A 60,948-nucleotide genomic window follows, 5' to 3' on the forward strand; every position below is an offset into this window, starting at 1 on the left:
TGATCATTACAAACGGATCTACACTTCCCCATTCAATTAGTATTGCCAGGGTAGAAAACATAGATAAGTGGTGGAACAGCTTGTTTCATGTCTTGTAAAAATCATGATAGTAAACGATACTAAACATAAAAACACTTGATGTTAACCTATAGCGCAGCTACAACTCATTACAAAGTGTACTGAGTCAATGATAGATAACACGTTTGTTTGTTTCCACTACCAACGGGTTAACAGTCTTTTGAAAGATTTAATTCTTGATGAATTACATCCATTTGATTTGATTTATTGCAGATGCGGCATTCGCCATGCTAGCCGTGGCATTATCAACATCTATGGGCTTGTCCTTTTTGTTTTTTGACGGACAATACACCTATACCGTAAACATTGGCATGACTCTGGTCACCCCTTTACCTCGCTGGAGCAATTCTTGTGATTCCAATCTTATTGAATGGGTAATTCGAAGCAATTTTCCATAGGAGTATGCAAATCTATTTCATGTGTAAAGTTGCTTGCGTCTCGTCCCTTAGTTTTCAGTTCCCTCCTTGAACAGTGAACAGTCGAGTATGTTTAGGTCCTGTTCCTGGGACGGTAATTGTCCCATGTTTATCACTTCTCAGTACAGTGAAATCTCGACGAAGGTCCACATAAACGCTTGAATAACCACAACACTTCCATGTCAAACAAAGTGAAACAAAGACTTATCATACTTAGGAAATTTAGCCTGCTAATGAACATCGATTTCTCAAAGACATATACTCAGTAACAGATAATGATAATTATATAATAATGTATGTGAAAGGATAGTTGTTGCGTCTTTACAGTTGTAAACCAGTTGGTGGAATGTTAGAGGTCACGTTGGTGGTTATCATTCAAGGCTTCCAAAATGTATGATAAATGGTTAGAATACAACATTTTTGTTTGCATATTTGCTTGTGTAAACATGTCATTGGCCTTTGCTTCATCTACATTTTAGATCCATGTAACTATATTTTTATACCATATCAATACATATGTGTTGTGCATTTTTTATATTTTCGTGATTTTATGTTCTTTTTTGTTGTAATTAATGAATAATTAAATAGATAAGCTCACTAAATCATATGCTCACTCTTTATCTTCCGTTACTTTGTTTTCATTTTTGTTTTGGGGTTGAAGGATTCTTCAGGCACTCTCGGTGACTCCGGAAAACGACGAGGAACGAATTCCGTTGAACAGAATCAACGAGCAAAAACCAGAATGACTATATATTTTGCACGCGATCATGTCTATGAGGAGGAAGTACCATGAAGAAATTCAACCAGTATAACAGAAAGATGCCCAAACCGATATCTGAGTAGACCAGGCGGAGTAGACGAGTTCGATCAACAATGTACCTCAAAGACCCCAACTGAATTTTCTTCGCGTGAAGGGTTATGATTAATTTTGGATCCGAGTAAGCAAGAGCAAAATGATTACATCGGTAGAGCTCATAATGTGTGGCAACACGGTATGGACTAACTCATATTCACAGAAAGTCCTAATATATATGTTATATACGACATTACCCTCGATTCTAATGCTGATGTATCTATTGACTGGTCATTTGTAGCCTGCTATTCACGATGGGGTGTTAAAAGTTATTTGTGATATAGAAATAAAATGACACATCATCTGGACTTGATGCAGATTTTAGATGCTCCTGCCACAGTGTTTGAATACTCTGTTACCTGATGAATAGGTCATTGCAAGAGGGTACTATTATTCCTTAACGAAGGAAACAGCCATGGATTATTCCATTGTTCAGATTTAGTCTCAAAAGTTTCTCACAAAATTGCCGTCCTATCTCTATTTCGTGTTCTAACTCTAAAATCATTGGGAAAAATCAGTCATATGTAATAGGCAACTACTGTATCGCGCACGCTACATTGGTAAGATACTCACTGTCACTTGATTTTTGCCAATTGAATATCAACTAAACAATTTAGTGAAGTTTGTTCAATATCGAAAAAAAAAACCCTGTCAATTATGGACTTAAATACAAAAGAGAAGGCACAACGTCGAAGAATCAAACCAGTCAAACTTTGGATAAGTTTCAAACAGTCAATTAACTTGATTTTTAATATAATATACCTTTCCCCTCAAATATTCAAAAACATATGCTATCAATACAATAATCACAGTCAAATGTACTATTTTGGTTTACAACATTTTCAGTATTCAAAAGTCTTGCAATATATTTTGGTTAACTTGACCTAAAACCCTAAGGTGCACCAATAAAATGATACCGACTTTACATGGGGGGCGGAAATGTACAGCTCCGCAATGGGGGAGATCACGCGTGAGTAATCGTGGTGATAGAGTTCGTCGGCGAGTCGTAATCAATGACGAGGTCGTTCGAGACCCATTTGCCGAAAGCGTGGAGTTCGAGGAGTTAACAGTCTTGGCCAATGGCCGGCGTCTACGAAGAAGACATGGAGCTTACTTAGCCCAGCTAAGTTTGTAGTAAGACGAGGAACGGGATGACTGTATAAAAATATACCAAAATCCTTTCTAGGAAATGTTCGTAACATTATCATATACAATTACTGTTGCATTAAAGGGAAACCAATTAACCATCACTATATAATTATAAACAATTCACTTTACGGTCATTTAATGTGTCTGTATAACAATTGTTTTTCTTTCTTTTTTTGGAAAGGCACTTGCCAAATACGAGCGTAAAAAGTGGACTCAATCTGAAGTGTCAATTCACACAAAAAGCGGACACATTTTAAAGTGTCAAATAGCATAAAAACTATTGTTTACACCGATTATATTCAATTGATACATGCAGAAAAAACCTTATGAGTACAATCGTATAAACAAATGCAACACTATACGATAATACTTATACTGAGCAATTGATATCATTTTGTCTCATCACCAACTGAAAATATTAATTTCATCGGCCATATTTCCAGAGCTCTGTACACAAAAACTAACAAACGTTAAAAGAAAGTGTAGTAGCACTTATCAACAACACTGTTGTAATTGCCTTCCATACGCTATCCACAATTCATAACAGTTTGAAATTATAACTGTTACATCTACTGCAATGTGACTAAAATTTTTGAGCATTAAAACTATTCCTTTTTGTGCTGTCAAATCACACTCTATATCATTACAGCTGCTTAACAAATACATAAAATGTCAACTTACGGAATCTCTGTGGTCTTGGGTTTGGAGATGTGCTTTGGTGTGCTGTGGCAGCCAAAAGGGAGTCCCGAAGTTGCAAGTCTGACAATTACTTGCTAGTGGGGGGATCCAAGTCGTGGCTTTTTCACACCCAGAATCCACACACATCCGGTCACACCACTGTGAGGATGAAGAGCTCAACCTCTCAACTCAAAGGTTCAATATGGAGTGCACCGATTTTCCCTCACATAACTCTCTCCTAAACACAGGACTGCACACACCCAAAAAAACTTAACCAATTATCTCCTACCCTGCCAAGTAACCTAGCAACTGAAAAACACTTTAATTACCGCATTCCTATGCCTATATCAACTGTGCACAGCCCCAGCACAGCTAGCTAAAACACCTGACTGAGACTTTGTTAAAATTAGCCAAGCGCGGAGACTACTACAGCACTAGGCTGAACAAGAGAGAATGCAAATGAGTATGCCGTGCCAGAGTGAGGTTAAGAAAAGAAGTAAAAATGCAAATGAATCTGCCTTGCCAGAATGAGCTTAGGGAACAGGGTGACACTCACTGAATGAGCGACAGTGTGTATCAGAAGAATTTAGTCATTCTTCTCTGAAAGAAACAACTCAATGCACAGCTCGACAATTTTTTTGCGCAGATCGTCACACATCGATTATTGTCCTGAAAGAATAATAAGGCAGATTTACTTGAGGGCGGGGGGGGGGGGGGGGGGGGGGCTGGGGTCCCTGAATAGTGTGTAACAAAGCGTATATCATATGTGGGATTGTTCTGTTTTTTTTTTTCTCTCCCAACTATGTAGTTTGCGGTGTCACCAGAGAGGTGTTACAGACATGGAGTGGCAACTCTTCGTAATTCATGCAAACACATGTTTGGGTTCAAGGCGTTACAATTGGATGTCTATAGCATTCCACAACGCTTTGAAGTCATGCTCGCCACCGCTCTAGTTGCAAGATGAAGTTCGGAGACGAAGAACGCATTTCAACTTTCGTTGAATTACAAGCTTTACTCCAACGTAAGATTGTAAATGAAATACTCGGATTGATTTAGAATAGTTTAGGAAAGAATTCAATATCATAAACACGTGCTTCTAGTTTCTTCGTAATGCGCAAATTGAAATGAAATGAATCTTAAAAACCTAATATTTTTCTATAATGCGCACATTTCCGCATGTTAGTTTTTCTATCTTTTAATCTAGGATATTTTGATCTTTCAACTAAAGTACTCCACTGAAGCGTGTTCCAGCGTGCTTTTGAACCGTTGTATTTGCTGTTAAAATTGTCAGTTTTACACTGCATTTTGATTCGCTGCTCCAATTCAAGGTACACAAATCCATTGTTGCCATCACATTAAAAGAGAGAGCGAATTGCAGTAGGGGCAAGTATTTCTAGATGTTAGAGCGCTAGTCCTGACTATTGATGCTCTCTTTTGTCAAAGCACCTGGTTTCCACCTGTAGTGAAGCGCATAACTTCTCTGCGGTGCCGCGCATGACTTCAAAGGAAAGCAGGAGTTGCATCTCCTTCTCTAGCACCTCCCTGGTGTCACCATAGAGGCAGCTTACGTTACCAATTATTGATCATTCTGTGCATCAACCAAATTCTGTGCATCAACCAAATTCTGTGCATCAATCAAAACTACAAACTGAATGTGTCTCTTTTGGACTGTTTGATAACGATTTAGACGTTTTCCTTTCACACTCTGATCCCTGACATTTCGATCGATTCATACATTAGTCTGAAATCGAATAATTACTTTCATGGATCAGAGCACATTATAATCATTGAGCCTTATTGATAGAAACCTTATTGATAGTGTTTGTCTTATCTCATATCACAGTAAGATTTTAGGCATGCTTTCCTGCTTTGATCTTATAATAACCACCGACAGCTATCCTGGATAAAAACTACATGCGCAGAAGATAAAACTCTCTTAAATCAAGAAAAATGTCCTGTGCATGCAATTGTAGTGTATTTTAGGAAATCGCCGTTTAAACAACTTCACGAGCGAAAATGGACGCACTTTACAAGAGAAAGCAAGTACTCAGCAGGTTTGATGTAAAATTTAATTTGTTTTTCCCAGTTGTTTCAGAGTAAACATGGACAGTAACGGTAGACGACATGTATGTCTCAAACCATTTACCTATGTTAATGCGCGTCCATGACTGTCCACTTCGGTAATTACCAATTTTGCGACACAAAATCTATGTTTTGAGTTTTGCTGCTCCCCATCATTGGCGTTTATTCAGCGGCAGTTAAGTCTGAAAAGACACCTCAGCAAAAGAAGATCGAAATGAAGGAAACGGTTCTTTTGTCATTGACGATGCACGTTTTACACAATTATCGTCGTCCAGGCATTTGAACGTATACTCATCAAGATATACATAATCACATGACGGCGGTGACGATGGGAAGAAAGGAAGACCTCCGTTTATAGTCAATAAGTCTAGTAAGTCAATGATTAAATTTTGGTACTTGGTCATGGGGGTCATGCACATTCAACATAATTATTATCTTCATGAAATAGCGTCACTACAGGAAAGAAAAGCTCTGCAAATCTGTTACTCTTCTTGAAGAGCAAATACAGACATCTCTTTTTTAAGGGTCTGAAAATCTTTATTCATCCTTCATTTGATGCTAGGTCAAATTATGTACAAGTAAGAATATTAAGGTCTGCCTTTCATTTTTCCCCGACATGTTCAGTAAAAGCAAACCAATTAATAAGTACCCACCCACACCACACTGATAACGAATTTCACTTGCTGTCATAACTAGAACCATTCTCACCCACTTATTTCCACATCTGCTGTTCCTAAATTTTGGATCTGCATCACTTTCTCCGTCGTTAAATTCTAGACTTAAATCATATCTGTTCACTCATTTTCTACAACGAGTCATCCGAAAAACCATCATCAGCTTTAAAATGATCAGTCTTCTAAACCTTTTTTACTTTACCATGATTTATACATTCCTTCCTAAAAAATTCCCCATCCGTCCAAAATTTGAGTTTTTTGGTTTTTGTTTCTGTTAATTAGCAACCTGTAGGGCTTTGTGAGCGTTTTAAGTTTTGGCATCGAAATCCGATGCGTTATTGTCACTTTATATAAGTAAATACATGTATATATATATATATATATATATATATATATATATATATATATATATTGTAACGAAATTCGGTGGAACCGATTCGATTTAAATGTTCGATTAGTATTTGTTATGATCGATAGTGTCTTCATAACATAGTAAGGGGCACAATATCGAAACGTTGGACAAACGTTTCAAGGTGGTAGTGCCTCATTATGAGTTTAAACATTTATTATTAGATATATGGTTACTTGTTTGTCATGGGCAAGTTTGGATTATTTTAATACCAACTCCGGTTTAGACCGATGATACATGCCGAATTATAGTAACCATGTACAAGAGATACTGTTAAAACGTATACCCATTGTACGAATTTATTAACCACGCCAACATTGTAAATAATTTGAATTACTACTGCGGGTATTTTCCCCTTGCTCATGGCCGTACAAAATTGCCTCCTCATTCCGCGATAGGATGAGAGGCATATAAAGTGGCCGTTGCGAGACATAGTCCGCAACAAGTAGCCCGTGTATGATACATTTCCGATGTGTTGTTAATGTTCACTTTTATGTGTAATAAACTGTACCATGTGTTCCTGAATTGCTGACTTCACTGTGTCTTCTTGAGAGTTCTACCACGATACAACAGCTTGGAGAGTGGTGGTACATGTTTCTGAGTTGGAAGCACCATTCCTGAGAAGACCAACAAGTAAGCCGTTGGATTTCGGGCATATTGGTAATGTGACTCGTCGCATAGTCCGTGCCCAATCCAAGTTCCAGTCGTCGCCGTTGGATTTCGGGTATAATGGTAATGTGACTTGTCGCATAGTCCGTGCCAATCCAAGTTCCAGTCGTCGCCGTTGGATTTCGGGAATAATGGTAATGTGACTTGTCGCATATGCCCTGTGCCCAATCCAAGTTCCAGTCGTCGCCTGAGGAAGTTGGTAACGGTGCGATACAGCACTTTACCCCGTGCCATCAACGATACCTGTGCAGCATATGGTTGTGAAAGGTGTTCCACGTTAGCGTGACTGAGTTGGTAGCAAAAGTTGGTAGCAGAGTTGGTAACAAAGCTTGGTAGCAGAACTTGGTAGCAAAAATTGGTAACAAAATAAGTGTACCAATTTAACATCCTCTGCAAGTGACGCTTGGGAGTGACATACTTTAAGTGATGCTGAACTTGGTATGTGTGCCGCTTGTGTTAGTGAGCTGCTTCTGACACAACATAATACATGGTAGCGTTACAGACTAGTAGTTTTAATAATTTAAAGGGATCGTTGTAAACTGCAACAAAACGAACCCCGCCTACTCGGCCATCCTGACACGGCTCGCGGAGACATTTGTACAAACAGTCAAATACACTCTTTTAATTCACGACGAGAAGGCGAGTTCGTCACAATATATATATATATATATATATATATATATATATATATATATATATATAAACATTTATATATATATATATATATTGGACTGAGGCGGGACGTTGCTCTCGATCTTAGTCTACCTTTTATTTGTCAAGCTTTCGGCCCGTCATTGGGCCTTCGTCAGGACCTACCAACAGAACGATTATTATATGAATAACCTGATGTGTCATATGATATATAATGCAATTTCACATATTGCCAATCTTCTAAATCATTTCCTCTATATAGCCTACACAAATCAATCATTCAATTCAATACAAATATCCAATCTAACCTCAAATCATCATCAGAATAACATCATATGTCCAAAAAATATATATATAGATAGATTCTTATATCATAATGCTGCCATATGATAATCATATTGTCTTACAATAATTCTTAGCATGATGATCACAAACAAAATCATATCATATTCATATGTCTATTTGCATTGCGTATATTATGTACACATCCACATACGCACATACACACCCACATACATACGCACATGTATACATATTCACATACACACGCACAAGCAAACACACACACATACGCACACACACACAACTCCGGTTGATGTAATACTATCTAAATCAACATATCCTATATATTTCTTATATTACCGAAATATACTAACATTAACCCTGTCAAAAACTCTTAGATCAAATGTATAAACAACAACAATTTCTGTAAATTACCTGCGTGGGACTCGTATGGTTATCGTGCATCCCAGCACCGTGTGCTCATCTTCTGTTAAAAAATACAATAATTACCATTCAATCATTCATAATACCTCTTATTTTGCAGATATAATCAAACATAATCATAATAAAACATCACAAGATCATATTCACAAATCCATCATACACTATTTTCCATATCATTCATATCCAGTCAGATCAACTCGTGACGCTCAACAGTAATCATGAATCGCCGATCATACTATAAATATCAACAGAATTTCACAAAATAATATTCAATCATAATATCTATTATGTTACATATAAATATATAGTCAGAAATAATCATATCAGAAATCACAAATTAATACATTTTCCCAAATGCATCATTATACATTTCATTCATATCAAATCACATAAACTTATTACACTCAACTTTATTCCTACATCTTGTGATAATACAATATATCAGTACATACAAATGAAATCTCAATAATCACGATATATCTAACCTGAAATTTATTAGGGTGTTTTACCTGTATGTTAGGCTGTATTTTGTCCTGTCTGGTCAAGGCCGAGTTTTCTGCTACGGGTTTTACTGTGAGTCTGAAGTTAGAGTGAGGGGGTTCGGGATAAGAGCATGGTAGAACTTACGTAAATATCATGTATTGTCTCGGTGATTACCACTTTTAATTGTTCGTGTCATCTGATGGTTTTTCCTTAATTTCAAGACTGTTGACAGTTAGTTCTTTCACAAACAAAATGCAGATAGCAGGGCATTGTATAAATTTTTTTGGTGTCGTAAGTATATTTATAACGGTAACATGTTTTATATTGACAACGTCAAGATATTTCTGCTACGGATTTTTGTTGTGATTTGATTTGCTTTATTTGTGGGTGTTTTTTTTTTTTTTACTTCAATCCATATAAGTGTACTGTCATTTTATTGCATAAGGTTTTTACAGTTTTACCTCATGCTATTTATTATTTGAATGTCGACTTTTTATCTTCAATTCGTTCAAATACACAGCCATTTTAATGCAGGAGCTTGAGCTCTGAAAGTCGACCCTGTGTTTTTTTTTTTAATGACGGGATACTAGTAGATAAATAAATTACAACATAGCTTTAAAAAAAAAAGGCTTTCAACTACTTCATCAATTAAAGCAACAGACTATTGGTTACATGACAATGACAAAGCCAGTTCATTGGGACAGTTTCCATATATGGGGAAGCGTGTTTCGCATCCATTTCCTTTCTGACGAAAGCGTTATAGTTGCTTTGAGAATTACTGTCTTGTCTGGTCGACAAAAAAACAACAACACACACACACACACACCATATTTTACTTTAGTCATGCATGGTTATCGCGGAGTAACACACGGAGTAACACACATATCTCTTCTCTTTGTGCTTTACATTGACGGCATTGTTAACACGGTTAAACGGATTAAGGTGCACTTTTGACCTGTATGTGAATAACACTATTCTGTATTTTCTCAATCTGACCTTGTTCGAAGTGGAGGATCAACTCCTTCTGGATGAACTTCATCGAGAAATGGGCGTGTTTAAATAAGCTAAGACTGAATGTTAAATCAAACCCAATGTCTTGAATGGTTTAGTTTTCTATAACGTTACTACTGCTTATTCGCTCCATATTATATAGACATATATATATATATATATATATATATATATATATATATATATTGCTGTTTGAACCAAGGACAAAATACAAGGACTGCATTTTTGCAGTCTACCTATTTTTGCGTCTACCTATATTACCCAGTGATATATGTTTTCAATTTTGTACTTTTTAAATAGCCAGAATACAAATAAGCGAATACTCAATTCCGTTATAGGGCAACCAAAACTGCAAAATAGTCTTTCAAAATCGACAAAGGAGAGCCAAAAAGGCATAATAGGCATTCAAATTTGTCATAGCGCAAGCTGCGGCGAAACAGTCATTCGTTTTAGCCATGGTGCACACAAGTTTAGCACCGGAGGACAAGTGGCTGTATGGTTGAAGCATTCAATGTCGCCAAAAAGGTGACTCATGTTCATGATTATGATAAGGCATTCAATTTAGCACGCCATTGTCCATGTATTCAATAGAATATACGTAATTCGTAATACGTAATTCATTCACATATTCATTTTTCATGTTGTTCATATTTAGCTTATCTGTATCTCCCACTATCATGTTTGAAAGATGTCTGATTAAAGAGGTATCCTCCTTGGTTTGATTCAAGATTAGCAATAGTGTTGTCGTTCTGACTGTCGGTGAGATCTGATTTATAACTCCTTTGATATACATCCTCTCATAGGGCATGATAATTATGTCAGAAGAAATTCGTAATACGCATCATTTGATCCATGTCTTTAGTTCATTATATAGAACTGAATCATGTATAGAACAGAAAATACATTGTAAGGAATATATAAAAAGATATACAACATCAAGGGCATTTGAACTTTAACGGAAGGGGAGATAATGACATAATGTTTATTGAGTAGCCAAAGAAATGAGAGGACGGGGATGTACGCAGGTACAGTAACTATATTTCCCTCATTTTCTGGTCATATTTATGATTACAGTTTTATTCGGTAACACAGTATACACAATCAGTGATATGAATTGCCATTTCCCTAAAAAGAAAAGTAAAGTCATTCAGTGGAGGGAGAAAGAAACATGGCAGAGATAAATAAATGTGCGTAATATATATATATATGTATAAATAAATAAATATATATATATATATATATATATATATACATGTGTGTGTGTGTGTGTGTGTGTGTGTGTGTGTGTGTGTGTGTACTATACTAGAATGCACAAATTTTGTGTAGTAAATGTACCACATACCGTCGAAATTGAATCCTGTGTAGCTCATCTCAAAGAGACGGTTTCCTCGGGTGAATTCTATTCATTGATTTATTCACTCATTCAGTTATTCCTTCATTCATTCCTTTACTTATTCATTCATTCATTCATTTTTCCATTTCCAGCAGAAACATTCTTTTTTCAGAAATTGACTGCTTGAATCAACACAATAATGGACAATAAACGAAGTTTGCAAAACATTTTCAGTATATGAAAGTGCTTTAAATGAGGATGATTGCTAGTAAACCAATGCTTGTTATGGAGTGCATTCCCTAAAACAGTTATTATGCTATAGGTTTTCCCCGCTCAAGTTAGTCAGATTTTATATCGATTTGGCGATTTGATCATTCAGTTTCGAGTAAATTTAAACAATCAAAGTGAACAGCGTTCAAAAAGTTTACTAGTTCATTACCCCCGCCAAGAAAGGAGGTTATGTTTTCATTGGCGTTTGTTTGTTCGTTCTCAATTCAATTCAATTCAATTCAATTCAATTCACTTCAATTCATTTCAATTCAATTTCTTTCTCACCATCGAACAAACAGGTGATTTAGAGTATATTCATGTAAATACATATACATTCATGTTTGAACATTTTACAACATTTACCCGTAGAAATAGATAAATTTTAAATTTATGTAAAAGGTTTAACTGCACTGGAAATAATTTTCTTTTTGTGTGTAAATGTGTGTGTGTGCGTGTGTGTGTGTGTGTGTGTGTGTGTGTGTGTAATTGTATGTGTGTTGATGGATGTGTGAGAGTGAAATAGGGTGCGGGGTGCGACATATTTTAAAATCATTACGTAGCTTCAATTTAAGAATTACAAATTAACGATTGTTTTGCATGTTTCAGCTGAGTTACTTTCAATGAAACATAAGGACGCTCTCTAGCGATCAAAATATGTATTAAAAAAGTTCAATTTCAAATCGAGCTCTACTAATCGAAAAGACCATAACAAACAAAACCGTTGTATAAGATGTGGTAAAAATAAAATATTGCCATCGTACCTGACGACTCGCCACAATGAAGACAAAATATGAATTACTTAATATATATCATTCATCATTAATCAAATCTGTAAAAAAAAAAACACACAAATAAGTATTTAGTCATTTACGCACCTTGAAATATGTTTCTTTTTATATAGGTGTATAAAATTCAAAACAAAATCTAAAAAGTGCAACATTAGTTATGAAACTGTCAATTTGGAAACGAGGAGATCAACAAGCAGAGCATGTTGAAGCCTGTTGAAGGAATAATAACTAACAGGGGAGTTTCACAAATAATGTTCAAATACCGTCCATACCGACTACGCTACTCACAAAAGAAATTGAACTGGTCCACTGAACTGTATGATACACAAAGGGAAGGGCCCCTGTGAAAATAATTCATGAAAAAGTCACTGCATGTGTGAAGAGTCTAAATGATACTAAAATCACTGTAAGCATACAGGCAGCGTTATTCCAAACAAATGGTTATCCAGCCAAGCAATATGGCGCCCCATACCTTGAAGCAATCTTTTTTCTTTTATAGACTCGCTGATGTTTGTATGAAGTAAGAATAAGAGGGAATTGATTAATCTCTTTTGGTCAGACACACCACATGGGCAAAAATCGTTACACGTAACTACGTGAAGATATATAATATACCTACATACAAAACAACTCGCCACATTGAAATATGCATAGAGTATAAGCACCTATTTCAGGCCTTTTATTAGAAGTATGAAAAAAAAGACTGCTATTTTTGATTGAGCCTATCATTCATTTTAGTTTTTTACTATTATCGAAAACAAATAGAAAAAGAGAATTACTTGTTTGTAAAGGGAAGACCCAACTAACAATGAGCACAAAGAAGCCAGTTATGGGAGATGCTTGGTCGTTGTGTTGGTAAAAGGACGGCAGAACGAATACCAGAATGATCGCGTTTCACAATTATAATCATTATCCTAACTTCACGCATAACTTGTACCATAGGTCATGCAGGTTGATCACAACAAAACTTGACTTCATTATGAACAAAATGTACAAAAAGAAATTTAAAGGAGCCACAGAGGTATGTGAAGGGCACCTCCAATAAGCACACAAATTACATTCACGGGATTATTCCGACCACCTAACAGGAACAAAGTGGCGTTGCGTGACTTACTGCACGCTCTAAAGTGTGAAGGCATTATTTCCATTTGCAGATGAAACACAGCTTTAATGCTTCAAAATAGATTTAAAATGTGAGTTAGAAATATTTGATGTAAAACAAGTTAATCAGTATAATCAATGCGAAGTGTTGTAAGATATATAAAGATTAGATTATAGTTACAATATTTTTTTTTTCTAGAATAAACCATCAACAGTTATGGTTTATTGAGAAAAATGGTGATACCTCCTTATAGTTTAGGATTTATTGCGAAATTTCTATCATTATGGTAGGATAAAACTAACCTAAACGTTAATATGCATATATACATATTCATTTTTTTTAATCACTGTCCCAATGGTAAACAATACCTTTAAAGGGATCGTATACTTTTGGTTGAGTCCTAACTCCAGGTTTCTAACATTTTTTGGTGAGATAATGAAAAACGTCTTATGAAATATATAGGAGCATGCAATTTTAAGAGAAATTCAACATTTATTTGATGAAAGTTGGTTTTGAAATGGCTGAGATATCCAAGACAGAGTGATCCTAATAAAAGGTGGGACCCACGCTCAACATTAACTCATAATCCGGGTGGCCATACAGCAGTATAGTGTAATTAATACAGATGAGGTCTCATAGTAAATACAACGGTCGCTGTGTACGTATCGTAACCCTATACTTAAGTGTTTTACTTGTATTCAGCTGTCCCTCTTTTGTGGTCAAGGGAGCTGTGTTTCTTGCTAAAAATCTGAAGTCATGGTGAGAGGGTTTGGGAAGGAAATGTGTGCGATTCATTGGTCGACATTAGTACCATTGGGAGTCAGTGTTTACAGTTTTTTGATCTCGTAGGATTCTCTATTGAGGATTATTTTGAGGGATTTGTTCTAATTGTCTCGATGCAGGTAATCTTTACATTGTCGGTTGACGGATCGGGCTGGTTGAAATGTGCTGTGTGGGGAAGAGTTTTCCAGTTGTTTGGTGTATTGTAGTTAAGTATCTCCAATTCAGTGTTGCTGAATCGGGTACACAGGGATGTTTCAGTCTTCCCCGGCGCCACTTACAATACTGTTTGTTGTATTTTGTCCAAGATATCGGATAGATAAGCCAATCTGATTTGCAGTGCGTTTTAGTTGAAGCATGCAACGTATGGGTTTACATTTTGGCAAAGCCTTTTTGTTTGGGGTCATTCGGCTGGTTACAATTACGTTTGATTCTTAGGGCCTGACTATGATCTCCCCGATGGTAAGCTTTTGAACACAATAAGGGGTGACATGAGAAGGGAGGGAGGAATGTGTGAGTACTGTTGGTTTGGAATATAACTCAGTCTGAAGAGTTCTGTTGTCCAATAGGACGTACTTTCAGGTCAAGAAAGTCGACACAATCGGGAAATGACTCAGAGGTGAATATGATTTTCGGAAAGAGAGCATTCACTGTGTATTGGAATGGTGCTAGAGATTGAGAGTATTGTGTCCAGATGAACATGATGTCATCGATGTATCGTTTCCACGAGTTCGGGGGGGGGGGGGGGCGGGATGGCGTTTGTGAGCTGCAATATTTGTGCCTCTATCTCCCCCCATGAAGATATCAATGTTGGGATATGACGGGGCAACAGGGGTGCACATGGCGGTACCCTCTATTTGCAAGTAGTTCTCGTTGTTTTCCAGCTCGCGAAAATACAGAAGGACCTCCAGCATTATTTTGACAAGTGTATGTACCCTCCCCAACAAACTAAAAAACAAATCGACAGAGCTCACTCCATCCCTCGCGCTGAACTAATGGACAAAAAGAATTAAAGCCCTCCCCCCCCCCCCCCCCATTCGTCAAATGTTCGTGTTGAATACGGTTCCGCCACCCCAAATTACACAAAATTTTCAAACAGGAACGAAAAACCTGGACGAATCAGGCTCTGTATTACTTTCGGATCGCCCCGTTGTGCTGCGACGCCCTCGCACCGTCCGCGACTTGCTAACATTCTCTGACGACCCAACACAAACACACATCGACACAATTAGAACAAATCCCGCCAAATAATCCTTCACAGAGAATCCTTCTAGATCAAGAAACTGAAAACCGACCAATGAATCCCACACATTCCCTTCCCACCCCCCTCACTTTGACTTCAGATTTGTAGCAAGACACACAGCCCCCTATACCACACAATAGAGATAGCTGAATACTGCAGGTAAACACTCGCGTATAAAGTTAAGATACGTGCACCGCAACTGTTGTATCTTTGTTATGACACCTCATCTGTATTGATTTTTGCTGTTGAGCGCTTTTATTCACGAGTAATGAGTCAATATGATCATGATCGATAATACCCAGTATGTGTAATGGTGTATGATGGACTCTGGAATATGATTTTGTGGGGGGTTTTTTTCCACCATTATGTTTGATTCATGTTAATTTACCATTATATATCGTAATGTTTCGTTGACAGAACATGAGTCTGTACATGGTACATGAATTATGCAGTGCAATTTTTATATATTTATGGTACAGGTATATCTTATGTTGATTTAGATAGCACTATAGCGACAATATATATATATATATATATATATATATATATATATATATGCCTGTAACTTTAGGAAATGTTCTACATAAATCCACTAATATGATCCAAGACAATATGTTACCTAAAGGTAAACCAGCATAGACAGTGTAACCTGTTTCTGTTATGATATTTGAACAATATAATAATAAAAATAATTTCTTTTAATCATTTCCTTCTTGAAACAACTTTTTTTTTTCGAGAAAAAAAAAACCCTCCTGACATTTTGTCCGGATTACACAGTGAACTATGAGTGTTTAATGTTCAATACAAATATAAAAAAGTACATTTTCTGCGATATTTAAAATTCAGGTGAAATTAATTATAACATGAAAGTATAACACTTTAACACAGTTGAAGAAATAATATCAATATCATCTTGATATTTATATAAAAAATTCAATTCAGGGGTATCCACTTGTTGCAGACGAAGACCTTTTGTGTATAAAATGTATATACGTACGTTGTCATGAACATAACTTGTGTGAGTAAACACGTAAAGTAATAATTAGTCACTTAAACTGGAAATAGATAAGTACGTTAACGAATGAAGAAGGGACGATATATCACTAACTATAAATCACAAAAGCATAACTGAACGCTTGAAATTATTTTGGATTTAAAAGCGAGCGAAAAACAGAATGAATCATACTAATCAACAAGTGATCAATAATTTCTCATCATTATCGCGCCTGCACAGATTTCATTTCATCTTATTTCATTTCATTTCATTTCATTTCCAACAACACAAAACATTAGCATAAATAAAGATCAGTACAATGGTGAAAAAAAAATACTGTTAAGTACCAATAAATACTGTAGTCTTTCGGATTACCCTGAATTAAAATTACAATCGTTGGAAATGGAGAAGGCTGCTGAAAAGCAAAGCTTGTAATTTGCAGTCTCCTCGTAGACAATAACTAATTGCTGAGCTGAACCAATAAAGCTAAGGCAAATTGCCAACAGGCACACACACCCACACATACATATAATCAAACACTAGGCAGCTTTGTTGCAAAAAGAAAAAAAGAAGAAAAAAAAGAAAAAGAAGAGGACTTAGGGTGGAAGAGGTAACAGGAAGAGACTAAGAAGGACAGGGAAGACAGGTAAAAGGGGATAAGGATGAGAAGTTGAAAGGCCACACTCTCAACACATTCAAGCTCACCGAGGTACATAAAGGAAATATTGTGTATTGAAAGGATAAGTGATTTTGAGGAGATAAAAGGAATTGAAATCAGAACGTTTTACAAAATCTGACTCATTCTGCTATATAAGTATTTATGGCAACAACAACAAAAAATCCTTTAATTTGAATGTAAAAGTATCGTTTCTTTTACACTGTTATCGAGAGAATTCCAAAATTAAGGGCCGGAGAAAGAAAAATGGTCGTAGTCAATGGCAAGTGAAATGCGTTGGAGTCTCGGGTAGGGTATGGTAGGGAATGATCAGTTCTGTTTTTAACGAACATGGAATTGAACACAGGAGGGAGACAATTGTTTTGGTAAATTTGTGCATGAATTGTCCTTAATGTGAAAAATACAAATCACTTATCTTTAGATTTGATTTTTTTTCATTATCCAAAGCTAACACATTTTACGTTAGATACCAATGGCAGCCTTAAACTCTGAAAATAAAGTGTCATATATAGGCCGTATATAAACGCTATCAATGAAGAGAACCTATCTATGTCATAATACGACAGATTGAATAAACTCAATTACTAAAAGCTAGCAATGACAGTATTTGCCATAGATTTGTGGGAGTGCCTATACGAAACCCCGAACAGGTGTATCAATACATAATTAATCAAAGTATACACAGAAGTAATGGGTGTGATATAGAGTAACAGGCTCAATATCAATTAATTAATTGACCATGAGTTGATGAAGGTCAAACACAGCTGATCTTCTTCTTTATAGTCATTGGTATAGCGAGGTTCTTGGAGCAGTCAATTATTGATTCGTGGCATCTCCTTACTTGATCTTCAAACATTGGGATGTTCCAGATTCCCAGTTTTCTCTCTTTTTACACAATCCGCACCCTGATCATATGATGCCGGGCAGTTAAATCTGATCCCCTAGACCATGTCCGAGATGCATGGGAGCCGAGAGAAATTGTCTATAAAAGGAGACAGGTTCGTACCAGACAAGACACGCAGAGATCCAGAGTGATTTGGAGTCAAGTGAAGAGGTCGACATCCAGTTCTCATCCCAATTCTCTCAGCACTGCATAGACGGTGAACCCTCCCGTTGTCATGGAGACGCAGATGATCATCACTGGCGCTCTTTTGGCTGTGCTAGCCATTTCGACCGTTTCAGCCTTCGGAGGTTTAGAAGGTAATTTTGTTCATCCTTTTCATATATTACCTAACATTATTCACAAAGCAGTCATAAGAGCCGCTTTGAAAAAAAAAAAATGAAAGTAAATTCAATGTCATTCTGAGGCATCTGCGTACTTGGGGACACTATCTTGAAATAAGTCAGACGTTAATGTTTCTATGATTTTTAAACAATTTCTTTCGTTCGAAGGTGTAACAGAAAGCAAGGAAATGCATGATTTACCTTCTTTTTTTTGGGGGGGGGGGTTGCCCATACATCCAGAACTTCCTTTATTACTCAAAAAAATAGACTCGTCTATGTCGACCATGTGCTTTTTGATCCCTTCTGCTTTTTTTTCTCTTGCAGGCGAACACACATTCGTACAGTCACCATCTGGAAACTCAACCAACAACACCACTTTTCCACCCCACAATGTAACCTATCCTCCCCCACCCCATAACGTTACCTTTCCACCCCATAACACTACTTTTCCACCCCACAACGTGACCCATCCTCCCCCACCCCACAACATTACCTTTCCACCCCATAACACTACCTTTCCACCCCACAACGTGACCTATCCTCCCCCACCCCACAACATTACCTTTCCACCCCATAACACTACCTTTCCACCCCACAACGTGACCTATCCTCCCCCACCCCAAAACAGCACCTTTCCACTTAACAACGTAACATACCCCTTACCAAACAACGTTACCTATCCTCTCCCACCCCAAAACAATACCTTTCCATCTAACAACGTTACCTATCCTCCCCCACCCCACAACACTACCAACCCGCCACAAAATGTGACTGGTTCAGGTCCGCAACCTACGACAACCGTCGGTAAGTAGGCCTGCATTATTGATTTCGTTTAGGCATACACATTGTACTTTGGAAAATGCCATAAATCAATAAACATTAATGTTTATTGTCATAATAACTTGATAAGTAACGAGAAGCATAATGGTTAAGTTATTTCATGAGAATCAAAGTTTGAGCGCTTTCTCTATCTAGTGAAATACAGCAGCCACCAGTTTTCCTTTTTCTATGATTTTTAAAACTTTTTTATGCAATGTAACATTGGTTGCTTTTCGTTTTGTTGATTTCCAAAAGCCCTAAAGAAGACCCGTGAAAAGGTCGAAAGTTTGGCATGGCATTCAAAGTGAACCAACACTACGTTCGCTTACCCTCCTTCCATTGTGATTATTTATGAATAACACACATGATCAATGCAACTTCACGCTATGATATACTGAATTTGTCAACACAAAGTATGCATTTATCAATGTCGGCGAGCTCCCCATTTAAAACCAAGGGAGTGGATCAAGAACGACAGAGCAATTCGTGTAGGGAATGTATTCTTTGTTTTCGAGTCCCGTCACTGCAAGGTTCACAAAATTATGGTGAATGAATGAAGAGAAAGGAGACTGAGAGCACGTGTCAGTAGCTTCTGCAAGCATGAAATCTGAAGAAATCGGAATGCACAATTTCGAGAGAAAATAGAACAACAATCCTTGGCATGGCACCTTGCCATTATTTATCACGTTTGCCAGGAGTGAAGTGCATGCTTTTGACAAACGTTGGACATGCCACGTATGATTATGTACACGATGAAGACTTAGAAACAAAGATGAAATCATGTGAACAAAAGTGCGAAGAACATGCTTTAAGATTTCAGAGAGGCGTAACCTCTGGTTGCGAAACGAGTCCTCTCGTTGTACAATGCATTGTTATTTAGCGTTAGATATAACAATAAAATGATAATAATAATGATGATAATAGTAGTAGTAGTAGTAGTAGTAGTAGTATCAATAATAATAATAATAATAATAATAATAATAATAATGATAATAATAATAATAATAATAATAATAATAATAATAATAATAACAACAACAATAAGGTCTTGTTTATCCAGGGTAACCTCTTCAGTGTTGCCACTGCTCTACCAGTATTATAATATTACCCTCAGCGTTGCCACTGTGCCCATTTATACGCCTGGCCCGGGTGAGAGGGACATAATACGACATGATCTTATACGTTTATGTGTGTGATGTACACGTTATCTTTGTCTCCCCTCATGGTTCTAATTTTTTTAATCATTTTGTCTTCGTCCAGGGAATTGACAATGACAAAAATCAACACAAGACCCGAGCTCTCAGCGTTCGTGACTGATCACTCTCACTGACGTGAAGACCGGAAGAAAACGACTGGAATATCGTCTGAATTTGCGCCTGTGAAACAATCTCTGTAACTTTGTGTGATCAGCAATTGTCTTTGCAAAGCTTATAACTTTCCTCTCGTTTTGAAATTCACGGAATGATATGAACAATGTCATATGGGTTTATACATCTTACTAGGCCTTTCCTTCAATATAGGCATTTGGGTTCTTTACTATTGTAGACCAAACGTTTTCTACAAATCGTTCGGCAATCCATGAGATCCCCGCAGTTGTAGCTATCTGTATCATGACAGATATTATTTTGACAATTCACATCTGACCTTTTGTTCTCGATCTCATGTACTACATTAAAAAAAATGAAATGCATTTTTCTGAAGCTTGATGTCAAATTACGCACTGGCAATGTGACAATATGCCTATTGCAACAGTGAAGTCGCTAAAAAATAAAAAAAGCTCATTCTCTATCTTACATTATCTGCAAATAAATGTTCGCCACATTGGGTAGGTACCTACTGCGAGTGACACTGCATCTTGTAGAATGGCAAGATCGGAAGAGGAAGAAAACTTAGGAAGTACATCCAGCCTCTCGTCCATTTGGATGAGATTGGTTACAACAGATAGAGAAGACTTTGATACAAGTTAGGCCATTCTGCATGCCCCTCACTTTCGCAAATCAAACTGACGGTTATTAAGCGATGGTTTACATGTCTAGCGAACACTGACTTACAATAGTGTAGACTTAAAGTATGTAAACATTCATCTTTCATTGGATCTGTACGTTAACAAAATCGTATTGGAAGATTCACAGATGCACTTTCAACGAGTTCTATTTTCGGGATTTTCTCTTCTTGATCGTTTTGATTATGTTCTTGGTGTTAAAGGGATATTAAAGTTCAGGCATTGCCTTATTCTTCTAGAAGATACTAAATCTGGTTCAGTCATATCATGTTCTCTCCTCACTGGGGTCCTGTGAAGAAAAAACGCGACTGGAATAGGATGTGTACGGTGTTAGAGTAAAGAGAAAGCGTGTGTCTGCATGGATGTTGTCCATAAAAGTACTTGCATGAGTGAGGGTGTGTGTGTGTGTGTGTGTGTGTGTGTGTGTGTTTGTTCATTTTTGTGCATGGCTGTCTTGCGTGTGAGATGTAATGCTCTCAAAAATCTGAAGTTGGGATCACAGATGTCACACCGAGGAAATAATTATAACACCAGACAAGTGATATTTACCGAACCAAAGTTTGTACGCGGGAGCCTCTTTGAACATGTTGAAGGATTTCATTACTCATGACCCATTTTCTATTTCAAAACAATTTCACTTTAATCAATATCGTCAACATACCCTCAAACATTGACAAACTAAACAGAAAAACATTTACCGCGAGCCGTCATGCAGCTACGAGCAAGGTAATGAGCTTATTATCTTGTATAGTTTCGGAAATATATACCGCGAGTGATTGAAGGGGCCCTTTGAAAGGCCATGCCAGATTTTTGTTTTCTGTATTTTTCACTGCCACATAATTATGTCAGATTTCGCTGGAATATTCACTGCCCAATTCGAATCAAAGCCCTCATGGAATGTAGTGTCGGCGGCACAAGTTTCTTACATGCGATGAATGTTTTTTTTCATAATAAGATTCTGAAAATTAAAGATTTGTTTTTGTTTCAACTCGGGCAATTTATGTATACTTATAATAATAACTGTCTTCCGTCTATTTTTAACTCCATGTTCATGCGCAACCGGACATATGATGGATATACAACCAGACAGTCAAATGAATTTCATTTACCTTTATTAAGAACCGTGCTTGCTCAACAGACTTTCATTTATGTAGGTCCAAGATTCTGGAACTCCCTTCCCATGGACATAAAAAATGCACCATCATTGCTTTCTTTTGAAGTCTTATAACGCAACCGAATAAATATAATTCTGTAATGTATCTTCTTTCACTATAGGCAGCGTTCTCTTGAGGCATCGACCATTTTTTACCGCGTTTAGTATTTTTGTATTCCCCACGTGCTATCACGGTTACAGTCTGTTCCGCTGGAAAGCAGCTCAACACTGTTTCACTCTCGAAAACGCGTGGCTATTTGTCTCTGTGGGCTTCGCCCCGTGGTGTATGCATCAAAATAAGTTAGGTTTTCTCTCTCTCTTTCTCTCTCTCTCTTCCTCTTCTCCCCATTTTCTGTTCCCTATTTTCACACTTTTGCTTTCTTTTTCTTCTTTCTTTCTTTCTTTTTTTTATTCCCGACTTTCCCAGTTTCCCGCACTCTTTGTAGTTGTATAAGTTTTTCACCCCCTTTACTTCCCCTCTTTCCCCCTTTTCCCTCAGAGGTACCCACATGTTACAAGCATAGTCTTTTGAGTGAGTACCTCCACTTTTTTTCACAGAGTGTATAAATGTTTCTTTTTGTACTAAACATAAAGACATGAACATGTTGTTATCCCTGTCTGACTATGTATATTATCAAAGACTCGCATGGCAAATGTATCATATTGTTTTTTGTACATTCTGTTGGAAAAAGAGTAAAAAAAAAGTTTGAATGCAATTTTCAGTATGTTTATTATACGTAAGACTTGTCAATTACACCTAACAATCATACATGAATATACTTGTGATGCCAGTTGATACAAGTGAAGGTATTAGGGTAATGTATAGATACAGCAACGCAGAATAAACGCTGACATATTACGGCGACCGATAAAGAAGTGCAAGTCACATAGAAGTATGAATGTGTGTTTATGTGTATATGTGTACGCATAATTGTGCTTTTTTATGACAAAATATATGATATTTAAGGCCACTTTAGACGAGATATCAACAAAAAGGTCCAATAGGACATTGAGAGGAGGAAAGTAATAATTACGTGCTGTATAATTAAAGCAATAAAATAAAAGTGTTTGTGTATTTGTTTGTGTGCGTTTGTCTGAGTCCGCCCTAGTTGAATGTGCGAGGGCGAGTGATTTCTGTGTGTAGAATTATATTACTATATAGTACACTTTGACCAAGTTTATGTTCTTCTTTACTTAGATAGAAGGTAAAAAATCTTCGCATGACACCTATAAGGAGCAACGCTTCAGCATTTTTTCGGGAGATGCTTGTAATGTTAATTGAAAACGAATATCGGATACATGTATAAAAGTCTAAAACTCACCACACCAGATTTTATCGTATTTTATGCAGTCAGTCTTTTTTCTTTTTTTTTGAGCTCCGACAGTAATGTACAAATGTGTTCATTTTTTTTTTTTTTTTTTGGGGGGGGGGGGGCGTAACTAAGTGAATTATTATATTGGCATTACAATGGGCAATAAAGGACATTTTGGATTTTTAGGCTTAGTATGCAATTGATAAGGAAGATTTTTTTAAAAAAATTGTGTATGCATTTATAATAGCAATGCAAACATATTGATACAACTTTCAAATTGATTAATGATTGATTGATTGATTGATTGATTGATTGATTGATTGATTGATTGATTGATTGATTGATTGATTGACAATAGATATAGCATATTGGCTCTTCTAACCCCTTTAAAGCTTTCCTTTTCCCTAACATACACTCATACGCGCACACACACTCGCAAATACACACAGACATACGTGGTATTGTACGCTTACATTATAATGTTAAAATCCTCCAGCGTCTTCTTTCTCTACAGATCTCCTCTTTCCCGTTCCAGTCTCCACTCCCCCCCCCCCCCCCATTCTCTCTCTCTCTCTCTCTCCCTCCTCCTCCTTGTTCTTCTTTCGTATCCAACTGTTGGCAAGGCACAGGGATAGTCAAGATCTTCGAGATAAGTTATGATTTCAGCAATCAATCAAGTCACACCTCATAGCATACCACATCACTGAGCCAACAGTCCAGTACAGACTGCCAATGCAACCCGTTAATTGGCACAATTAGTTGTTTTCGTGGATGAAATGACGACTAATAATGCGCCAGTCTACAGGTTGTTCAGGTGCGTTGAATTCGTCACAATTATCCGCGTGAATTTGGTGTCGATTGAAGAGGAAACACCTTGCTAAGGGAGTTATCTAATTTTTTCGCAAAAAGAAAGATTACATTAAAAAAAATGAAATTCGCTCATTTTCCCGTAATGAGTAAATATCAAGCGGCAGAAGTGCGTTTTATTGGATGTACACGTTTAGAAATTCACTTTTTTTAGAGCAAAGATAGAATGAATAATCAATGTATGTAGCAGGTCACTTAACCAAATTTCGTTGTACGTGGGGTAATACATTCAGTTTCACTGTTATATTTTTCAACAATACAGATAATGGGGGGGGGGGAATACGTATATGAGCTTACCAGGTTTAAGAAAAAAAAATCTAAAAATTTAGATTGTTATTACAAAAAAAAAAGAGGAAGTAAGGAAGTGTGAAAGAAATCGAACAAAAACAAACAAACAAACAAACAAACAAAAACAAACAAACCTGACTTAGAAGGGATCTATATTGGTTTCAGGTATAGATAATGACGTTTAACATGCGTGGATATTCTATTAAGTGAAATGACGAAATGAATACACAATGTATGTCACAAGTTCTTTAACTAAACTTCGTTATGCATTGATTCGTTCAATGAAATTAACTCTTCTCTCATGACTCTCTATAATACGGACTGAGTGATCAATTTGCAAGCCATTTCACTTTTGACAAGATTTCTATGCAATTGATCGAAGATGAATTTAATTAAAGCTGTTCCAACGCAACATCAAACATGACATATGCAAAAATGACCAGAATCAATAACGTATCTTTCAAAATATGTAATTAATCGCATCATGATTGACAAACAATATAAAACACGGGACAGGATTCGTATAAATACCTTTCACTTGAAATAGACAAGGTATAACTCAAACTTCTTGACACCAGCAGAAAGCTTACGTTCCGTGTATATACGAGTGTTTCAAAAGCTGAAATGTGAGTATATTGTGTAATACGATGTGTGTGTGTATGCATGAATGTTTTCACAGTATCAAATGTTACTGTGTTATTCAGTGATATGTTCATAATCATGCTCAAAATCACAACCACTGATTCAAAAGAGTTTAAATACGGATATATTTTGTAGTTCCCATTTGTCTAGAATTACGTTTCCGGTACTTTTAGTCTTTTTTTTTCTTTAATTTCAAAGTGGGTTATCTTTTCCATTTATCAAAGAATTCCTGGTAATCGCAATTGGTTGACAGATTAGTGTGTCTTTCTATTTCAAATGCTGTTACACGTTGAATCGATGGGTGCCGAACGTATTGTCATGACATTTGATGTACTTTTTTCTATACTCTCACTAATATTTAGGTCACACACACAAATCTAGGATTCATCCTTTCCAGTTCCATTATTATACCAGAAACATGATCTGACAGCGATCTCAGAGTGCATAAATTGAATTTGATCCGATGTAAACATCGATATAGTTATGCTGCATTTCCCATGCGTTCATTATAGGGCTAAGCGGATCGACAGCGCAAAAGCTCACAAAATTTTGAAGACTTTCCTAGTTTCGAAAAATTGCGTTTTCATTTCGGTTTTTCTTCATCCAACCGGCATCAAAATGGTGTCGGAGTGACTTTGAAACTTTTCCCTAGATGAATCGATCTGGCTACGGAGTTATGGAGAATGTATCATACATTCATACATTCAAAAATCAAGAAACTGACATCGAAACGAGCAAGTATTGGCGTGACGTAGGTGTTAGAACACATAACGTTTACTTTAATGTCTTCTCCATGACGGATACATCAATTTTTTTCTGCATAAATCATCATCATAGACTTGTTATACGAAGCTCTTGATTTACGCTTGATTCGCACTTGCCTTTAAATTGTCTTCCTTATTATTTTTTTTTCAGATGGAAGTCACTGCGTCCTTGCTTCTCATTATAGCTCTCTCGAATTGGCAGAACGCAATGGGTAAGTACAACTAATTAAATTTCACGTATATATTGGGAGAACTTAACTCCTGGTAGCTTGGTGTCTCAGAATATGAAGATAAAATGCAGTTTACAGAGAAACGCAAGACGCGCTCCCAGAAGAATGAGTTTACTTTCCACCAGTCGTAGGTGCACTAATGTTTGGTACTAATGACATTTCGTCTACTCTCATGTGGATTGCCTGTGTACCATTCAATTCAATTCATTTCAATTCAATTCAATTCATTTCAATTCAATTCAATTCAATTCAATTCAATTCAATTTAATTTAATTCAATTCAAACTTTATTCATTTTTCGAAAAGAACATAACCATTTCACTTTCTTTCACTTTCATAAACGCATTGGAATTGTTTCTGTGTGAGGTTCATTTAGTTTGGAGCTGATGTTGGTCTGAAATCTTGCGAAAAAGGCTACCGCGGATTTAATCATGCCCCCGTTTCATTAAACAAATGATGCACATTCTTTTCCTGGTGGGGCGTTAGAAAAAATATCCGTCCTCAGCAACTTTTGAACATCAGATGGCTAACTCTCACTAACGCCCTCTGTAATGTGCAACATGTGTATGATAAAGCTGATGTTATGATACGCTGGCGTATAGAATTCGAAATTGAGATTAAATCTTTTTAAGAAGGTCTTGTTGACCAATGCTGGCCCTCACGCCATAGGAATTTATTGGTACTTGTGGTCTGGTTATGAAATTGATTAATTTCGGTACATTATTCATTTCAATAAAATAAATGTGGCCGACCAAAACGATAGTTGTTTGGTTAAAATACATGATCATTTAACGCTTCAGACTGAGGCCTCAATGAGCAATGTGCCTGCACATTTAGAATGAGAAGGCTACGGTTCTTCTTAAGGGGTGAAACACAAAAAATACAGGTTGATTGAGTGAATACAGCAACATTAGAAGAATACATCAGGGCAAAGTTTGAGGAAAATCGGACGCTGTAATCCGTTCAAAAGTTATATATGTTTGAAGTTTTGGTGACGAGACTGCTGGATCAGAAGACTATTATGGATCATGACATCACAATAATGCACTACGATGTAAAACAGTGTGTAAAGAAAATTCAACACTTACTTTTCTGGCATAAAAGCAGAGCACTAGTCTTAACTCGTTCAAAAAGCAGGGGGATTACCCTTGATATATGTCAGTAACAATTAAGTCCAGGAAATTTTCGTCTGAAATGATGATTTTGTGGAATTTGGTTTGTATTTTGTTTATATCGTAGTACGTAATTTTTATGCGATGTCATGACCCATGATAGTCTTCTAATCCAATTGTCTCGTCATCAAATTTCAAAAAAATATATATAATCTTTGAACGGATTATCTGATTTTCCTCAAACTTTCACTGATGTGTTCTACTAATATTGTTGAATACACTCAATCTACATGTATATTTTGGTTAATTTCCCTTTGACAAGAAGGTTGTACCTGTTAGGGGTGGAGGGGGTACCATTGGCCCTTGACCTTACAACGAGCACTATTACTGTCGTCACAGACCACACACACACGCACACACACTAAAAACGTTCCATGGCCCCTAGACCCTATAATAAAATGATACACAGGAATTCTATATGCGACATGTTGCATCAGTGCCCATGCGTGGGTTGGCATACCATGTAGGCCTACATGTATTCAGTTATGCATTGAATTATTGTTATTCATTGGATCTAGGGTACGGTACTTCAAACTACCTTGTTCAAATTCAGCTGGCTCATACCACATCGGGTTTTTTATTTTTTCTTTCATGCTATTTTCCTTTTTGCTCATTTCGACAAAGTTAACAACATGCCTTTGGGGTAGACCATAATTATTTTGTAAGGGATGTTCACTGTCAGTCATTGCGCATGACTGCTTGGAATGAATGCACTCTGAATCGGAGCGCAATACACAAGATCATAACCCCTCTCAGACCCGAGTCAAAACAAGCCTCTTTTGAGCAATACACGGTGATCACACTTACGGAGCGACAGGTTTAATACATGTATTCAAGTGAATTTGGTTTGCCTGTAACGTTACGCATTTTTGTAAATAGTAAAGGCCGTAAACAACAGTGTGCTTTTATTGTGAAAGTGAAGTTCACACTCAGCCTCTGTTGCGGATCAGCACAATGGTTGCTTGGTATAAATCATGGGCGTAAATCCCGGGGGGATGGGGGGATATATCCCCCCCCCCCCCCTGAAATGGAGGAGGGGGGGATGGCCTGTACAATCATCCCCCCTGAATTTTGAAAAAAAATGGAGGAAGCAGAAATGTGATTGTATCAATTTTGGCATATTGCATGACGTTTGTACGCCAGCTTTCAGACAGGTAACAGAGCTGAACAGTATTCTATCTTGTAGGAAAATGTATACATACTTTTCTCAAGCGCTCGCTCGCTTCGCTCGCTCGCGAAGAAAGTAACAACGACATACACTGTAAGGTATGGCTCAGACGTTGACAACGTCAAATAGTATAATCCTATATGTAAACATGCTATGACGCGAGTAACTGGGGACCATCTGCAAGATATGTACGAAAACAAACAAACAAACAATAACAAAAACTATATCGCCATAATTGAACCCCCTCCATTTCCTGAATCATTCCTGAGAAACGACAGTGACTGGTGACTCAGTCAGGATACATACCCAGGGAAGATCAGGGGCGTCGAATCTATCTGGGGGGGGGGGGGGGCAAAGGGGCATTTGCCCCACCCCTACGGAAGTGTTTAGGCAGACAAATCATTTATCCCCCAAGCAATTCCCGAGATGAGGACAAATCTCGAACTTTCTTAATGGAAAATTGTCCAAATATCGCCAGAACTATGCACCAGATCGTTGTATTGCAATCATAAACATGCAAAAGCTCCGCTATACAGGATCCCTTTCGATAGACTTTGTACACTTTTGAGATTGACGTATATTTCCCTAATTTATCAAAGAGTGTGCAGCAGATCTTTCACTTAACAAAAGCACCCTCATATGCAGAGGCGTCGATGGGGGGGGGGGGGATGGTTCCCCTATAAAAGTGGGACAAACAAAAGCGAAAAATATAGCTACAAACGGCAGTGTTTTGAGTGTAAAATGTCAAAATTTTTAAAGCTCGCTCGCTCCGCTCGCTCGCATTTAATCGCTATGCCATTCTCCTGATGCTGCTGCAGGTGAATGGCAGCAGTTGCGCCCGGTGCGCCCCGGCCCCTTAATTTCCAAAGCGAGAAATATAACTACAAACGGCAGTTTTTGGACTGTAAAATGTCAATTAATTTTGAAGCTCGCTCGCTTCGCTCGCTCGCATTTAATCATTATGCCATTCTCCTGATGTTGCAGCTAGTAATTGCCAGCAGTTTTCGTCCGATGCGCCCCCCTTAATTTCCAAAGCGAAAAATATAGCTACAAACGGCAGTTTTGGGACTGTAAAATGTCAAAATTTTGAAGCTCGCTCGCTTCGCTCGCTCGCATTTAATCATTATGCCATTCTCCTGATGTTGCAGCTAGTAATTGCCAGCAGTTTTCGCCCGATGCGCCCCCCTTAATTTCCAAAGCGAAAAATATGGCTACAAACGGCAGTTTGGGGACTGTAAAATGTCAAAATTTTCAAGCTCGCTCGCTTCGCTCGCTCGCATTTAATCATTATGCCATTCTCCTGATGTTGCTGCCAGTAACTGCCAGCAATTTTCGCCCGGTGCGCCCCCCTTAATTTCCAAAGCGAAAAAATACAGCCACAAAAGGACAGTTTTTGGGACTGTAAAATATCAAAATTTTCAAGCTCACTCGCTTCGCTCGCTCGCATTTAATCGTTATGCCATTCTCCTGGGGCCCGTTGCATAAAACTTACCGTTGAATTTCAATGGTAACTACCTTCAAAATTAGGTTTCACAGCCAATCAGCATCAAGGATTATAAAATTTACCGCTAATTTGAAGACTTACCGCTAGAAAGGAGCGGTAAGTCCAGCGGTAAGGGTTTTATGCAACAGGGCCCTGATGTTGCATGCTGCCAGTAATTGCCAGCAGTTGTGCCCGGTGCGCCCCCCCCCCCTTAATTTCCAAAGCGAAAAATATAGCTACAAACGGCAGTTTTGGGACTGTAAAAAGTGAAAAATTTTCAAGCTCACTCGCTTCGCTCGCTCGTATTCAATCGTTATGCCATTCCCCTAATGTTGCTGCCAGTAACTGCCAGTAGTTGCGCCCGGTACGCCCCCCCCCCCCTTAATTTCCAAAGCGAAAAAATACAGCCAAAAGCGACAGTTTTGGGACTGCAAAATGTCAAAATTTTCAAGCTCGCTCGCTTCACTCGCTCGCATTTAATTGTTATGCCATTCTCCTGATGTTGCTGCCAGTAATTGCCAGCAGTTGCACCCGGTGCGCCCCCCTTAATTTCCAAAGCAAAAAAATACAACCACAAACGGCAGTTTTTGGACTGTAAAATGTCAAAATTTTCAAGGTCGCTCGCTTCGCTCGCTCGCATTTAATCGCTATACCATTCTCCTGATGTTGCTGCCAGTGATTGACAACAGTTGCGCCCGGTGCGGCCCCCTTTGATTTCCAAAGCGAAGAAGTATAGCTACAAACGGCAGTTTTTAGCATGTAAAAGCATTATGTCAAAATTTTCAAGCTCGCTCGCTCCGCTCGCTCGCATTTAATCGCTATGCCATTCTCCTGATGTTGCTGCCATTGATTGACAGCAGTTGCGCACGGTGTGCCCCCTCTTAATTTCCAAAGCGAAGAATATAGCTACAAACGGCAGTTTTTGGACTGTAAAATGTCAAAATTTTCAATGTAAAAAGATTTCACCGTGGGAGGGAGAAACCCCCCTACCACACCCTCCCCCCCCCCCCTCGCTTGCTTCGCTCCCTCACGATCTCATAACCGCTCCCCCAAGATCAAATCCTGTCTACGCCGGTGATAAGCCCCACTATTTAGTAGGCCTTCGCAGTGATGTCGCACAGGCGGAGCAAGAGCTGAAATACCACGATTTAGTCATTCAATAATATATTGTGAATATTTCATTTTCTATTGGTTTTTTAAAGAAAAAACAAACAAGAATTTCACCAAAAGTGTGCACCAGATCGCTGAATTTCAGGTCTGAAAATGCAAAATCTTCCTCGTGTGGGAGAGGGACACACCCCCTCCCCATACACACCCTCCCCCCGTTAACCCAGTCGCTCCGCTCTCTCTCTCACAGATATTTCAAAAACAAAAAATGTCTTCATACTTTTAAGGTCTGATTTTCCGCCGCAAGTCATCTGACAAGCAAAAAAAAAAGCAACAACAAGAACAAAAAGTCTTCATATTTTTGCTGCCACTTTCCTCCCACTTTATATTTCATGCAAAAGAGTGGGACATCCGATCCCTGTAAAGTGTGCGTGTGGGGGGGGGGGGGGGCACCAAGCTCCCCCCCCCCCCCCCCCCCCCCCCCCAAGGCTGCGCCGGTCCGGTTATGGGCTTGTAATCGTGGTGATGGTGACCATCCCCCCCACTCCTCAGTACGATTTACGCCGTTGGTATAAATGGTATTAAACCAATAACACTCTGAGTGAAAAACGAACTAGAATCATTTCAGCATTTTCATATCCAAGCCACAAAGAAATCACAGAGCGATATAAAGGAACTGAGATGGTTATACACTGTACAGGAGTGTTCATGATATTTGATTGCCTGTAAACTAACTAGGGGGCATTCGGGGTACAAGGTTCTTAGACATTGCTGTACACCTACAAAGTAATGATGCTGAAAACACTGCATGCTTTGGCAAGAAAAAAAAGAACAAGGATGTATATCTATAAGCCAATCCCCCCCCCCCAACTTCCTATCTCTTTCTCTCTGCCTTCAGCATGGACTGGACCAAGATAGTTGAACTCTGTTGTTGTTGTTTTGTTGTTGTTGTTGTTGTTGTTTTGTGTTTAGTGGCGTTTTCCATTCTCTTTAGAATATTTACGCCAAACACTGCTCTATAAATTTCTTTTCCTTTTATCATTTTTTTTTCTTTCACAAAAAAGAAAATATCGTAACGAGAATCCTTGGTCAGCTGTCGGTACGTCTATTTACCCGCTTAAAGTATTATATCTTCTGGCCAATCCGGCTCATTGCCTCGAGCAGACTTTTCAGCCGTTATTAACGGCCTAGGCCCCTCCGATATGCAGGCAGTATAGAGTCCGATGCTTACCAACACAGGAACCTCAATTGGTCCGATTTAACGCCAAAAAACAAAACAAAACAAAACAAAACCAGACAATATTAATAAAATACAAAATATATATAGTAATCACATATAAATTCTTGAGCAAAGTAAGCAATCTCTGGGCTGTGGTGCTCATGAATTGCCTCTTCAGAATACCTCGAGGCAGAGTTAGTTATACAAACTATGTATACACCCATAACATGCATGAAAGTTTATCTAAAATCTTTGTGATCTTTTAACATACAACACAAGAGCTCTTTGGTATACTGAGTTAGTTGAAATTAATAAGCTTTGAATGCTGTTCTCATGAATTTTTGTTTCAGCTAACATCATAGATCTCAACTTCTCAACTCTCAACTTCTACTCAATAGGCGTGCCTCCAGTCTGTCTGTGTTAAAACTGAAACTGAAGTCCCATTTTTCCCACAGATATTGTTTATTAAAAAAAAAAATCAACTCTACTCTGATTCAATGCTTGTACATTCCTACCTTGTTTGCATTTTTCAGGGATAGATTTCTGGTTAGCCGTTATACATATTCTTGTCTTTTCGTTTTACGTACTTGTGTAGCTAAGTTCTCTTTTCCTTATCTTGTGTACTAGTATTTAATGCCATTACTTATAATCATAATTACACTTTGGTATTCAATATATTGACATACTTGGGTAGATATTCATTAAAGTGCTTGTAATGGGTGTGTTTTCCCCATTAGTGTTTAATCACTTGTTGAATTGAACTGAATTGAATTGAACTGAATTGAATTGAAAAGGTGTTTTATTGATCAATATCCATCGCGAACTTGCACTCCACTCGCAGTCTCTGAATTGCAGACATTGTACACAAAGGGCCATTATACCTGAAAAAAAAAAAAAATATGCACAAGATATATACAGCGTAGTAATGAAAAAAATACATAGAACAAAAAAAAAATCAGACTTATTCAGCTTAACTATTGCACAATGAAATCAACCTACAATACAAAACAAACGCAAATATTGCAATTACAATTTCTAATATCACTATTCTAAATATCATAAATGAATTGAGTTTGTGTTAGTTGTGTATGCCGGTCATTTATACTTATTAATGAAGGTGATATTATAAGCATTCCTCAAATCAACACATTTCATATAACATTTTACGAGGGGCATTTCGACACAAGCTCTGTTTTTTCCACGGTATTCTTGTCTTCACTTTATTCATTTCAATACATCCAAATGTAAAAAAAAAAGAAAAAAGAAAAGAGAGAGAAAGTTATTGTTTGAATATGGGCGAATAATTAAATTGAATTCAATTTAAGTCAATCAAGATATTTATGTTTAAGTAAAATATCTGTGCGTATGCTTAATGCATTGAATTTTGTTGTAAATTGCATAATCTTTTTTTTTTATGAACCATCTGTATTGGATTTGAGAGAAGAAAACGTATGTAGAAATATCTGTCAGTCCGCAGCGCGTGCGATAATGAGGCACGAACGACAATTTTATTCAGAATCACGTTTGCGCAGTTTGTGCCCTTGAGACTGACGAGATTTCGCGATACTTTGCGAGAGTTTTTGCAGAGGTCGCAACAACAGCTTTCATAGCTTTCGCAGTGCATTGTTTGACCCAGGATGGTTGGGTAGGTTATAGAGCTGATTATGCTCATTAATTTGATACCTAATTTCCCTATTTTTGATTTCAATATAGTAGTCCATTTTAGCATCAAAGTAAACGATTATTTTGCCAGTGTTCAAGAAGCTTTTAGATCATAGTTTAATGTTTTGCTAGTTCCTGACTGGTATTGAAAATGGGTCTCCGTAATTTCTTCGATTTCACAATTGTGAAACTTGAGCGAGTATGATCAATTAAAAAACGAAGAGGGGCACCATTTTTAAGGTTGTGAATTTTCCTATTGAAAACAAGGCAAATTATGTTTTCTTACCGGAAGTAGGGTAGTGAATGAACACGCGTGGTGTGACAATGACCAGGATTGGAATGCTTCATGAGGAATTCCACTATCGCAGCTAGTCTTTGTTCATTCTGAAATGTGGTGTGTGCAAGCACATGGAAACATGTGCTTACTTCTTTCATGTGCATGCATTTCACCCTGTGCCAAGAATTCAGACTAGCAGTGCTCAGGGCAATCCACATGAATAATTGATAAAGCATTCATGTGCCTTGCAGCAGAGCTCGGGACAGGTGGTGGCCAGGTCCATTGTTCAGGGTTATTGTAAGTGCACACTCACATACACATCATTGGTTCCTGTGTAAAGTTCAAGTTTTGTATAGAGAGTGAAAATTCGATCACAATCTGGAACCTAACATTTAAAAAAATCATGGATTTCATGAAACTAATATAGGCTTTCATTTTCAAATTACCTCCAACTCAATTGTACACTATTCAGCTATTACTCATATCAATGACACTTTTATCTGATACATAGTTTTTGAACTCACAGCATTGAGTCAGCAGCCAATGGATACTACGCAATGCGACACGCCGCGTCTTGCGACAGATTTCGACCAATCACAGACCCGGAATTCCGGGGCGAACGCGAGGATAATCTTTTTAAACTCGACGCTAGACACGTCTCTGAATTTTGCTAGTTCCTGACCCGTATTGAAATGAAGATGAGAAAACGTGCCCTTATTGTGATACTATATACTCTAGCGGACTTCAGGTTAGTTTTTTGGCGTCAAACGTGAAGGAATATTTTTGAATACAATACCGAAATTCGAGAGAGATTTTGACATTCTATATTCTTTTTTTCGTTTTATTTTGATCATGAGCATATTTGCTAATGTTTTCTCTTTCAGTCGATATTAAAAGTGTCGAAAACTGACAGGAAATACTCGTTCTACACGGATTTATTCATGACCATGTATCTGCTCATTACGTATGCAAGCACCGCTCAGCCGTGCATACGACTTGAATAAATACGTGCGTTTTCGCTCGCGCTGCGGACTGACTGAAAAACTATTATACACTGTATGTCCTTATTATGATAAATAACATATGGCATGTATGGAGCATCATAGTGTACTGTACTTCTAAATTAACAGAAAATCAGAGCTTTTGCCATGATTTCATCTTCTTAGGAGCTGAAATAATGTTCTCTTTGATGTCCATTCACCTGGTCATCAAATAGTTTTATTTCTGTACTATAAAGAAATTAAATTCTGCTTCGGTGTTGCTTTTTTTTTTCTCCCATTTAACACTAAAATGTCAACGTTTCCTCCTATCTTGCTACGTTGTGTACGTCAACCTTTAAATAGCCAATCCAATCGACCTGGGCTGCAGTACGGCTAGAAATACCATCGAGTGTCACCTCTCCAGCCTATGCTGGACTTTCCGGCGTGAAGATGTCTCCGAGTGCGACAAGGAAGTCGGCAACGATCTACTGGAGACAGCGTCGGTAGCGGATTTCTTGGCGGTCCTGCACTACGTCGACTTAGGCCGCGAGGGGGAGCTGTGCGATGGCACAGGTCGACGCTTCTCATCGGCCTGCGAGGCATTGGATTATGTGTGTTATGGGACTGACCCTTCGAGCATTGCGAAATGCATCGGTGAGTTCTACAGGGCAGGTGGATATGACATATATTATCACCTATTTTTTTTTTTCACATCCTGAAGCACAAAAAGACGAACCCGGACATAGAGATGTAAAATTATTTTCCTAATATCCTTTTTAGCTTGAATATAAACAGGACCTAAATCGACTAATAAATAAAGCGTTTTAATTTGAGGTTCTTATTGTGTCCAACTCACTCGACTATACGTCTAAATAGAAATCACTATTTTCAGTAAGTAGAAACTTTTCCTTCTTTTCTTCAGGGGGGTGATCGGAATTTGACTTCCTCATTATAGGCTGATGTTCACTGATGTACAATAATGGACATGTGTGCTAATCATGTTTCCTCTTTACATAATTAACAAGGCTTGCATCGCCGAAGTGTGAGCATGAGAATGAACAAATCTAGGCACCTGACAAAGACAGTACATAGTGTCCTATTTCCATCATAGGTAGACATCAGAGCTGCCAACTCTCACTCATTGAGAGTGAGACTCACTCATTTTGGTCCTTTCTCACTCTAAAACTTTATTTCATTTGCATGCATTTCTGTTGATCTCACTCATTTTTGACTCCTAAATTATAGCATTGGCCTAGAGGAGTCTCACTCTCAACTAGTTTCCAATGTTGGCAGCCCTGGACATGCTCTCAAAATATATCAAATGGTCATATGAGATATGACTTCCCGGATTTCGGTTCCATTTTCGTAGAAATTAGACTAGTCTGACATTGCTTTCGATTCGGTTTTTATAACCATCAGAAATGTGTACTCGTAGGCCTAGAGTTCTGTTCTCTTTGGACATGTATTTATTACTGGTAAAGTCATCAAGTCCTAATGTGGCAGGCTGGTTTCATACAGAGCCACTGATAAAGATTGTCCTGCTTTGAAAGCCTGCTAAGAAATGTCCCAAAAAAAAACACTATAAACAAACAAACAAACAACCCAAAACCCTACTTCACACCATGAATGCATAAAATATTGAATAACTTTGTGTTGACATCATTGCTATTGACAGACTATGGTCAGCGCTATCGTCGGTCGGGATCTCATTCAGCTGATTCACGTCATGGCTCGGCCTCCGATTCGAGGTCCGGTGAAATTGTGTTTGTCCATCATAAGCCTGCTGTTACCAAGGCACCAACAACGGAAGCGATCGTCGAGACGACAGCGGAAGCCGACACTGCAACCACCACTGGCGACGATTCGGACGAAGACGACCTTACCACTACCGCTGCAGCGACCACTACAACGTCGATAGTCACCACACCTACCACACCAACTACTCCGACTACCCCTACGACGCCCACTACCCCTACAACACCCACGACACCAACTACACCTACGACACCAACTACACCTACAACACCTACGACACCGACCACACCTACAACACCAACCACACCTACAACACCGACTACACCCACAACACCCACAACACCCACAACACCAACCACGCCTACAACTCCACCCACGGAACCGGCTACGTAAGGTTTTATTTGAACCATCGTTGCAATGTCCTTTAAAAAGGTTATATCACCTCACTTTCCTAGATTTTTGGAATGCTAATGTATGTACTACAGGACAAAGGCATTTTGAATGTCAGCCTGTGTTTTTTTTTTATATTCAATATAGGTACAATTGTACTTTACAGAAGAAAGAAAAAAGAAAGAGCAATTCCGTTAGTTACAGCCGCATGTATACGCATTTAACTTGTAATGTGTGGAATAGTATTATGCATCAAGAGACTTGCCCTTACTGACGTTTGTCTCGATAGTGTTTATCGAATCCAAGTACATGTATTTCATCAAGAATCATCAATATAATAACTTGATCCAAGCATGTGACTTATTGATGCGGATGGGAAAGAGTTTAGATAGTGCTGAAGATGAAATCCAGAAGTTTAATTCCATGTCTTTGAGAAACGTATTATGTTCGAATTGATATAAACCCATATGAGGGATTGAGAGAGACGGACAGAGTTTGTTTCACAATTAATTGAATGAATTAATGTACTGTATGGTAGTTATATGGTCTTTGTTCGCCTAAACGAACACGACAAAGCAGTCAGCTGACAGTGTACCATTATAACTAAATCCTCTTGAATTTGAAGATTACACTGTTTGGTTACAGGACAAGCTGTGTCTGATTTTCATGATTTCCAATGTATTTCCACTAAATAAATCGTTTGCAAGGTCAAATGACCATGACTGTGATGTACATGAGTATACTATTCACTTATAGTCTTTGTTTTCCCTCTCCCCTTCCATTTGTGTCTCATATTATATGCTGGCATCCAGGAATGTGACGTAATAAATGATTTTATGGTAAATTGAAATACGCAGTAGAGTTTGGTTTTGTCATGTTTGTAGCACACGATAATTGTACATGAATTCAGTTCTACTTGTTATCATCTCCGTATGCACTTTGCGTTAACACGCGTAACTTTAGGAGTGATCTTTTGGATCGCACGTCACAATGAAACAAGACATATCTGCATGTGAACTTACAATAAAACTGCAAGTATAGCAATCGACATTATACAGGGATAATCCTACGTTACGCTAATTATCACATTTACCGCTCACTGATGAATATGTCGTTCATAAAATAACACGAGAGAAAAAAAACACACAGAAAGGGCACTACAAATCAGTCCCAGATAATGTATACCTTAAACGGAAGCCTCCTCCAACACGAAGAAGGTATAGGCTTAACTATAATCATAATGGGTAGGGTGTCATGATGTGCTCGTCCGCCGACAACTCATTGTTCGGAGGACAATGCCGTGAATTTTTGCACTGCAGACATTTTGCTCCATCGGCACTTGCTCCGCACTCACTAATTGCCCCGGCGTAAAATCGCTCTACCGACATTTTACTCCACCAACAATGCTGGCAATGCATTGCTCCACCAACAATATGAGCCGAAGCATTCTCCCAAGGTACAACATTTGCTCCGGGGACAACTGCTCTGCATGCTAAAATTTACTCCGAAGAAATAATACATTGGAATTGGCACAGGACCTCTTCGCATGTTTTTTGACACGTGATTTAATATTTCCCTTCAAGTAAAGTATTATTCTTTTTGCAAGTTTGAACAATATTCTTATTTACATTTTGTTTGGAACTCGCGGAATTCCTTTCTTCAAAAGTTTCACTCCCTTCTCTCTGAAGTCTTCTGGTATGTATAGTCTTTCGTGAAAATTATTGCCAAATTATTGTTCAGCACTATAGGCCTAAAGGTAATGTTCATCCTACTGGTCATTTTATATTTTATACGAACATGTTTCTTCTAGAATCACATTTGAGATATTGGGTATTAGCACGTAGTCTTTTGTTTGTGGCAGAATGTATATACATATATATATATATGATTATAAATATATATATATATATATATATATATATATATATATGATTATATAAATATATATATATATATATATATATATATATATATATATATATATATATATAGCGAAAACTTCGAATCCCGATGAAAACCCATTTTCTTTGCTCAAAGTTTTCGCTATTTATTATTACAATTGTTTCTGGTCAGTTTTTCCTTCCTTGTTTCAAAATATATTACAAAAAGCTGCATCGCTTCGGCGATCCCTCACATTTATTCCAAAGTTGATTTACATCATTTGGGTTTATGTCGGGTTAATGTGTGTGTGTGTGGCACACATACACACACTATAGCTTCTGATCACAAGAGCAAAGAGAGTTAAGGGTTTGGGACGAATACCGATCTAGGGCTTTCAATAGCTCAGTCGGTAGAGCACCGGTCTAGTATTCCGGAGGTCTCGGGTTCGAATCCCGATGAAAACCCATTTTCTTTGCTCAAAGTTTTCGCTATTTGTTATTACAATTGTTTCTGGTCAGTTTTTCCTTCCTTGTTTCAATATATACATACATATATATATATATATATATATATATATATATATATATATATGATTATATCATCAGTCATTGGGAGGGAACAAGAGTGACAGGCGAGAAGGGACACAGATAGAAGGAAACACCTGCTCAGCAAGTTGTCTTTGACACCAGCATCAGTAATTATTATCACTATATCCCTCATGAAGTAAATTTGTCCAATGCCAAACATTCGAAACAGCTATTTTCATCATTCGAGCTGAGCACTTGACAAACAAATCAGAAAGCATCAACACTCCGGTGATTACGAGAAAAACATGGTACAGGGTTGGCGTATTTTCGTACTTGGTTGACTGACAAGGAATACAAAAAAAAAAATCCCCCGATAAACACTTTTCCCCATACATATTTTTTTTTCCAATTCTCACCAGAGATAGATACAGTATATAGATTTAAAGAGGGAGAGAAAATGGCCTGTTGGAGCCTCTCTTAAGATAAACATGGGTCTTATTGTTTAGCGAAGTCACGGTCCATTCGATTTAACCCTCTAATGACCACTGTTTCAAAATATTAACGTTATTGTGCATTTAGCCGAAAAGGGAATAATCAAATCCACTCAAGTCTAGGTGTCGGTTGCGGGTACAATGAAAGCATTTGGTAATATCTCAAATGCAGTCTTATTTCATTAATTCATTATCTCAATTAAATTGGCATTCGGGAGCATGCTCATCCCAATCCTTTTGCCGAGCACAGAATGTAAACATTTCTCGGAGAGTATATTCCTCCACTTTTTTAGATTCACAATTAATGTCATTTTGTCTCTATCATAGTCAATCATTCTCACAATAATTTACAAGCCAATAATAACAGCGATTTCGTTTCATTTGTTACACCATCTCTACTGTACTTGTACTTCTATTTCTGCAATCTCTGCAATTAAACACCAAACTTTTTACACACTACAACTGTACCTGCTTTGCACATTATGTACTTGGGGGAAAAAAAAATCGTCCTATACACTAGACACTCCCTCCCCTCTCCTCCCCTCCCCTCCCCTCCCCTCCCCTCCCTCCCCTCCCCTCCCCATTCTCACTCACTTTCCCCACTCTGATTCTCTTCCTTGCGCTGTACACCTGTACAACTAAACATTAGTTCATTGTCAGTGGATGACTGCATGGCTAATAATGATGGTACAATATTCATCTGATTTTATTTATCAAAAATATGATGCTGCAGACACTTTGGTTATCAACAATATGATTGACAGGAAAATGAAACAGTACCTACAGGATTATACAGAAGTTCATACATTTGCATTTTCTCACATTTACAGACACAGAAGATCAAATGAACAAAGTATATAGAGCAGGGAAAGGTTATTTCACTACAGAGGTTCCCAGCTATAACATGTTTACCTGGAACAAGATCTGTGGTAAGGAATGACATAAGTGTACAAGTATAGTAGGAGCAACCCAGTCTTTGAAAACTTGGGGAAAATATTGGTTTTCTGTTTGAAAAAATGCACTAAGTACAGGTTGAGGTTCATTGGCATAACATATAAATAAAAGGGTAGGGCTTGGTATATTAAAGTCTACACAGTAATATGTCTCTGGAAGTTGGACTTCTCATTTTCAGGTGAAACGGGGGGGGGGGGGGGGGGGGGGCTAGAATAAAATAGGGGTGTGGCATGCTGACACGTTTAACACACACTATTTTGCGAGTATAATGAATCATGTTATAGTCAACACATTCTTCCCCCATGTTTTATCCATTGCATTAAAAAAAGAGGAAAAAAAAAACATGTTGAGACGCATATGCAAGGGATATGGCAATTGTCTTACCACATGTAAACTATTTTATGTACTCTGTACTTGGGATGCCGTGTGAGACCATGTACTCCTTTTAAAGGGCCTGCAACCCTCTACACTCTCGTCTCATCTCACTCAAATCATTCTTGATACCTATACATAATATTCGTATTCAATTCAAGGAAACATTACTTGTTTCCATGACCTCCGCTAAACAGATCTGTTACATCAAAACACAGCATACAAAATGTAAGGAGAAGAGATAAAATTCACTTCCTTTGTATGGCAGTCTTTCTCACCAGACTTGGCTATCAATCTGACAAGATAGTGTGATCTAACATAATGCATTCCAAAACATGAGTAGTAAATATGATGCATTTGATTGACATGCTTTGAGAAAGCTTCAGCTGGTCAATGAACATTCAAATGCTGTAATAAGATACAGATACATTTATCTGGAATGTCTTACACAAATGGTAGTATACACATGAAATTGTCCTTGTCCAGCGTCAAAAGATCAACATTGTTTATGTCAACTATGAGGTGGAAACTGCATGCATGCCGCAAACACTTGAATTGCAAACACATGTACCAAAAAAAAAAAAGGTCAATAATCAAAAAATGTATCACACTGATCCATCAAACACACTAAAGTAGTGATAAAGGATATGGTTAAAACAACAAACCACAATCTACACAATCTACTACTCACATTTTCTTTTTATGGAAAGACGCAAAGTATACAAAAGGGAATAATGCACAATAATAACAAGAGAAAATGAAATATATGGGTTCTGAGCGTTCAGATTGAAATTGGGAAGGAACATCCCATCAATGAACTGCATACCAGGAGATCAGGCCACACATACTTTTGAAAAACATTCCCTCAACTGAATAATGCAAATTACATTGTATTACCAAAGATAATTTGGTTCCTTTGTTCAGGAAATTGTACAAGAAGAGCAGCATTACACCATATACATCATGAGAAATGTTGAGTGTAACATACAACGTGTCACAAACACGTCCACAAGCAGTTTCTCCTTTCAGTTCCTCCTTTCAGTTCATTCAGAGGAATCTTGATGCAAACAAAAAGTTACTGCAGCACCAACTCTTAAAAGACAGAAAACAATAAAAAGAAAGGGAGACAGAGGGAATGAGTCAGACAGACAGATGGAAATAGAAGCAGAAAAAAAAAGAGAAGGAAAGAAATAAAGTATGACGTTAATCTGCATGTAAGAAAGGTACACATTCTTAATGTTAAAAAACTCAACAAAGTTCTGTCAAAAAAAAAATAAATCTAATTGGTATGTATTTCTATGTCATCTTGAGAAACCCAGCATTCAATTCACAGAGGTTATATAACAGGGTATACATAATTCACCAGGTGACTGAATTATACTTCTCAAGACTGCAAATCATGAAACAAAGGGGAAACAATTAATGAAGACATTCAACAACCAACTTACATAACACATTTATTTTTGGTTCTATCTTTTATCTGCATGTGTAAATTCCTTACATGTTGAATTCTACAGCACTTTCTCCTCTATCAGTATCATTTCTGGACCAAGAGAAGTTTGTGAACCAATTAAAGGGGGCACACTGCTGGTTCTACCCAGAGGCTGATCATCGGATCCCTCTTGGCTTAGGATTCAAACCCATCTATATGCTGAAGGGCCCTGCCAAGACTAACTCCTGGATTACGTAAGTTTTCTAAGACTGTAAACTTACAAGACAAAAATCAAATGCCCTGCACGTATTTTATCAGTTTAAGAGATTTTCTTCCACTCAGAATATACTGTACTCCGTGCCATACAGCACAATAGCCAAGAATTTAGATGGTCAATGTACACTCTGTGCTATGATGTCACTCTCCATTCAAGCTGAACACAAAGACACACACACATATGCACACGCACACACGCAAACATGCAGTACGACGTCTCCTACGCGGACATGTCAGGATGGAGAGGCAGGCAGCGCTCATCTGGATAAAGAATTTAGCCTGATAAATAAGACTCAATATTTGATATGAGCAGCTGTCTACCCAATGATACCTACATAATGCAGGTATCAATTTTGAGTGAACATATGACATCATCGTCAGCTGGTCTGCATTCAGAATTCTCTGATAATGTGCTCAATGAACCATCGCCTGTACCTGTGCCCTGATTTAATGAAAAGCTTTCTTTTCATGTTCCTGCAGTGATTTAGGGGTAGTGAATGTCTGAATGCATGTTATTTAGATGAAAATTAGATGTGAATGTATGTTAATTATGTTGGGAATAATATGTAATTTATGTGAGTTTGTGTAGAAATTTTGTCTGAGTTTGAATTCCCCCCATTCCCCGTAATTATTAGATTGAAAAAAAAAAAAACCATGCTGAGATCGCATCCTGATAATAGAGAGATCCGGATAAAGGGAGGCCAGATAGGAGAGGTCGGACTGTATAATCAGGAACACTTTCACCTGGGGTGACCTGGGGTCAAAAGGTCAGGAGATTGATGAATCAGCAGCGTGTGTTCTTTGACACATCAGGGGGAGTGGGCATTTTACTATTCAGTGGCAAACAGGTGGCAGATATTCAATCACATTGGTGAGGCAAAGGAAAAGGCAACATACCATAATCTACTGAGCTTATGTACTCGCAATGAAAGTATCCAGTCAGAGGAATAGAACTAGAAATGCTGTGAGTTGTTTTCAGCATGATAAAGCCATTTTGTGGTACACACTACCTTCCTACTAAAAATTACATGTGCAAGAGCCAAACACTCGCTCATACATTCACTGTGCTACCATTTATGCAGAACCTCCTAGGCTAGAAGTTAGTCTTTACAATCAATGTTTACAGAAGGATGTCTTTTGTTAATTCACCTTATATTCATTACACACTTAATTTGCTGTTTGTTTGTTTGTTTGTTTGTTTGTTTGTTTGTTTGTTTTTTCATTTTTCTACATTATTTTCACTGGCAGTCATATATTTGTTTACTGGTATTTTTACTATGTTGTATGTTGTATGTTTGATAGGCTTGTGTATTTTACATGCCAAAGAACAGGCCCTTTTGGAAAAACAGAGATACAAACAATGTTTTGACCTCAGTTGAAGTCATCCAGGGTGTCGAAAACATAAATACATGAATTGACAACAAGGAGTAAACACTTCCCTGTTACCTAGCGACTGGCAAAACCACTTGGGAGTTACTCATATTGGTCTAAGGCAGACAAACAGATAAATGTCGCATCCTCCAGACGATAAACAAATATGATGTCATTACCAGGAACAACCAAGACACAAAAGTCGCGTCTGTACGGTCTTTTAAACACACAATATTGCTGGAGGAGCAGGAAAGGGAGAGAAAATTGTGTTTGTTTTGTGAGGATTCTTGTTTTGAAAAGTGGTATATGAATTATCTCACTTCCTCTTTACTTTGTGGTTTTCTGCATACTGTATATGAATCAAAGCCCACTAATGAATTGTGTTCCTACCAACCAACTTTTACGTGGAAAACACAACAAAGGATCAGTTACTCATACATATAAATGACCAGCCAATACAGCTCTACTTGCAAGGCAAATAAATCACTTGTGACAAGTTACCTTCAAAAACGAAAAAGATAAGTTTCTTGTCATCCTCGCCATAATGTTTTGACATGATAGATATCACCAGCATCACGGAAGAAGTTTCACATACGATGTACATGATACAAAAAGTTACAGCAACTAAATAAGGAATCAAGTGTGTAAAATTGTAACATAATCAGACCTTGTCTGCTAGAATTACATCATATATGTGACCCTGCACCTCAAAACAAACAAAAAGTCGCCAGACATGAATTTCTAGTTAAGACCATTTTCTCAAAGAGCAGACTTTAAGCTTTAAAATGATGTATAACTCAACTCAAATGGACTCTCCTAACCTATCTAAATATTGGAAAGAAAGCACAGACTCAGGAAAAGTGTGAACTGAGAAAAGAGGCCCTGAAGTACAGTGTCTATTCAAGCGCTTAATCTTTACCAAACCGTGCTGGCTGTGTGATGAATGGGACAAAAAACAGGAAGTAAACCACCCGAGTAACAACAATGAAGGGATTATCAGATTAAACTGAAATTAAGCATGCCTCATTAACACTTTCTGTCCATAATTAATGCCAACTTTCAAAGCAGTAGCTCTATTCTTTCAAAAGTTATTAGAGTTGAAAGTTTAGAGTGTGGACAAGGTTTTTCAGAAATGAAAAAGGGATTCTAAAGACACACCTAATCACACTAGATACCAAAAATGTTTGAGATAAACTGCTAAAAAACACACTTTCCTGCCCGTTTTATGATATCAAATTTTAGCATAATGTTAAAGAAGACCTGCTCTTTCAGAAAAAAAATGAAAAGTCAAGTTCGGCTAGGTTGACCCATTTCACTCATTTTCAGTCCTCACGCAAAATCAGTGTGTGCGACTTTATGTTCGTTTTGAGGTGCACGGTCACATATGTACATGTACCATCATATTATTTACTGGACATTTTGTTTGTTATGTGTGATTGTTTTGATTTTTTTTTTCTTTGTGACAAGAATATCTAAACTGATTAAGCAAGACCAGCTTGCATAGGAATAGTCACTTACACCATAGAATTATTGAGCTGAATGCACAGGGCAAATAGAACATTATCAGATACATGATTTACCTCCACTTACACCACTGCTGCTATCAACTGTACAAAAGTATGTAAATTAATATGTTTTGTCTGTACAATTAACCAAAGTAAATTCCCTTTACAGTAACTATTTACATTTTTCAATATACATTCAAAGAAACATCTTTGTACATACACATTATATCCTATGTTACATCATGAAACTACTTATATCAATGTTTGACATTTTTTAATCAGCTGCAAAATATCAATATTTTTCAAATGGCATAGTAACAATGTCTGTTTGATATCAACATGGGGATAAATTTTCTCTAGTATAGTCAAAAGAGTTTTTTACACAAAACAGTCCTTAACTACTTCCAGCAATAGTTTCTCATGCAGCCCATGTAATTGATATTTGTGTGAGAACTTTCAACACTGAGCACTGACACACTGTACCAGCAGCAGGCTGAGGAGTAGTAAACAAAGAGTAGATTGGCAATGGATATGGCAAGAACAATCCTAAAATTATGACATATAAATGTTCATAAGGCACATAGAGGGTAGCCCATGTCATTCTTCTTCTTCATCTTACTATGGCACAAGGTGTTCAGTTGATACTCTTTGCTGAATGTTGTTAGCCACATCAGGCAATCTACAGGGGGGTTGGCATCATTGGCCTTTTTGTGGTGTGGGTCTGTGGGGTGGACCGTTTCACCAGATTGTGCACCTTGCTCTTTGCTGGGAAGTTAGTGATATATCTTTTAGCTGTGACTCCCTCACACACAGGGGCTACCCATTTAATGTCCTATGTGAGGGACAGAGTGTTTTTACCTCTTAACCCATTGAGGGCGGGCTGATTTTGCTACAACACGCATTTCTTATAGATAGTTGCCCGAGCATACTCGGGACTCCTTCTCAACGGGTTAACAGAGGGGACAACATGACTAAACACAACATATCTCAGCTAGACTCCATGGGACTTGAACCCGGGCTAGGTGACTGCAAGGCAAACATGCCATATACCTACTGAACCATCTCACCTATCAATGCTCTATCAATGTCATTGGTGCAAAAATGAGAGAGCAGAATGATGCCACATGGTACCATCTTGATACTCAGTGAGTGTCAATGATATGCCAGCGTTCCCCTAGCTGGTGGAGGATATCCAAGCGTTTTAGCATCGGGAGGGCAAGAGCCTGCCGTAGACTGCCAAGGTTTGATGAAGAGTCTCGGCTCGCCCAGTCCCGCAACAGATGCCGACAGGGGTTGTAGTGTATGACTGACGCAGTCTCAAAGCGCTCCACTTCTTTGAACGTGTAGCCCAGGACACCTGCAGGTACAAAACATTTTTCGAGGAATACTGGAATAGTGCACATTTTACTGGAAAAGCAAAGAATTTTTGTGCGGGGAACAAAAAAAAAACAGGAGGTATTGCTGAAATTACACTTAAAGCAAAATGACATTCAAATGTACGAACACTTTATCTGGTGCATATGTTCCACGATAGAATTAATAGCACTATTTTCATACTATAACTAGAAATGTCACTATGGCAACTGGTATGCCTCCGCCATAGTGTATGGTTCTCCCAATAGGTGTACTTTTTGACAATGTGTGATCATGGTTTCACACAATCGGCAAAATTTTGAACTGACATACTTGTCACAAATGAGTTGAATCTTCCGTTGTATTGAACTACAATGTATGTTTAATTGGGAAAATGGCTATGCTGTATAGGAGAGGTGGTATTTTGATATTTGAGGATTTTTACTTGACTTTGACCCTTTTATAAGTTTATGGATTGAGTATTAATTTCCAAGGTTTGTAGAAAAAGTGTAACTGCAGTATTAAATAGTAAAATTCTAGCATTTTAACCTGCCCTTTGACCATTGACTTTTTACCCTTTTACCCAAAATTCTCAAGAGAATCACTGTCAGTCAGAACATGCATAAATATGAAATTAATTTCATGATACCTTGAGCCACTTTTGAGATATGGAGGAAGAAGTGAAATTTAGCACTTTCACTTGACCTTTGACCTTTTTGGCAAAAAATTCAGCTCCACTTCATGATGTTGAATAGAATGGTTAAACTTGCATGCCCATGTAATATTTGTAACCATGGCAACCATAAACATTAAATATTTGTATACTATTATTATCGTTATCAAACTCACTTGCTAGTCCTCTCCAGTCATGGTGCAAAGGTGAGTGTGTGTTCAGCTCATCACAGATAAACTGGAAGACATCCTCGGGGAGCATGCTGATGGGTGTGTCCCATCGGAGGATGGCCCTTTGCTGAGAGGGGAAACCCATCTGGATCTCTCTGGTCTGAAGGGGGTGTCAAAAGGGGGTCACACAGAGGTAATGGAGGAAGAGAGATGACATGGAATCATATTTCTAGACATACAGGTATGCAGATCCAGTGATTTTGTCTTGGAGCTGAGACAAGAACATAATGCATGGACAATGGTGTGGCAAGAGTGCTTTATTAAACAATTTGCAGAAAATTCACAGGCACACATTGAAAGTTCACAGAGGATGCAAGAAAACAGCTGCTTGCAGTGTATGATGCTCACAATTTACAACAGATATACTTCTTTGGTTGTAATTTGATCATTCTCTTCACTCCTGTTGCCCTGAATAGTCTGTCTAGAAAAAAAAAAACAAATAAAATGTCCTGTAATCAAGAACACTATCTGACTTGGCCCTTATTTCTTCACATCCTTCTCATCCTTAAATCTTCTCAATCATCTTTTCTTGATTGATGCCTCACAGGATTCAAGAAAGTAGCTGCTTGCAGTGACACATATAATACACAACAGAGGAGTGGATCCAGGAATTCTGTACATGAAGGGGGGGGGGTGCAAAAAATAATTCTGGTGCGGTGGTGCCACTTCCTGGTTTAATCAGCTAACAAGCAAAGATTTTTTAAAAAAGGCTCCCCCTGCACAATTTTTTTAGTTTCTCGCGCCACTTCCGGGTTTCATCAGCTGACACACCAAAAATTTTTAAAAAGGCTTCAACCCAATTTTCTGGTGCTGCTACAATTGAAAATGAAAGGGGGTGCAGGTGCCCCCTTTAATTTTTTTTCGTTTTATTTCTTTTATTTTCTGAAAAATAAAAAGGGGGGTGCTCCTTCTACCCCCCTGGATCTCCCACTGCAACAGAAATACTTCCTTGGTTGTAATTAAATTCCTTTACTCCTGTTGTCCTGAATATTCTGTGTAAAGTGAAAAAAAGTCCTGTAATCAAGTACACTCTATGTACGATACACTTATTTCTTTACATCTTTGTCTTCCTCTATTTATTATTCTTCTTCGTCATCTTTTTTGTTTGATGCCTCTCAGGCTTACAAAAGATGGCTCTAAAAAGCACTGTGCTCAACCATCTTACCTCAGGGATGATCCATTTCTTTACAGAAGAGTGCTTTCGCAAATTTTCATTCCTACACATCAGAGGGCAGTCAACTCTCCCTCCTTTTAGATCGATCACATGAGGGTTGGCCAGGTGCGTGGTCTCTGTCTGTAGTTCATCAGAAAAAGTACACATTTCATAACAGACAAGAAAACAAATCTCACAGCATACACGTGGCATTGTCAGAAGATCTGACTGTAACAGCGGTCAATGCAGTTTGTGCAACTACATTTAGTGGACACAGAAATTTCTTCTTGTTCATGATTTTCATTTTGTAAGATGACTCCTGATGTAATCGAATAAAAAAATGATCATACTACATTGATTGTTTCGTGTGAATATGTGACCCGCTACAACAAAAGGGTCCTAAAGTCGCTGACGGCTGAGCTGAGAAAATTGAGTTTGAAGTCACATCATTAAAATTGGTCAAAACAATCGGATTTCTGTTTTTGGAATAATTTTGTAGTCTAATGTTTTGTCTGTCATCTGCCGAAATTTCGAAGCTATATGAGCAAAGGAAAGGAAAGAAATCAGCTTTTTTCTGGGCCATGATTTTCCAGCTTTCAACGTAACAGAATCATGTCCGAAGATTTGGATTTAGCGATGCAGCTAGACTCCGCCCCTAGCAACAAGGGAGCGATCTTATTGGTCAGTGCGTCGCATCCTGATTACTGATTGGTCATGCGTAGACCGCTGGCGCTAAGCTTGAATGAACATCGCGGAGGTCGCTATGAGCATACCTTCTATTGTCAAGCGGTGAAAACTGTCTCACCTCCCCTTGATCATGACAGAGTGGGAAGGAAAACTTTGAAGGTATTTTTCTGGAAACTCTGATTTCCACAACCACTTGACATGCACTAATAAAATCATCGATATCTCTGCAACCGAGTACTTTTATGAGTTGTGCTATATATGAAATTAAAGTAGAAGAGTACGGGAATAATGTCATGCCAATTTCAGAATTTGTCCTTCCCCAACTATCGGATCCTTTTGTTGTAGCGGGTCACATATTTTTGCATACTTGAAAGCACCTCTTAAATTTTAACTTGGACTCTGATGCCACCTCAAGTGGGTTTAGTAAAAATTCAGCAGGAAGATATTTCCTTCAAGCAGAAGTAGATTTCACAAGAATTTTAGGCATGCATGCTATTTTGAGAAAGGTATGGAAAAACATGAGTGTAAACCTTGAATTGATATAGTTCACATATGCACACTTAACACATCAATATGTACAAAAACAGGTACATCAAAAACCATTCTCTGATCTCCTAGCTGTAGGAGTGGCATTTATACACAATATATTCCAGAGACAAAGTCAAGGCTGTATCAAGCTACATGTATCATGGTTTTATCACAGAGATTCATAATCTGATTTAAACAATGGTAATTATCTAAAGTCACAGATTCTTTCATTTCTCAGAATAAACTCCTTTCTATTATATACTGCCATATCTGCAGGCTAGTACTGATGTCGCAGCTTACACTTTACATGGTCTGGGAAATATTTTTGTGTTGCTAAATGCCTTTATGACATATTATTTATGTTGGCAGCTCCAATGTTTGCATGATAGCAAGCACAGTATGATCAAAAAAGAAAATGTTTCATGCATTATGCAGCTACAAGATAGCATGACTGTCACCCTATACCTATTCTAAGTTGCCTAAATCAAGGAGGGTTGTATAGTAAATCAATTACGATTTGAGAACCAAATTAAGCTCCTATAGATGTCTATGCTAAAGAAATTCTTGGAGTAAATTTGTAAAACATCACAGCGATAGAAGGATTGATTGATACACTTTTTCCAAAAAGATTCTGCAAAGCAAACCGGATCAGTTTTCCTCAAATCATGTATGACCCACAATTATTTGAACGATGAACTTGGTGTATCTATGTTGATTTATTGACTTTAATATCAATGTCCTTTCCTGTTTCAAGAGAGTAGAATTATTTTTGTTCTCTCTCTCTCTCTTTCTCTGTCTATCTGTGTTTTATATAAACACAACACGACAAGAGCTTCAGAATATTCCATACGGTGTAGATGAGACACATTCATGATTTATATGTCTGATGCGCCAGACATATATGCCATTGATGACAATCAAAAGATTTGTTTTCAAGCATGCTTTTACAGGAAGTAACGATAGTCCCTCACTCTCTACTGCATACATTCTGGCTTGCACAAAACCACTGCAATATTCTCACCATAAGAACCTATGTAAGGAAGACTGCACCAAAAAAAGGAAATGACAAGATAAACTGAAGGAGGAAGGAAGAAACAAAAAAAAAGTAAGAAAAAAAAAAGAAATGTGATATGGTCCTCACCCTGCACTGAGGATATAGTGGGCAGACTGGTCCCAAGATGAAACTTCCTCCAGGGGTCACAACCTCTTGAATGGCAGTATAGATGTCGCGCAGCACATTCTGCTCAGCAAAGCTCATACTGCACCTGCTTGAACAAAAACACAACAACAACACAGGTGATTTGTGTTGGTGAAGGATTCAGCTACATGGGCAGCTGAGTCAGTGATGAAATCATTTGTTACAGGAGGACATGAACATAGTAGATCTAGCCATCTTTTCTTCTATTGTTCGACGACAGCCAGGAATTCACAGACTACAATGTAGACTACATGCCCACTATTCCATCTAAATGCTACATGTTTATGAAAATAATGGTTTGATGAATGAATGTCTGCTATCTTTAATTTGTGCGATCAAAGTGTACAAAAAATATATGGTTATATATATGTGTATACTGGGTAATAAATATCCATGTACGTAGGTGCATGTGCATGTATGTGTTGTGCATGTGTGGAGGTGCGTGTGTGTGTGTGTGTGTGTGCCAGTGCTATCAAACAAAATTATAGGCTACATTAAGCACTTAAATACTGGGGTCACAAAAAGAGTAATATCACTTGTTTGATGTCACACAGCTTTCAGGATAGACTGGAAATGTTGCTAAGGCAACTGGTATGCCTCCGCCATAATGCATGATTCTCCTAATAGGTCTATAGTACATGTGGACAATGTGTGATTACATTTTCACAAAAGTGGCAAAATATCAAAATGACAAGTTTGTCACAAATGTGTTGAATGTTCACCTTCCTTGACCTAGGTTTAATTGGAAGAATAGGAGAGCATGTGTTTGGGGATTTAAGGACTTTCACTTGACTTTGTCCTATTCATAAGTTTATGCATTGAGGCATTGAGTAATTTTCAAGGTATGGAGGAAAAAGTGCAATTTCCGTATTGAAAAGTACATTGTTACCATTTTCATCTGGCCTTTGACCCTAAAATTCATAGGATAATCACTGTCAGGCAGAACATGCATAAATATGTAGTAAGTTTCAAGATAACTTGAGCCACTTCCGAGATATGGAGGAAAAAGTTAGTTCAGCACTTTCCCTTGATCTTTGACCTTTTGACCTTTGAGGCACACAAAAAAAGAAAAAAAAAGAAAGTTTCCAGAGAATCTCCATTAGGTTATACATGCATACACCAAGTGTAAAAAAAAATAATCCTGCTGGCATTGCACAAATATGAAAAATAGGAAATTTTGAAGTGTTGTCCTTAATCTTTGACCCCTGACCTTTGACCCCATGAACCCTAAATTCTCTAGATAATCACTGCCAGTCAGTACATGTATATGTTCCATGAAGATACCTTGAACAATTTCCAAGGTACGGAGAAAAAAGTGAAGTTTTAATATTTTTACTTGACCTTTTGACCTTTGACCTCATGACCCCAAACTTTTGTCAGAGAATCTTAATTGGGTAATACATGTATACACTAAGTTTCAAGAAAATATCTTCAGGCATTGCACAGATATGGTGGAAATAGTGAAATTTTACGGATTTGACCTTGACCTTTGACCTTCAGCATGTGCACCCAAAAGTTGATAGGCACAACTTCACCCCCTAATACACATACATGCCAAGTTTCATTAGGATACCTCAAAAGGTTTTTTAGTTACGTTGTCCACAAAATTAATTACGGACGGACGGAAGGACGGACGGACAACCCGAAAACATAATGCCTCCGGCACCACTTTTTGAGGATGAAAGCCAAATAGATAACAAGGCCTAGTCATCAAATTCAAGCGGGAAATCATTCAGAACTTACATCACTGCAAAGCTGATCAGACATCCATATGGATCCAAGTTGACATTTAAAGAGTAGTCACCCCCGATGTGGAAAGTCCAGGAAGTTTTGCTCTTTACTTCGCAGGACCCATTCCTCAAATTGGCCACTCTACACAACTTCAGCATGATCTTTGTAAAAGCACCGTGGGGGCAGTGGCCCTGAAAGTCTGCCAGCAGCACAGAGTCATTGTGAGGGATGTCTCGCAGCGCATCATCACTGTGTCGACGGGTGTTGATGAGGTGAGGCACAAAATGGGCCATCTTCTCACTGTTTTGCCTCACAGTATACACCGGACCACCAAACCTGAGTTCCTCGCTGGTGAAGATCAGGTTTAGCCACTGGAGGGACGCAATGAGGCACTCGGCGTCGGAGTCCACGCCCAGGAGGTGCCTACACAGGGTGTCTGTCAGGACGGCCTTGGTGCGCAGATAGGTCCAGTCTGGCCGGAGGTTTGGCTCCTGGAAACTGGCACTGGGAATTTCCAGCAGACTCTGACAGGCCTTGATGGTATCCTCAGGATTGAGCACCACAAATGAAGGCTGCGAACTGTCACTTCTACATCCTGTGGTAATGGAAAGATGGAGAGGAAATGACACAAAAATGCAACATGGCTGCTCCACAACTATTACATAAAAGTCTGGAGTGGGATAGCTGTGAAAAACAAGCAACTACTCCAGTGGAGATAAATTTTCAGGAATCTACTGATGTTGGGTGTAACACATCTAAGGGAACAATAAACACCAAAGCACAAAAATAATAACAGTAAAAAATAATCTTTCTCTTCATTTATTTTTTAGGTAAAACAAAACAAACAATTAGACAAGCATTGCAAGTAGACAAAAAGACATGAAAAATCTGTTCATCAAATGATCAGACATCTCTTCTTTGCAATTGCTTTCAATGCACAGAATTAGCCTAAGGAATAAACAAACACTGACATAATGATACTAACAAACATACAATCTTCCTGATTTAAAATGAGATAGAGTACATAAAAGCTTAGAATGAAATAATTGTCTCAAAATCCCACACTATATTTGTGTAGATTATTGGCATTTTGTGTGCAATTCTCATAAGCAGGTATGTTTCATTGAACAAGACCTCACAACATAGTTGTCAAAGTAAAATCTTTATAGCATTCTATTCATTTGTGTGGGATTACTGCAGGACCAATGAATCATCAGTCAAGCATTTGTTCATTTGGTGTTTTTTGTTTGTTTCTTGTTTTGGTGTTTTAATATAATACAGAAGGATGAAGAATGTCCTACCTGGAGAAAGGATAACACCTTGATGGTGCAAGAATTCAAGGAGAGACATTAGTTCCTCATCAGTCTCAAGTCCACAGACCTGCTTGATGTTGGCCGTCATCACACACCGCTGCCTCTTGCTTCTCATTCCAAGCACCAGGTCTCGGCACCGGAGGAACTTGCGTGGATACCTTGAGTGGATGAAGGACTGCCTGAAGGCATTGGCAGAAATGTGCTCCTGGAGGAAAGTAACAAATGCTTCTGGTCCGAGGTCACTGAAACCAGTTGATGATGATGCCATGGATGCCAGGAGTGAGGATGAGGATGAGGAAGATGCCACAGTGGAATTTGAGGCCTGTTTGTAATAAACCACTGAAGATCCACCCGGGCCAGGCGGAGATATTGCAGCTGAAAATTCACAGATATCAATGCTAGACATTGGTGGTGCTGACTGCTTTGGAAGTCTTAACACAAAGCAGGGACAATTGCCATGGTATTGCAGTTGCTTGGACCAGACAACACTGAATCTCTGCTGCACATGGCTTCCAATATCCTCAATCATATCAACCGTGAGGCAGGCATCTGCCTGCCAGGTTGACACCAGGTAAATGGGGCATGATTCTCCAGCATAAGTTCGGATCTTATCCAACTGCTCCTGAATCTCACCCATGCATTTGGCAGGGTGATCATGGAATGACTGTCCATCGAACTGGATGATATATTGACAGTGTGAAGTCATCAATGCCTGGCTGCAATACTGGGCCTGTGGCAGACTCTTAATTGCCATGATCTCCAGTGTGACACTGCTAGGGATACCACCGCCATCTTGACACTCGTGCCTTTCTCTCGGGTTCCCTGTGCTGCTCAGAGACAACATCTCCTCTGGTATGGCTTCTTTTGTTGGCATATGGGTCGCTAACCACCTGTAAGTCATGTTCTGCTTCTGAACCATCACCGAGCATCTCCTTGAGATAAGACCATCTTCTGTGAGGGACCAAGCTTCCGTTCCCACCAGCTGCTCTCCGGTGCTATCAGCAGCACTGCCCAAAATCACCAACCGCAGATTTGGCAACCTCATCATTGGCGCATCATCATCAACCACATGTTTCGGCATCAGTACAGGACTGGGATCCTTTGTAGTAGGGACCACAGCTCCAGCAAAGTCACTTCTGACTTTCCTCTGGAGTATTCTCCTGGGACTCTGAATCACAAGAGTAACTGGCATAGATTTGCTCTGCTGCCTCAGGATGGTCGCAGTTGTTACTTTCTTTGTTGGTTTCTGAAATTACAAAACACATTTAGTTGCAGTACATTTCAGCAAAATGGGTCAGTTTTCAAAGCAAGTAATTTGGTAAATTTTACAGTAATGTACAGCAGTATCTTGATTGACTGTCTTTGCTTTTTAATAGACAACTATCTGATGGTAATTGTTTTGTTCTCTGGAGAGGTGAATAGTGTCTTGATTATGAAAAAGTACTTTCAAGCAATGACATACATATTGTGTGATCATTCAGTAGTTGAGCAATACAGGAATGGATTCAAGGGATACATTTCTTCATCGATTTCTGTACTCCACAACTGCAAACTCAACCAACTCGTTAAAATGTCAAGAAGTCCTAATTTGTGAAAAAATTAGACTTGCTAAATACTGAGCACTTACAGTAGTCTGTTTCAGTAATGTCATACCTGTCCAGATGTTATGACATGCACTGCAGTCCCATTGACCGATAAAATTCTGTCACCACACTGAAGAGTGTCGCGGGCATTCGAATCATCTTCCACCTTCGAGATTATGGCATATGATTCAGTTTTATCCGCCCCCTGGGATATCAAATAGATACAGAGACAGATAGATGGATTCAAAGATTCAAATTTATTTTCATTTCCATCAAATAAACAGAGAAAGTAGATGTATCAGCAGAACATATATTCGTAATAATTGCAAAAACGTGATTTAACATCTTTAAATATACATTATATTGTACAAGTTAATCAAGGATGGGAATGGAAATGGAGGGTCCCACTAAAAATCAAAGCTTGTACGATATGGGACCCTCAAGTTAGATGGATAAATAAAAGCAGAAGAGAAAAAAAAAAGGCTGTAACAATAGCTAGTCAACACATTGTGCAACATCAGCAAAAGATGTGTTGCACATCAGCAAACAGTATGTTACATGTCAAGTCCAGTCAAATCCTTAAAAACTGATGGCATTGGTCAACCTACAATATCTTCATATAAGTCTATCTCAGAAAATTCTGTTGCCATGACAACATGTTGCTCAACCATTATGAAAAATTAAACGCACCATTCTACATACTACAGGACACATGTACCAAATTTCAATTCAAACATTCAAAAATTGAGGGAGTACGAGTCAGCCTACTCTACACTAGCATATAATGTTTATATGCAAGCTATTCCTATGGCAACACATTTCCTGACATGAAAAATCTCTTGTTCATCTCTACACTATTGCAGAAATACAATGTATGTGCCAAATTAAAGTCAGTCTCTCAATAATCTGAAAAGTAGTTTTGAGAGACAAAGTCTGGCAACAAAGTGAGCGATAGACCAACCAATCGATCGCCCAAACCTACCAACGACATAGGTATAGGTACTCAATATACCCGACGGTTGGAAGTGTACTATACTGCATAAAAATACAAAAATATTTATGACCGACTATGTATGTTTCAACATACATAACTTCTCATCTATTTGATAGAGACTTTAAATAGGAGTTTCCTGGCAAGAAAAAAGAAAATGAATATAAACATTTCTATGCTTTTTTTGACACGATACAAAATAGCAGAATTTCTCCATGAAGTCACAATTTGAATTAATATAAATCTACACAATATATGCATGTAGACTGTATTCCCAGAATTTCCAATTTGGTTATAATCTGGAAAAAGGCAATGGCTCAATGACGTCACGACAAAATTTCAGGCTAAATCACTGTCACGTTGACAACAGTACCAGCAAAAGACCCAGGATCTTTCTTTGTTGGAGATTGAAACCACATTAGAGGGCATCATGGTGTAATTTACCAGTCCATTGAAACATAGGTTGCAATGCAATCAAAGGAAGTTGCGCCTTCTTGACCACAACCACAAGGGCACAGTGTTTCAGTTTAGTGCATGATCACTGTGAAGTCTACCACTTAGGCAAAAGCTGGCCATGCAATTAGCGTTTGCATGTACACAGTTTCACAGAAATAATGAGGAGGAAGAGAGATAGAGAGAAAAAAAAAGATGTCATTGGTTTGGTAGTGGTGAGTGCATGACTGCTTAAATGCGAACATACAGACAGGAAGATGATCAACGTATGGAAGTGTAGGTGAATTCGCAATTTCCGGGTCATGTTGCACAAAGGCATGAAATGGATCTGGATGACAAGTTGAGTGAAGTCAGAGAAGTGCTAAATAGTTTGAAATACTCAATTTGTTAGAGTGTGATAGTCTCATAAATGTGTGACTGCATTCACTATGCTCTTCATTTTCTTTTAGACATGCCACAAAGTTCTAGGGAACCTTGATGCATACTTTCTAAACACGTCAAGGATGTTATGGCAATACTGCAAAAGTGGATATTTTCACATGAGTAATTTTTTGCGCTTAGCTGGGTAAGATGAATTTCGTGCATTTTTATTCCTCTGAATCAAGACAGGCATTAATGGAACATATGACCTGCAAAAATATTTGCGTGTTTTTATTTTCACGCTGGTTTCTGATAGCGATAAATAAATGTGCAAATATTTCCACTTTTACAGTATTCACCCTGCCTCTTATGGAAATGAAATTAAACTGTGGAAACATGTATGTGACCTGCATCACAAAATCATCAAAAAGATGCCAGTGACATTTTAGTTATGAGCAAATTCTGAAAGAGTGTACATTGTTTTGTTCTAAGATTTAAAGTGACATTTATCAATTTATTTACATATTCACAGACTCTACTAACCCATTTTAATAATGAAAAAAGTACTCATTTTGCAAAAATATACATGTATAAGTCTTGAGAAAAGAGGCTTTGAAGCTTAGGGAAAGATTTCAAGTGCTTAAATACTAATCTCAATTAGCAGTGCTCTATACACTAAATGGGACTGAGAACAGGATATAAAACTCAATAACAACCACTATGAAAGGGTCATCAGATTAAGCTGTATATTGCACACTCTTTGAGTACATTAATATATCATTTTCACTTCTTTTATGTACCTTGCGCTATTATGTATATATGGCACTACATTATTAATGATTAGCACCATCATCATCATTATGTATTGCTGTTGTTATTATTATCATTATTATTATTATTATCATCATCATTATTATCATTATCATCATCTATATTCATGACTTACACCAACTTTAAATGCAATGTAGTATTATCTTTTTTGAGAGATAGTAGAGTTGAAAGTAAAGAGTGTGTCAAGAATTGTAAAGGAAATTGATAGATATCTTTACAACATACTTAATCACATCAAGTTCAAGTTCAAGTTCAAGTTTATTTAACCAATTCATTAAACATTTGACATTTTACAAAAAGATACAGCACTAAGAATAATGAATGGTTTGGGACCCCAAAAGAAGCAGAGCTTGTAAAAAAGGGGTCCCGGATAAACATACAAAACAAAACATAATAAAGTTTTAAACATATTAACATAAGTATAATAGTAACATATTTACATGGGACAGATGCAACACAAGCACACACACGCACACACACACACACACACACACATTCAATCACACAAACACGTGTCACAAAAACGCTCATGCACATGTACATGTAGTTCACATGAAATTGCAGAAAGATACTTTATATTTTACTATACTTTTAAATTCAGCTTCCCTGGTCAATTCTTGTTTAACAAATTTCCCTCAAATTGATTGAAAAATGATAAATATAAGAATTTCCCATTGTTTTATGATCCAAAACTTTAGAATCATCAGAGAATTGTTCTCTCAGGAAAAAAAAAATGACTTGAAAAGGCTAACCCATTTCACCTATTTTGAGTCCTCACATAAGATTGGGCTGTGTGATTCTTTGCTGGTTTTGTGGTGCATGGTCACATCATAAATATTCAACAGAAAGTGCAGACAATATTAACATTACCAGTAGGCCTAGTCACACCCAGAATAAGCTCCACCATGTTCATTTGGACTCTCTATTTTAAGCTCAAAGACATCCAGCCATGGGGGACATATACAGCAAATCTTCTACAGGGGTAAGAAAAAGGGGATTAGGTTATCTGTATTTATTGGTCAACAATAAGTTTCCACACATCTGTGCCAATCAGCAAACAAAGCATATAGGAAAAGTTAAACCTTATAAAAGAGATTTTGTCTTGTTTCACAGGTTTGACAACCTTATGGTGGCTGCTGCAACAATTTGAAAGCTTCTAGCAGATAACACTTTCTCTATAATTTAGTGAAAGCACAAATGAGTAAACTCATCAATTGATTTCTTCAAACCAGCAATACTAGCATCAAATTATCACCTTATAAGCTGATAAAGTCAGAAACATTCTTAGAGCCAAGAAACTGAAAAATGAGGCAAATTGGCTGAGATATCTGAAATTTGATATTTGTTCAAAATCAAGTTTCATATCTTGATCCTCCTGTCTAAAAGTCATCAGAAATTTGAAACTTGTCAGTGTTTATTAAACGCATGTTATTAGTGTTTTGAATTGATGTATTGTATTCAAATACCTATATAACT

At 37.9% G+C, this 60,948-nt stretch overlaps 2 protein-coding genes across 2 annotated transcripts; one reads left to right on the forward strand and one right to left on the reverse strand.

Moving 5' to 3' along the window:
• Window positions 1-26,345: 26,345 nt before the first annotated feature.
• Window positions 26,346-37,582, forward strand: LOC139724894 (uncharacterized). Its single transcript, XM_071636017.1, has 3 exons — window positions 26,346-26,349; window positions 35,798-36,088; window positions 37,110-37,582. Exons 1-3 carry the CDS (start codon window positions 26,346-26,348, stop codon window positions 37,580-37,582), a joined length of 768 nt encoding a protein of 255 aa, XP_071492118.1.
• Window positions 37,583-46,581: 8,999 nt separating this feature from the next.
• On the reverse strand, window positions 46,582-56,366 carry LOC139724862 (uncharacterized). The gene is made up of 6 exons (XM_071635988.1): window positions 55,243-56,366; window positions 53,954-54,536; window positions 52,154-52,277; window positions 49,810-49,938; window positions 48,591-48,744; window positions 46,582-47,745 (listed from the first exon to the last, which is right to left on the reverse strand). The coding sequence occupies exons 1-6, from the start codon at window positions 56,333-56,335 to the stop codon at window positions 47,531-47,533; spliced, it is 2,298 nt and encodes a 765-aa protein (XP_071492089.1). The 5' UTR covers window positions 56,336-56,366; the 3' UTR covers window positions 46,582-47,530.
• Window positions 56,367-60,948: the final 4,582 nt, after the last annotated feature.

The sequence above is a fragment of the Diadema antillarum genome, unplaced genomic scaffold, assembly GCF_040938485.1.
Source record: "Diadema antillarum isolate AM-2024a unplaced genomic scaffold, OU_Dant_1.0 seq00000002_RagTag, whole genome shotgun sequence".
Lineage (NCBI taxonomy): Eukaryota > Metazoa > Echinodermata > Echinoidea > Diadematoida > Diadematidae > Diadema > Diadema antillarum.

Bases quoted from the DNA above. Each gene is read 5' to 3' on its own strand.
- LOC139724862 (XM_071635988.1), bottom strand. From the start codon at position 56,335: ATGCCGAAACATGTGGTTGATGATGATGCGCCAATGATGAGGTTGCCA. The intron at 54,537-55,242 runs GTAGGACATTCT...CCATTACCACAG, and splicing joins AGGTGTTATCCTTTCTCCAG to GATGTAGAAGTGACAGTTCG. The intron at 47,746-48,590 runs GTGAGTTTGATA...TTGTACCTGCAG, and splicing joins TGACTGGAGAGGACTAGCAA to GTGTCCTGGGCTACACGTTC.
- LOC139724894 (XM_071636017.1), top strand. The intron at 36,089-37,109 runs GTGAGTTCTACA...TGCTATTGACAG, and splicing joins GAGCATTGCGAAATGCATCG to ACTATGGTCAGCGCTATCGT.